Consider the following 57149-nt stretch of genomic DNA (forward strand, 5'->3'; position numbering starts at 1 on the left):
ATCTCAATAATGATTCAGTAATCATAATCCTTTGTTAATACTTAATTTTTCAGTTCCAATTACTTCTATTCAACATTGTACTGGACAATGTCACCAGTACAGTAAGGCAAGAAAAGGAAACAAATGTATTCAGACTAGGCAGGAAAAAGTGAAACTGTCGTTATTTGCAGAGAACCGGATGCATTTGTAGAAAATTCTATGGAATATGTTTTTAAAAAATCCAACTAGAGGCCCATGCTCTACCCTCTCCAAAAAAAACTTTTTTTTGATGGTGCGGCAATTACAGGATAGCCACATGCAAAAAGAATAAAATGTGATCCCCACCATACATCATATTAAAAAAAATCTGAGTAGAATCAATAAATGAACTTGGCAAGGTTACAAGATGCAGGGTCAATGTATAAATATCAGTCATATTTCCATGTTCCACCAATAACAAAGTTAAATAAAATTTAAACTACCATTCATAGTGTCAAAAATATGAAATACTTATGGGTAAATTTTAGTGAGAGTTATGCAAAAAAACCTCTGTACTGAAAACCATTTGAAGCTCCATGTGAATGTCTAATAGATGTTTCAAACCTAACATGTTCAAACTGGCATTTTGAATTTTTCATTGCTACATCTGCTCCACTTCCTCAGCTTGCAACATAGCATCAAATCCACCCAGTTAGTTGATCAAGCTGAAAATCTAAGTCTTCCTTGATTTCCCTTATCCCTTCCTCATCATCAATATCCCACCCCCATATGACCAATTGTGAGTAGATCTTGATTGTGCCTCCAAAAGGCATTCGGAGTTTACCCACTTCTCTCCATCTCCATCACTTCTTCCTTCATCGAGTCCATTTCTATCTTTTGCCTGGACTGCAATAGTTTCCCAACTAGGCCCCATGTTTTCATTCTTGCCCCTTTACAGGCCATTCTTTACAAATAAGCCAAAGTAATCTTTTTTAAAAAAAATTTATTGAGAAATATCCACATATGTACAGTCCAACCATATCAGACAATCAGTGCCTCACAATATCACCACATAGCTGTGCATTCTTCACCATGATCATTTTTAGAACATCTGCATCACTCCAGAAACAGAGCAATCTTTTTAAAAATATAAACCACCTTATTTCTCTCCCCTGCCAAGAATCTTCCAGTGGTTTCTCATTATATTTCAAATAAAATTCAAACATCTGACCAGGGCCTTCAAGATTGTGGCCACTAAGTGTCAATGGCTGAGAGATTCCAAACAGAGTCAAGAGGTTATCCTGGAGGTTTTTCTTATGCATTAAATAGATATCACCTTGTTAGTCAAGATGTAATGGAGAGGCTGGAGGAAACTGCCTGAAAATGTAGAGCTGTGTTCCAGTAGCCGTGTTTCTTGAAGATGATTGTATAATGATACAGCTTTCACAATGTGACTGTGTGATTGTGAAAACCTTGTGTCTCATGCTCCTTTTATCTACCTTATCAACAGACGAGTAAAACATATGGAATAAAGGGGATGAATAATGGGGGAACAAATGTTAAGATAAATTTAATAGATTGAAATGCTGGTAGTCAATGAAAGGGAGGGGTAAGGGGTATGGTATGTATGAATTATTTTCTGTTTTCTTTTTATTTATTTTTCTGAATTGACACAAATGTTCTAAGAAACGATCATGATGATGAATATACAACTATGTGATGACATTGTGAATTACTGATTATATACGTAGAATGGAATGATCATATGTTAAGGAAAAAAAAAAGAGTAAGCACCCATCACTGGGCTGTCACCTGCCGGGCAGGACCCAGGCCTAATGGAGATCCCTCACATCAAAGCCTCAATAGTAACCCTCTCCATTCATTCTGCTCTTTACCAAGCCTTTCAAGTGAAAGCAAGGTTCATTCATCACTGAAGAATATCGAACACTCTGGTTGAAAGGCATTAACATAGGAGAAAACAAAAAGTTCAGACATCTTAAACCATATTTATGAGAATAACAATAACAGTAACAGCCAATACTTACTCAGTGCTTGGTAAGGGCCAACGGTGCTCAATGGTTTAGGATGCTGCATAATTTTTAGAGTGTTTAACATACAACTTATTAAATTCTTTCAGTTAAAAAAAAAAAAAGATTGTGGCCACTGCCTCCCTCTCAAACCTCTTTTACTTCTGCACCCCTCTCGGTCACTACACGTTCCAGTCACTCTGTGTCCTTTCTTTGCCTCAAAGAATCCAAGTTCACCACCCCCTCATTGTCTTTCCTTGGAATATCTTTCCCCTAGATCTTTACAAGTCTGGACCCGTATCATTTAGTTCTCAACATAAGTAAAGGCCCTTGCCCAAGAGAGGCCTTCTTTGTTTTCTTGAGTGTTACAGGTTGGAAGGGAGCACAGACATACAGTTCCTGATCCCTCTGCCCAAGAAGGTCCTGCCAGAGTGGGACAGAAGCCAGTCTTGTTGCATCACTGCTTTTTGCAGCACAGACCCATCACCAGGTGGGAATACTGCACTCATGATGTGTGTGCGTCCAGCTCAGGGCATTTATAAACAAGGCTCTGCTTGTTCCTAGCCTTGAGTCAGCACCAAGCAATAGTACATCCTCTTCCAGGGAAGGGTGTCATGACAGGGTCCAGGTGTCACTCCAATGCATTTTGGCTTCCAGCTCTCCAGCATTCCAAGGGGTATCCTATCTTATTGCTATTCTCTACTAGCTTATTTTTGTTTCTTCATAGGACACACCACCCTCTGAAATTGTTATCTGTCTCCCCCAACAAAATGTCAAATGCCATCTTGCTAAGAGCCTTTTCTTGTACATAGCAGCACCTTCAGAACAGTAGATATTCAATAATTATTTGTTTAAGGAGTGAGTACATTACCTCCTACCTCCTCTTGCCACACTCTGTTTCCTCTCCACCTTGTACCTTGGCTTCCCAACCCCCCCATACAGCTTACAAGGTCCTTCAGGGGCTGTACTTGCTTTTCCTCCAGCCTGATCTCTCACTCTTGTCCGAACTTCTACCCACCCCCCAGCCACTTCTGTTTTCTAGACCTTCTGGCCTTCTTTCAGATCCTCACAACTTGCCAAAATCTCTCTGATTTCTATCTTAAATAATCTCTTCTTACTTTTGGGAACTTTTTTGCCATCTCCCACTCCCCACTCACCTTTCACTTACTCCAAGCACTCTTCTTGGTTCTTAGGTTACTCTAGAAGCCATATTTCCCTTAGCACTGGGTCCTTGATGTCTTAGCATTAACTCACTAGCTTGCAAGTGGCTGGCTTCCACTCCATGCTGGGAGCTCCATGAGACCAGGGTCTACTCCATGAGAGAATGCAGATGTTACACACACACACACACACACACACACAAGGATCTTGAGAGGCATGCACAGATAATAATGGTGGTTATTTCTGTGTGGGCAGGAGAAGCATATCTTTTTATGTTTCAGCTCATCTGTAGTTTCTGACTTGCAATATGATCATCTCTTGTTTTTATAATAATAAAAAATAATAAAAGAGGTCTTAAGAACAGAAAGCCATCTGTTCTCTCAGATGTAATCCTAACTTGAGTTAAAAGACTAGGCTTGGTGATGTCTGTTGTACCCACTTTCTAACTCTAGCGGTTTGTTCAACTCATGCAACTACTCTAGGACTTGGTTTTTTTTTTTTCCTGCTTGAAAATGAAGAGTGGGGCTAGATCAGTGGTTCTTGTACTTTCGAGCTTTACATGGAGAAGCAAATTAAAAAGTGAAAATCAACCAGGTTTATGGAGAAAAGGATCTTAGCATGATGGCACTTGACATTTTGTTGGGGGAGACAGATAACAATTTCAGAGGGTGGTGTGTCCTATGAAGGAACAAAAATAGGCTATTAGAGAATAGCAATAAGATAGGATACCCCTTGGAATGCTGGGGAGCTGGAAGCCAAAATGCATTGGAGTGACACCTGGACCCTGTCATGGTATTATTTTGTTCAGTAAACACATTTTTTAAAACTCTATCATCTACTGTTGCCATCATTACATTAAAAATATTTTAGTACAAAAAAGTTATGACAAGGTGCATAGGCGGTTCAGGGATAGAATGCTTGCATTTCATGTGGGAGACCCAGGTTTGATTCCCGGACCATGGACCTAAAAAAAAAAGTTAAGACAATATTTTTTAAGAAAACCCAGCTATTTAAATTGCATAGACATAGTTGTATGGAAAGCTCAATATTTTCTTTGATTTTTTTATTTGTCCCTTAACTGGTGAAAACTGTTAAGTCCGGCACCAGTTTGTGGGCCAGCTCTTGATATCCACAATACAGAGTGGAAGCCAGCCACTTTCAAGCCAGTGAGTTAATGCTAGACCTTCAAAGACCAAGTACTAAGGGGAATATAGCTTCTAGAGTAACCTGAGAACCATGAAGGTTTTGTTCAACTCTAATATTCTGAGATTTTATGCACAGGGCTTTCTGTGTTACAGAGGTTGCACAGTAGAGCTCATCAATGCTGACCCTAAAAAAAATGGTGACGAATGGTTGTCAGCACTGAAGCCCCTGCTGTATGTGATCAACCTTGTTGCTAATACTTAAAACAACCTATGGGGTAGGTGGTGCAAATGACAAAACTGAAGTTTGAAAAGAATAAGCCACCTCCCCAAAGTCACACCGACCCAGGCCAGGCTTCACTCCAAAGCCCGTATTTTTTTTCTGCGCACAGCTTCTCTTTTTGTCCACCTAGCACTCCTTTGTCTTCCGGAAGCAATACTTTCTTCTAAAAACTGGCTCCTTCCTCCACTCCAACCACGGGGATTACTTAGGGTCAATCTCTGGCCATAGTTAATTTCATCCAGGCCTGGGAACTTGATCCGAAGAGGGGGTGTTAGTCTGATTTCTTCCACAAGTGTTTCAGCTTCCACCTAGAGAGATTAGAAGGCAGTATGTTCCAATGCGGCGAGGCAGAAGATCTAAGACTTGGGAGTTTTCAAAGTTTCAGCAGTCTTATCCATTATCTTGTGGGGAAAGTGGTCTGCAGGGTGAGAGAATGGAGTGACATCAAAGAGAAACAGAGAAGAGTAACCTAGGCTCATTCAGGTCCCTGGGTCCAGTTGTCCCAAGACCCCACTGCATCCCTACCTTTCCCATGGTTAGATAGCTCAACATAAACATGGACGCAGTGTGGTGACAAATTCCTCCTCTCTCTCAAGCCAGTTCAAGTTCTGTCATATACAACATCTGAGATCTCCTTTCCCAGTAGGGAAGCAGCACACAATAGAGAGAAGAATGTACCCTATGGAGTAAGACCTTTGACAAGATGTGTGTGAAACAATGCTTCATAGTGTTATATGTTCAGAAAGTGCCAGAACACTTATATTACTCAACTGCAGAGGGTCAAGAGACTCGGCTGCTGTACACTGAGGCTTTTATTGTGTTGGAGGACAAAGATCTTAGAACTACCTGAGAGGAAACAAAACAAAAAGCAAGGACCAGGCAAAGATGGCGGCTTAGTGAGGTGTGAATGAAGCCGAATGTAAGAATGATAGAGGGAGACCTGGGGAAATCAGAAGGAAATATACGATAATCTTAATTACCATCCATTTTCAAAACCCTGCAGTAATGATACCCCTTGGTCATTCCTCATGCAAAAACATTTTTAAATTGTACATTTAGTCACTATCATTATACACCCTAGGCATTATTAGATTATACATCTCAGTCTTTATCATGTAGACATTCAGCTTCATTCAGTGATTTAACATTATTGTATTACAGAAAGGTAGTAATGTGCTGTCCATTTCTGAACTTTTACAATCAGTCCCGTTGCACAGTCTGTATCCCTTCCGTTCGAATTACCCAATATCTACCCTATTTCTATCTCCTGATAACCTCTGTCCTTGTGTCTGATGCTTCTTTTATCTACCTTATGGACAGATGAGTAAAACACATGGATTAAAAATAAATAAATAATAAGGGGAACAAATGTTAAAATAAATTTAGTAGATTGAAATGGAGGGGTAAGGGGTATGGTGTGTATGAATTTTTTTCTGTTTTCTTTTTCTGAATTGATGCAAATGTTCTAAGAAATAATCATGAAGATGAATATACAACTACATGATGATATTGTGAGTTGCAGATGATACAGGTAGAATAGTAAGAATGTTTGTGTTTGTATGTTGGTATGTTTAATACATAAAATTAAAAAAAAAAAGCCCTGGAAACTCATTTTCACTTTAGTTGTTTTTAAGTACAAACAGAAAGTACAATATATGAATTAAAACTATCTTCTTCACCAGCCATGCTTTGTAACTTTAATATTTAATATATATATTTAAATTTTATTAGAGAAATTGAAGGTTTATATAAAAACCATGCAAACTCTCCCTTTTATCTGCCCCTGACCCAATCTGTCCCCATCTCTCAGGCAACAGGGGGTCAGTTAAGAAATCTTTCTGCATATGTACATATTAGCTTTGGTTGCATGACAAGGCACTCCGAAACTTAGTGGCTTAAAACAACAGGCATGTTTTCTCCTTTATTTCCATCATTTCAAATAGGAACCCTGTGTATTTAAGACTTAACTTCTCCTACCCCCACCCTGGCCCCTGGTGACCTATATTGTAAGAATTAGTTAGAATTAGCTAAGTATGAATTTGCTAATTCTAATTATTTCATATCAATGGCATTATACAGCATATATCCTTTTGTGACTGGCTTATTCATTCAGTAAGATGTGTTCTAGGTTCTTCTGTGTTGTCGCATGTATCTGAACATCTTTCCTTTAAATGGTTGAATAATACAACATTGTATGTATACACCACACTTTGTATAGCCACTGATCGGTTGATGGACACTTGGGTTGCTTCCATATTTTGACAATTGTGAATAATACTGCTATGAACACTGGTGTGCGGATACCTACTCAAGTGCCTGCTTTCAATTCTTTTGGGCTACATATCTAGAAGTGGGATCGCCGTGTCACATGGTAGTTCTCCACTTTCTGAAGAACCATCAAATTGTCTTCTACAGTGGCTACACCATTTTACAGTCTCACAAGCGATGAATGAATGTACCTATTTCTCCACATTCTGTCCAACACTTGTAATGTTCCATTTAAAAAATATTAGCCATTCTAATGGGGTTTCGATTTTTATTTCCCTGATGGCTAACGTGCTTTCTGGATATTTTTATACATATATTTTTGGAGAGATTTCTATTCATCTTTTGCCTATTATAATTTTATTTTTTAAATATTTTATTGTGATATCTTTACACACAGTCCATCCAAAGTATACAATCAGTTGCTCATAATATCACCATATAGATGCGTATTCATGACAGTGATCATTTTTACAACATTTGCATCATTCCAGAAAAAGAAATAAAAAGAAAAAAAAATCATACAACCCATACCCCTTATGCTCCCTCTCACTGACCACTAATAGTATTGCAATCTACACATTTTTTTAACTCTATATCCCACCCTCCCTTATTTTATTTTTTTCCTTTTTTTTTTTTTTTATGCATCTGTCCATACCCTGGATAAAAGGAACATCAGATACAAGGCTTTCACAATCACACAGTCACATTGTAAAAGCTATATATTTATACAATCATCTTCAAGAATCAAGGCTACTTGAACACTTGAAACTTGAATACACTGTTCAAGTTTCAGGTACTTCCTTTCAGCCACTCCAATAACATAAGTTAAAAAGGGATATCTATATAATGTATAAGAATAACCTCCAGGAAAACGTCTCGATTCTGAAATTTTATTGTATCTCATTTTTCTCTCCCCCATTTTGGTCAAGATGCCCTTCTCAATCCCATGATGCCAGGTCTCAGCTCATCCTGGAGTTCTGTTCCACGTTGCCAAGGAGATTTACACACTGGGAGTCATGTCCCATGTAGGGGGAGGGTAATGAGTTCTACCTGTTGAGTTGGCTTAGAGATGTGCTCAGATGTGGCTCAGACCACATCTGAGCAATAAATGAGGTCCTGTGGGGGTGACTCTTAGGCATAATTATAAGTAGGCTTGGCATATCCTGTGAGGAATAAGTTTCACAGGGGTGAGCCCCAGTTGTTTGTCCCCATTGCTTGTGAGAGTATCAGGAATTCCCCAGATGGGGAACTTTAATATTTCCTCCTTTCTCCCCAGTCCCCCAAGGGGCATTACTCTGGGATATATCAGGGCATCACACTAACCTGTACAAACCAACAAGATCTCATGCCCTTTCCAAGATTCCATGTAATTATGGTGTTCAAGTAAACTGATCATACAAGTTAAATTAGATAATGTGCTACCCAAAATATAAATTTTGGACCAAATAGACATCTCTCCCTTTGGCCTCATACAGAAGTTGAAGTTTTTAAAAAATATATGTGTCATACTTTTCCTGGATTCTGATCTGCCCCAGTCATATCCAAATCAGCTTCATTCTAGTAGAAGTCTGATCCTTTTTTCAACTTTTTAAACAGTTCCTGTATGGGATAGTGCTGACTTTCACAGCTTCAGAGTTCTTACTCTGAGTCTCAGATGGCATATAAATATCCAAAGTTTTGGGGAACAAGCAGGTTATACACACAGCCCAGTATCTCAGAATTTAGAAATAACATTTACAACTGCCGAATATATGTGACTACTGTAAGAGCTTACAAGCTAGGACCCTTTACAATAGGCCCCAACCTGATAATCCATGCTTTTGACTTCAGTTCACCAAGTTTAAATAGTATAGTCAGTCCATAAGAGTGAGGCATGATAATATTTGTCTTTTTGTTTCTGACATTTCATTCAACATACTGTCCTTAAGGTATCTTCACCTCACTGCATGCTTTACAACCTCATTCCTTCTTGCAACCCTCAGTAGTCCATTGTATATCTACACCACAGTTCCCCCTTCCATTCTTCAGTCGTTGTACCCTTAGGCCACCCCCTGTGCAAATGTCCATTCATGTCCCTAGGTATAAACAGCTCCTCTAGGTATAAACTGAGCAACAGGTTTCGGGGTTATATGACAACCCCACCCCTAGCCTCCTGTGGAACCACAAAACTGCCCTCCAGGGGACTGTACCTCTCCATTTCTCTACTGAGAGTGAATAGGTACATTCTTTCTCCACATATTCTCTAGCACTTGTTTCTCTCTGTTCATTTTTTTAAAACTTTTTTTACTGTATAATATAGCATATATACAAAGCAAAGAAATAAAAAAGCAATAGTTTTCAAAGCACTCTTCAAGAAGGAATTACACAACAGATCCCAGAGTTTGTCATGGGCTACCACACAATCCTCTCAGATTTTTACATCTAGGTGCTCCAGAATATAGGAGGCTAGAAGGCATAAATATATACATATTTTCATCACCACTTCTTTTTCCTTCTCTTTGTGAAAATTAACACGTATTCAAAAAAGCAATAAATTTCAAAGCACAGCACCACAATTAGTTGTAGAACATAATTCAGAGTTTAACATGGGCTACAATTCTATAATTTTAGGCTTTTACTTATATCTGCTCTAAGATACTGAACACTAAAAGAGATATCAATTTAATGATTCAACATTCATATTCGTTTGTTGAATCCTATCTTCTCTGTATAACTCCACCATCACCTTTGATCTTTCTGTCCCTCTCTTTAAGGGTGTTTGGGATCTGGCCATTCTAACTTTTTCATGTTGGAAGGGACTGCCACTGATATGGGGTAGGGAGATGGAACTATTTGATGCTCTGGAGAGGCTGGGCCCTCTAGGTTTCAGGACTTATCTGGTCCAGGGAACCATCTGGAGGTGTAAGTTTCTGGAAATTTACACTAGTTCATGGAACACTTGTGAAGTCTTATATAATGCCCTAGGTGTTCTTTAGGATTGGCTGGAATGGTCCTGGTTAGGGTTTGGCAGGTTATGACAGGTGGCAATGTCTAACTGAAGCTTTCATAAGAGTGGCCTCCAGAGTAGCCTCTTGACTCTAGATGAACTCTCTCAGCCACTGATACTTTATTAATTGCACTTCTTTTCTCCATTTTGGTCAGGATGGAATTGTTTGCCCCATGATGCCAGGGCCAGGCTCATCTGTGGGAGTCATCTCCCATGCATTCTGGCAGCTTTTACAAACTAAAATGCTCCCCAGAAAGAAAAGCCCAGGACCAGATGGTTTCACATGTGTATTCTACCAAGTATTCAAGAAAGAATTGGTACCAATTCTGTTTAAATGTTTCAAAAAATTGAAAAGGAGGGAACCTAACTTGTTCTATGAAGCCAACACCACTATAATACCAAAGCCAGATGAGCATACAACAAGAAAAAAAAATACAGTACAAGCTCTTAATAATATAGATGCAAATGCCCTACAAAATATTTGCAAATCGAATCCAGCAGCACTTTAAACAATTATAGATAGTATATAGTTGGATCTTATTTTTAAATTAGTCTGATTATCTCTGCTTTTTCATTGGAATTTAGCTCACTTCCTTTTGATATGGATGGGTTTGAGTCTGCCACCTTGCTGTTTGTTTTCTAACCATCCCATTTTCTTTTTTGTCTTCCTATGTTCCTTCTTTACTGCCTTATGTTCAGTTAAATTTATCTAGTTCTTTTTTTTTTTACTTACTCATTTTTCTTAGTAGTTGTTCTAAGACTTTAAAAATCATTTTCCCCTCTGTTCTTCAGATTGGATAAATCCATAGATTTTGTTCAAAACTTAATACCATTGAAAGAAAAATGACATACTCCAGAGTACCTACAAAGTATTATCTACAATGTCTATCATACAATAAAAAATTACTAGACAGGCAAAGAAATATGGTCTACAATCAAGGAGGGAAAAAGCAGTTTTTAGAAACAGGCTCCAAAATGACCCAGTAAACAACAGCTTTAAAGCTGTCATTTAAATATGTTCAAGGACACAAAAGTAAAAAATGATCATAAAGCCTGGATGGAAATCTCATCAGATAAACAGAAATTATTAAAAAAAAGTAAAAGTTAAAAAGAATCAAACAGGAACTCTAGAAGTAAAACATATGACATCTGAAATGATAAAAAAATATAAACCTCATTGCATGGGCTAAAAAGAATGGACATTGATGAACAGAAAGGAAAAACAATTTTAAAGAACTTAACAGAGCCACCACCAAAAAAATCATATGAAGTTGTTTTATTCTTTGTTAGAGTGGGACTATAGCTGTTTCAACTTAGGCCAAGAGAATATGACTCTTATTCTAGGAAAGGGATCAGAAAAAATGGGTTCTGTGGGCTGGTTGCCTGTTTTTGTAGATGAAGTTTTATTGGAACACAGCCATGTCCATTTACTTACATATTGTCTATGGCTACCCCTTCACTACAGCAGCAGAGTAGTTGCAACAGGGGCCATATGGCTCATTAGCCCAAAATATATACTGTCTAGCCCTCTTTAAAAAAAGCTTGCCAACTCCTGCTCTAGAATTTGCCTCTGAATCCTAGTGTGTCACATTTTTAAAGTACTAACTAATGCCTGGAACTCTCAGGGTAGTCTCTCCGCTGTAGTTGGTTTGAACTTCAAGGATTCCCAGAACTATATGACTTTTGATACCACCGTTCAACCCTAGGCCCTTGAGCAGGTACTCTTTTGCTAGGTTTTACAGATTCTCACTCTGCATGTGTACATCACAGTTCTTAGACAAGTACACTTGATCAGTTCTCATGCAAATTTCTGCATCCTTATCCACAGCCTTTTCTCTTGAACTCTGTCCTATGAATGCCAGGTGTATCAGTAACCCAAACCTCTGTGCCTCCTCAGCCTCCATGGTTTCTGCTGAGAAATCCACACATAGTCTTATTGAGTTTCACTTGTATGTGGCTTGCTTTTCTCTTGCTGCTTTCAGAATTCTCTCTTTGTCTTTCATATTTGACAATCTGATAAGTAAGTGTCTTGGAGTAGGTCCATTTGGATCTATTTATTTGGGGTACACTGCACTTCTTGTAACTTTATGTGTCATAAAAGATGGGAAAATTTCAGTGATTATTTCCTCCATTAATCTTTCTGCCCCCTTTCCTTTCTCTTCTCCTTCTGGAACACCCATAACACATATATTAATGCACTTCACATTGTCATTCAATTCCCTGACACCATGTTAATATTTTCCCATTCTTAGCCCTATCTGTTCTTTTTTATGTAGAATTTCAGATGTCCTGTCCTCTAGTTCACTAATTCTTTCTTCTGCCTCTTCAAATCTGCTCTTTTAGGTCTCCATTGTTATTTTATCTCTTCTATTGTGGCTTTCCTTTCCATAAGTTTTTTCAAACTTTTGAGTTCTTCTTTATGTTCACCCAATGTCTTCTTTATATCCTTCATCTCTTTTGCCATATCATCCCTCAACTCACTGATATGATTTTTTATGTGATTTCAATGTCTGTTCGAATGTCCTGAACTATTTATTTCAACTCCTGTATCTCATTTGAAATGTTGTTTTTTCCCTTTGAATGGGTCATATCTTTGATTTTCTTAGTATGACTCAATTATTTTTCACTGGCATTGAGGCATTTGATTTCCTTAATTAGTTTATTCTGGAGGTTGTTTCACACTTTCACCTAAGGTTTTCTTGTTGGTTGATTTGTTCTTTATCTATTATTTGGCATTCAGTTTAACTTATTCTTGACTGCAAGCATAGCTTCTGTTTAACTGATCAGAATTTTTCAGCTCTTGGTTTTCTGGTTCTTGCCCTGTCCATATGGAGACTTCTTTTGAGGACAGTCTCCTCAGATATGATTGACCCCAGTCAGATTTTCCCTGACCAGACAGACCAAAATAACAGGAGGAGTGTGTAGCCAGTATTAAGTTTTCCTGAGGATGAGGTGCAGCAGGTCATCAGATTTTCCTATGAAGCATCTAGTCTTTGCTTTTCCTATCCTGCCCAGCATGTGCTCCTTGTCTGCCTGCAGCTTCTCACCAACATAAAGAGATATGGTACCTTTAATTTCAGCAGCCTTTCCCTGCCAGTGGTGTGATTGAGACAGAGATTGAGGTTGAGGATGGGCTTAAGTTGCTCCTGTTTTCCAGCCCCTGGGGTCTGAATTCTCTGAAGGAGGGCTGCCACTTGAGCAGGGCCCTGCCCCCCTTTTCTTGGGAAGATACACTCTTTAAGGAATTATTCCCATTCACCTTACTATTTACTTTGTCTTTCAGACAGGCCTTAATTCCATCCTTTCCTAGGGCAGTGTTGAAGCCTGAGAGTGCTCATAGTTCTAGCCAATGAGAGTTCTGTGTGGGATCTCAGATTCCACCCATTCCAGCCTGATGTACGGTGTGTTTCTGGTCACTGAAGCCTCCCAACAATTGTTTCATACAGTTCCTGGTTATTTACTAGCTGCTCTGGAGGACAAACTGATTCCACACCTCACTATGTGGCCATCCTGCCCCAACCTCCAGAAATCTATAGTTCTTGGTGATGGAAGTGACAAGTGGGTTTAGAAGGGAAGTTTTCCCTTGCCAAACATCAGGAGGGAGCTCTTTTTTCTGTGCCACCTCATAAAGTTTCCAAAAGGAAATTGTGTATGTGTTTGTATTAAAGGCTGTGATTAGTTTCGAATGAGAGCCACTAGCTGGAAGATCTGCCTACACTCAAAAGTTCAGAGGCTCCAATTTGCAAGTTTCCTTCTGCTAGGTGAAAATGTGGTAAGTTGGGGGCACCAGGTGAAACATCAATCTCTCCAAAGGGCTCTGTAAACTTGTCTTGTAGTTGAACATGCTTCCTCTCTGTCTCAGTAATTTTCCATCTTCACACTTTGGAATTGCCCCAAATATGGGTCATTCATTGCCCTTCGTTCATTTCACTTAGGAGACTGTAGGCATGGCTTCATTTTTTCATTGTCTTTTTTCCTTTGAGTACCAGAATGGCCAATTTTGTCTCATATTCTCCATTTTATGAATTTTAGGTCTTGCCTGTTTTGTGAAGAGTTCTCTGTTCCTTTAAAGGAAACCTTGCAAACATAGGTAATTCTCCCAGCACGGGACCCTGGGACTAAAGCAGTAAATAAACTCAGCCAAATTTGAGGGTGGGGGTGGGACTGGGCTGGTGGTGAACAAGTTTTCCTGATTGCTACTAAAGTGCCCATAGCCATCGTAGCTACAGCACTTGGGAGACTTGATTTTATTGCAAGAACTACTAGAAGCAAGTGTGTACTTATTCAGCATATGAAACTATTAATTTAAACATACTATAGATTTATTTAATGAGCTATAAACTCAGAAATATTTGACATTTTCATTTGAAAAATATTCACACTAAAGATTTATAAGTGAAATGACCATTCATAAGGTTTGCATGTTTCCCTTTAGTCTGTGAAAAAGTAACAGCTTTTTCAACTGACAAAGAATGATTTGCTTTTTAGTTGAGCTAGATGAAGATTAGGTGATGCTAATGGTAACACTGGGAAGCCTGATATGAAGAGTAGCCTCTGAATCCTTCCTAACTAAGCTAGACAATTTTGAGGTGGTGGAAAGAAAACTGGGAACTGAGGATGTTTCTTTTTCATGACCTCAAAACTGTTAGGGGCCTGACACTTTTTAGTGTCTCCTCTACCTTTACTCCTTCTGCAGCCAGTAGTAGAGGGCACATTGGCCAATTTGCTTGCTTACCCACACCCCATCTCAAAGACTGGGAAGAGGGTAAGTTATCCCCTCATCTCAGCTGACCTGGCCAGGGGTGATTTTGTCAGGACCTGTCAGCATGACCTAAGTGATTCTGAGTATTTAAAACATAGGAAATTTAATGTAGGTAATTGGTTGCACAAGTGGTGGAAGAGCTGAGAGGCCTGAGAGGAGCAGTAAGTCAACCTAGAAATTACCAACAGCAAGAAACCATTACTTGCTAGTGATCAATGAAAGGGCGTGATAAGGGGTATAGAAAAAAAATAGGGGAAACAAAGGCTAAAATATATTGGGTAGATGGAAATACTAGCAATCAATGAGAGGGAGGAGTAAGGGTTTTGATATGTATATGAGTTTTTTTATTTTTTCTCTTTATTTCTTTTTCTGAATTGATGCAAATGTTCTAAGAAAGGATCATGGTGATGAATATACAACTACGTGATGATATTGTGAGTTATTGGTTATATACCAAGAATGGAATGATCAGATGGTAAGAGTGTTCATGGTTGTATGTTGTTATGTTTAAACATTTTTTTAAATTAAAAATAAAAGAAAGAAACCATTACTATGTCTAGGCTGGAAGTGGAAAAGGGAGTAGGTGTTCTTATCTGAGCCCAGGAACAAGGATTAGCAGTGAGAAACTGGAACCATATAAGGCCTGACAGAAGGAACCAGAAGCATGGGGAAGATGCAGCTGCTGCCCAAAATGCCACCTGCAGCACAGCAAGGCGGTGCTGGTGGGGGGATGCCATGTTTTTTCCCATCAGCTTTCTTTTTTACTATTATTATTTTTTTATTGTGAAAATAGCACATATATGAAAAAGCAATAAATTTTAAAGCACACCACAATAATTAGCTATAGGACAGAATTCAGAGTTTAGTATGGGTTACAGTTCCACAATTTCAGGTTTTTCCTTCTAGCTGCTCCAAGACACTAGAGACTAAAAGAAATATTAATATAATGATTCAGCAGTCATACTCATTTGCTAAATCCTATCTTCTCTGCTATAACTCCACCTTCTCCTTTATTCTTCTCCCACTCTTTAGGGGTATTTGGACTATGCCCATTCTAACTTTTTCATGTTGGAAGGGCTGTTAATAATATGGGGTAGGGGTATAGAACTAGTTAATGTTCTGGAGACACTGGGCCCTCAGGGTTTCAGGACTTATCCAGCCTAGGAATCCATCTGGGGGTTGTAGGTTTCTGGAAAGTAATCACAGTGCATGGAACCTTTGTTGAATCTCAGATTAAGCCCTAGGTGTTCTTTAGGATTGGCAGAAATGGTTTTGCTTGGGGTTTGGCAAACCATGATAAACAGCAACATCTAGCTGAAGCTTGCATAAAAGTAGTCTCCAGAGTAGCCTCTTGACTCTATTTGAACTCTCTCAGCCACTGATATCTTATTTATTACAATTCTTTCCCCCCTTTTGGTCAGGAAGGCATTGTCAATCCCACTGTACCAGGGACAGGCTCATCCTTGGGAGTCATATTTCTGTTGCCAAGGAGACTTTCACCTCTGGATGTCATGTCCTACATAGGGGGGTGGTAATGATTTTACTTGCAGAGTTGGGCTTAGAGAGAGCCCACGTCTAAGCAACAAAAGAGGTCCTCTGGAAGTAACTCAGAGGTATAACTTTGGTAGGCTTAACTTCTCTGCTACATACATAAGCTTCACAACAGCAAGCCTCAAGATCAAGGACTTGACCTATTGACTACCCTATTACTAGCACCTTGCATTGTTGTGGAACATTTGTTACAGTTGATGAAAGCACATTTTAATAATTGTATTAGTGACTACAGCCCATGGTTCAATTTAGGATTGACTATTTGTGTTGTGCAGTGCCACAGATTTTTTTTTTACTTTAGTAACATATATACAACCCAAAATTTCCCCTTTTAACCACAATGAAATATATAATTAGGTGCTGTTAATTATATTCAAAATATCATGGTACCATCTCCACCATCCATTATAAAAACTTCTCCATCACACCAAATATAAATTCTGTACATTTTAAGTCTTGACCCCCTATTCCCTACCCCTACCCTGTCCCCTGGTCACCTAATTCTAGATTATGACTCTAAGAGTTTGCTTATTCTAATTATTTCATGTCTGTAAGATCATACAATATTAATATTTGTCCCTTTTGCCTGGTTTATTTCAGTTAACATGACTTTTAGATTATATATTGTCCCATGTAACAAGACTTCATTCCTTTCTATGGCTGAATAATATTCTATTGTGTGTACATAACACATTTTATTTATCCATTCATTAGTTGGTGGACACTTGTGTTGTATCTATCTTTTAGCAATTGTGAAAACTGCCTCTATGGACATTGGTGTGCAAATATCTGTTTGGGTCTCTGCTTTCAATTCTTTGGAGTATTACACCTAAAAGTGGGACTTATGGGTCATATAGTAATTCTGTGCTTAACTTGCTGAGGAACTGCCTAACTATCTTCTGTAGCAGCTGCATGACTTCACCTTCCCATCAATAATCAATGAGTGTTCCTATTTCCTCACATACTTTCCAACCCTTGCAATTTTCTATTTGTTTTTTTTAAATAGTAGGCATTCTAATGAGTGTGAAATGCTCTCTCATTGCAGTTTTAATTTGCATTTCACAAATGTCTAATGATTTTGAGTATATTTTGACCATTTGTATTTTTTCTTTGATGCAATGTCTACTAAAGTCTTGGGCCCTCTTTTAAAATGGGTTGTTTGTCTTTTTGTTGTTGAGTTGTAGGAGTTATTTATATACTCTGGCTACTAAACCCTTACTGGATATGTAGTTTCCAAATACTTTCTCCCATTGTGTAGGATGTCATGTTACTTTCATGATAAATTCTTCTGAGGCACAAAAGTTTTTTTTTTAACTTTTATCTAGTTTTTCTTTTGTTGCTTTTGCTGTAGGTGTAAAGGTTAAGAAACCACTGAACTAGGAAGAGTTCTCTCATCTTCATTTGTTTTGGAAGAGTTTGAGCAAGATTGATGTTAATTCCTGGAATGTTTTGTAAAATTCACCTGTAAAATCATTTGGTCCTGTGCTTTTCTTTCTTAGAAAGTTTCTGATTACTGATTCAATCTCTTTAGTAGGCATTGATTTGTCGAGATCTATTTTTTCTTGAGGCAGTGTAGGTGTTCTGTGTGTTTCTAGGAATTATTCCATCTCATCAAGGTTATCTAATTTTTGGTTCGTGATCATTCATAGTAATCCTTTTATAGTCCTTTGATTTTGCTGCAGTTAGTATTACTTTTCATTTCTGTTTTAGTCATTTGTGTCCTTTTTTTTAGTTCATCAGTTTAGCTAAAGGTTTGTCAATTTTATTCTTCAAAAAACGCATGTTTGATTTTGTCGGTTCTGGTTTTTGTGTTTTTTTTGTAATTACTATTATTATTATTCTGTTTCATTTCTCCACTCTAATCTTTGTTATTTCCTTCCTTCTGCTCATTTTGGGTTTAGTTTACTCTTGGTTTTCCAGTTCTTTCAGTTTTGAGGTTAGGGCTCTGATTTGTGACCTTTCTCCTTTTTTAATGTAAGCATTTAGAGCTACATATTTCCCTCCCAGTAGTGCCTTTGCCTAAGTTTCGATATGTTGAATTTTCATTTTTATCTGCCTTAAGATATCTCCTAATTTCCCTTGTGATGTCGTGTTTAACCCACTGATTGTTTAAGAGCATGTTGTTTACTTTCCACATATTTGTAAAATTTTTCAGTTCTCCCTTTGTTATTGATTTCTAGCTTCATTCCATTGTGGTTAGAGAAGATAAATTGTATGATTTCAATGTTTTTTAATTTACTGAGACTTGTTTCATAACTTAAGATATGGCCTATTGCCAAGCCCTCAATCTTGGGGTTTGTTATATGGTATGAAACTTATCTCCACAAAGGATAGGCTAAGCCTACTTAAAATTAGGCCTAAGTGTCACCCCCAAGAGAACCCCTTTTGTTGCTCAGATGTGGCCTCTCTCTCTCCAGCCAACACAACAAGCAAACTCACTGCCTTCCCCCTCTCTATGTGGGACATGACTCCCAGGGGTGTAAACCTCCCTGGCAACGTGGGACAGAAATCCTAGAATGAGCTGGGACTCAGCATCAAGGAATTGAGAATACCTTCTCAACCAAAAGGAGGAAGAGAGAAATGAGACAAAGTAGAGTGTCAGTGGCTGAGAGATTTCAAACCGAGTCGAGAGGTTACCTGGAGGTTATTCTTACACATTATATAGATATCCCCTTTTTAGTTTAATGTGTATTAGAGAGGCTAGAGGCAAGTGTCTGAAACTGTAGAGCTGTGTTCCAGTAGCCATGTTTCTTGAAGATGATTGTATAATTGTATAGCTTTCACAATGTGACTGTGTGAATGTGAAAACCTTGTGTCTGATGCTCCTTTGGTCTATGGTATTGACAGATGAGTTAAAAAAATATGGATTAAAAATAAATTAAAAATAGGGGGAACAAATATTAAAATAATATACTAGATTAAAATGCTAGTGATCAATGAAAGGAAGTGGTAAGGTATTGTTTTAGTTTCTAGCTGCTGGAATGCAACACATCAGAGATGGACTGGTTTTCAACAAAAGGGGATTTATTTAGTTGACATACAGTTCTTCAGAGGAAAGGCAGCCAACTTTCAACCGAGGTTCTTTCTTACGTGGGAAGGCACAGGGTGATCTCTGCTGACCTTCTCTCCAGGCCTCTGGGTTCCAACAACCTTCCCCTGGTTATTTCTTTCTGCATCTCCAAAGGCCTGGGCTGAGCTGCGAGTGCTGAGATGAGGTATGCTGAGCTGCTTGGGCTGTGCCACATTGAGCTCTCATTTAAGCACCAGCCAATTAAATCAAACATCAATCATTGCAGCAGGCATGCCTCCTAGCTGACTGCAGATGTAACCAGGAACAGATGAGGTTCACATGCCATTGGCTTATGTCCACAGCAATGGAACTAAGCACCTTCACCTGGCCAAGTTGACACCTGAATCTAACTACCACAGGGATATAGGAAAAAAAGTAGGGTAATAAAGTTTAAAATATATTGGGTAGATGGAAATACTAGTGGTCAATAAGAGGGAGGAGTAAGGGGTATGATATGCATGAGGTTTTTTTTTCCTTTTATTTCTTTTTCTGGAGTGATGCAAATGTTCTAAGAAATGATCATGGTGATGACTATACAGCTATGTGATGATATTGTGAGCCATTGATTGTACACCAAGTATGGAATGTTCATATGTTAAGAATGTTCGTGTTTGAATGTTGTTTTGTTGTGTCAATAAAAAGATATATTCTATCCTGGAGAATGATCCATGTGCATTTGAGAAGAATGTGTATTCTCCTGCTGACAGTGTTCTATATATATCTGCTAGGCCTAACTGGTTTAGAGTATCATCCAAGTCTTGTATTTCCTTACTGATCTTTTGTCTACATGTTCTCTCCATTATTGAAAGTGGCATAGCGAAATCTCCTATTGTTAATGTATGAGCCATCCATCTCTCCCTTGAAATCCATCAATATTTGCTTCATATATTTTGGGGCTCTGCACTTAAGTGGATATATATTTATAATTCCTATATCCTCTTGTGGAATTAACCCTTTTATCAGTATATAATGACCTTCTTTGTCCCTCATAACAGCTTTTAACTTTAGCTCTTTTTTGGTTACTACATGTATGGAATATTTTTTCCCCATTCTTTCACCTTTCACAACTTATGGCTTTGACTTAAATGTGAGCCTCTTGTAAGGAGCATATAGTTAGGTCATTCTCTCTAATCCATTCTGCCAATCTCTGCCTCTTGATTGGAGAGTTTAACCCATTTTCATGGGTAGTAACTACTGATAATTCAGTGCCTTCTGCCACTTTGCTATTTTGTCCTTGTTTTATGCCTTTTTTGACCCTCAACTCTGCCATTAATGCCTACTTTCATATTTATCTGATTTTTTTGTATTGTACTATTTTGTATCCCTTATCATTTCTTCCTGAACGTATTTCCCATGTATTTTATTTGTGGTACCATGGGGTTAAATTTAAATCTTGAATATAGAACAATCATATGTGAGGTGATAGCAACTTGACTTCATAGTATACACATATACTATTCCTACACTCTTCCATCCCCTACCCTTTCTTGTACTTGTTGCCCATTGCACCTTTGTACACTGTATATTCAAAACCATGGATTTATTATTACATTTTATGCATTTACATTTTAGCACCTGTAGGAATTAAGAAATGGAGTTACATACCCAAAACATACAATAATACTGACATTTATAGTTACCCATATGGTTTCCTTTATTGGCAGACTTATTTCTTTATGTTGCTTTGACCCATTGTCTGCTTTTCAATCTGGAGAACTCCCTTGAGCATTGCTTGTAGGGCAGATCTAGTGGTGATGAAGTCCCTCAGTTTTTGTTTATCTGGGAATGTCTTAATCTCTCGTCATTTTTTGAGGGAAGTCTTACCTGATGTAAACTTCTTGACAATTGGATCTAAGTTACGCTGTTTGTTCCACCTCTACCCAGGAGTGTCTCCCATTTGAGTTGATTTTGCATGTCTTTGACTTTTAAGATTGGGAGAGTCCTTTCTATCTAGCACTAAAGATCTTTCAGTTAGATGGAATCATGCTTTCTTTCATATTCTACTGTCTCTTTGAGATATTAAAATCATGCCTGGTTAACTGAATCATTACATTGATATTTCTTTTGTTCTTCAGTGTCTTGGAGCAGCTAGAGGTAAAAGCCTAGAATTGTGGAATTATAGCCCATGCCAAATTAGTTCTGCAACTAATTGTACTGTGCTTTGAATTTATTGCTTTATTTTTGTATATATGCTTTTTTTAAATGTCGATTGTGATGATAGAAAAATATTTAATCCTTCTAGCCTCCAATGTTCTGGAATAGCTAGAAGAAAAAATCTGAGACAAAAGTATCGTAGCCCATGACAAACTCTGGGATTTGTCCTGTTTAACTACTTGTTGAAGAGTGCTTTGAAAACTATTCCTTTTTTCTTTCTTTGCTTTGTATATATGCTGTATTATACAATTTTAAAAAATCTAAAAATATATTGCAATTGGTTTCTTTCAACACTTCAAGTATTTCAACACATTACCATCTTGCCTTCATAGTTTCTGATGAAAAAGTGGAATTTAATCTAATTGGGACTCCCTTGTACCAAAAACACTGCTTTTCTCTTGCAGTTTTCAAAATTCTTCCCTAGTCCTTTTGACAGTTTGATCAATATGCGTGGGGTATATTTTTCTTCAACTTCATCCTGTTTGGTGTTCTCTGGGCTTCTAGGAAATGCATATTTGTGTCTTCTGCTAAGTTTGTGAAGTTTTCATTCTTATTTATTTGAATATTCCTTCCACCCCTTTCCATCTTTGGGATGTATATTGGTAAGCTTGATGGTATCCCAAAAGTGTCTTAGGCAAAAGTATTTTAGGCCGCTATAATTTTTTTTTAATTTCTGCTCCTCAGTGTGACTCATTTCAATTGTCTTGTCCTTGCATTCACTGATTCTTCTGCCAGCTTCAACCTGCTGTTGAAACCCTCCTGGGAATTTTTCATTTCAGTTATTGTGGTCTTCAGCTCCAACAGTTTTCTTAGGTTCCTTTTTAAAATTCCCATCTCTTTAATGAGAGTCCAATATTGCTCACTGATTGTTTCCTGATATCGCTTAGTACTTTCTCTGTATTTTTTCTTCATCTGCTTAAGAATACTGAAGATAATTTTTTTAAAGGTTTTGCCCAGTATGTCTACAGTTGGGCCTTCTTTGCTGATGCTTCCTGGATTTTTACCTTCTTTCTTTGGATGGCCATCATTTCCTGTTTTTTCCTGTAATCTATTGCACACTGTACATTTTAATATTTTAAAATATTAACTCTGGGGTTTATGCCCTGAAATGTCTGTTTCTTGTGTTTGCAACCAGCTGGCGATAGGACTGATTTTTCTGAGTGTCAGCTCTCCTACAGAAAGATCTGCCCAAAGTAAATGCAAAGTGCAGAGTTCTCCCTATCTGTTCTGGGCTGTGCTTGTTAGTGGCTTTAGGAGTTTTCTTGTTTTCAGTAGTTTGAATGCCACCTCTTCTTCCCAGGGAACTGACCTTCTCCCTGTCCCAGAAACTTAAAGCAGGTGTTTCAGTTTCTTAAGCTGCTCCAAGCAAATATCATGAAATGGATTGTCTTAAACAATGGGAATTTATTAGCTTACATTTTCGAGGCAATGAAAATGCAAAAATCAAGGCATCATCTAGGTGATGCTTTTTCCCCAAAGCCCAGCTGCTGGCAATCCTTGGTTTCTCAGTCAGATGGCAAGGCACATGGCGGTGTCTGCTGGTCTCTACCTTCTCTTTTGGGCTTTGTTGCTTTCAGCTTCTTGCTTCCATGGCTTTCTCTCTTCAGTCATGCTTCCATTTATAAAGGACTCCAATAAGATGTTTAAGAACCATGCTGAATGAAATGGGTTGCACCTTAACGAAGTAGCCTCATCAGAAGGTCCTTCTTTAAAATAAGTTCACAAGCACAGGAATATATTAACATTAAGAACATGTTTTTCTTGGGTACATACAACTCCAAACCACCATTGCCAGGTTCAGGTTCACGTGTCCATTTGGCCTGGTGGTGGTGCCTGGTCATTTGGTCGGGCATGCATTGGCCTGTCTGTTGCTCTGAGGACATTTCATGGATTTAAAGCCTGAGTACCTTGACTGTATCCACAGCTGAGTGCATTTGTAATCAGCTAAGGGGAGTGTCATCTGCAATGAGTGATACTTAATCTAATCACTGGAAGGCTTTTAAGGAGGATTTAGAAGCTACAGTCACTCTTCCTGCTTCAGCCAGTGAGCCTCTCTTGCAGAGTTCATCCCGACCCTTCATCAGAGTTGCCAGTTTCACAGCCTCCCCTACAGATCCGGACTCTTCCATTCCCACAGTTGTCCAGCCAACCTCTCCTGAGAGTTCATCGAGAACCTTCATCAGAGTTATCAGCTTGCAGCCTGCCTACAGACCTTGGACTCTACATTCCCACGGTTACATGAGACACTTTCATAAATTTTCTATCTACGGAGATCTCCCGCTGATTCTGTTTGTCCAGAGGACCCTAGCTAATACAGCTGGTAAGCTTTTGTCCCCAGGTGGCTGCCTCAATCGTTTCTTATGCTGCTTTCATTGTCTCAAGCTGCTTTTGTTTGAAGGGCAAATTCTGGGAGAGGGGCCATGCAGGAAAGGAGTTTCCTAAGTCAGTTGTTCCAGACAAGGCCAGGGACCTACCCACAAAAGGAGTGCTGGCCAGCTCCAAACTATCCTGCAAAGGGGATGAAGAGGGCCAGAAAGTCAAGATGCTTCTTCCACAGCTCCCCAAAGTTGTGTTCTTTTGACCTGCCCAGCTAATGTAACCCTTCAACTGTCCTCTACAGCTTTTGGTAGGTATACCATTTTTCAGTCTCCTCCTCCTCATTTGTCCAAGGCAAATTGGAACAACGGCCATGTTCTGAGCCAAGACCCCATGTAGCCAAAGCAGCTAATCAAAAGCCATAATCAGCAATTGGCCTGTGCTCATCCTAGATCTTGGGGAAGTGGATTTTTTTGGGGGGGGGGCAGGGGAGTGGATTTTTATGTCCCTTTCTGGTACGAGCAAGCTTTCTGGACCCCACTGCTGCCTGCTGCAATAGTGGGGGATGGCTGCCAGGTAACTGCCAGGCAGAATGAGTGATTTACTGGCATTTACTCTAATTTACCAGCTGTTCCTCCAGCTCTTCCTTGGATGCTATAAAGCGTTCTACTGGTCTCTGGGGTTTCTAAATAGTTGACTCAGACATTCCTACCTGTTTCCTAGTTGGGTATAGGGACTGATTCTTGGGGCTTCCTACTCTATCTTCCCACAATTTCTTCCCTTGGTTAATTTTAGTTACTCTAGAATTCCTCATTGTGCTAATATACCACAGCGGGTTTGGCAGTTTCCTTATTGTAGGCACTTGTTTTCAGATAAATCTGCTACATTTTCCTTACAGTCCAAAGAGTAAAATTACATGATCAAAGGGAGCAAACCATTTTATAACTCTTCATATGCATTTCCAAGTTTTTGGGAGAGACTTTAGACATGTGAATATTGGAAGAAAAAAAAAGTGACTATTAGCCATATTAGCTGCGTGAACCATCAATCCAGGCATTTTAACTGGAAGCCAGGACACCTGATCTGTGAGCCAGGTTCCCCCATAGGAACTTGGGAAGTCCCATCCCCACACTGACCTTCAATTTTCTTTTCTATAAAATAAGGGATTTGGATTTAAATGGAATCAAGTCCTTTTCTACCAGAAATCCAGTCATATTTCTCCTAGTGTGCTCTGTATTACCCTTTCCTGACTCCTAGAGGCTCAGACTCTAGCTGAGCTTGGGATAAAGCCAGGCTTCCTTTTCCTTTGGTGTAGTCACATCAAAACCCTCTACCTAGTACTGCCATCAGAGGAGAGGCAGCAGAACCTAGGGGCTAAGAGCACAGGTCAGGTCGCAATCACAGCCCTGCCATTTATTCCCCTATGACAAAAGATTTCGTTTCCCTGACTCAGTTTCTCCCTCTGTGAGGTTAATAACGGTTCCTACCTCTTGGGGGTGCTATGCAAATTAAATGAGTTAATATTTGTAAAAGAGTCAGAACAGTGCCTAGCAGAGGAGAAATGCATTTTAAGTGTTTGTTGAAGAAATAAAATTTAGCACCTAAACTCTGATCTCTTCAACTGAAGAGACTGCAGCAGCTTCTCCATGGGTACCCCCAGCCTTTGGTGCTTCCCCACCCTTTTTCCTAAAATCCTGAGGTAGGAGCCCCAACTCTCTGTTTACAGGTCTCCTACAGCGCTCGGGTGTCTCAGGGATGGGGCAGAAATGTCTCAGCTGGAACACCCAGACTCTTCACAAAGGAGGTCAAGAGACGCTGGTCACTTCTATTTAAGGACCTCAGTTTGTTTTAAAACAGAAAACAACCCAAAATGGTGGGTCGTTTAAAATGTTATATTGAGCAAACTGGAGCATTAACAGCTGCCCCCCCCACCCCACCCCCAGCCCAGTTTACATCCTAATTATGCTGTTTGCAAGGCGATTCCAAAAGAATTCTCAGACTGTTTCTTCGGGCTGCAAACAGGTTGAGCGGCTGGGCGGAGGAGGCGAGAACTGATGGAACCTGTCGCCCTCACTGCCCGGACACTCTGGCGAGGACGTCCGCAGCCCAAAGACTAAGCTCCCGGGACGGCCTCGGCCCCGGACTCCCCCATATTCGCTCCTGAACCTCAGCGGACCCGGCGGAACCCCCGCTAGGACCGTTATTCGGCCGCCGGCGCCCGCGGAGCCCCAGCCCGCCGCCCCCCACGGCCCGGGAGGGGGCGCGCGTCCCCGCCAGCCCCCCACCCCCGGCTGCGCCCTCCCACGCGGGGCGGGCGGGAAGGCGGGGCCTCGCTCGCCGCGCCACGCGACGCGGCCAATGGGAGCGCGCGCTTCGAGGCCCCGCGGGCCACCGCCGTGAGGGCTGAAAACCCGGCGCGCGCCGCCACGGACCCGAGCGCTCGCCACCACGAGGGCTGAGCACGCGCCTGGCCGCCCCTTCCCCGCCCGTGCACGGCGTCGCCCGGCCCGCGATGGCCACGGACCCCCAGGCCGCCGAGACGCCGGCCTGGCGCTACTTCACCTGGGACGAGGTGGCGCGGCGCACCGCGGGCGAGAAGGAGCGGTGGTTGGTGATTGACCGCAAGGTGTACAACATCAGCGAGTTCAACCGCCGGCACCCTGGGGGCTCCCGGGTCATCAGCCACTACGCGGGACAGGATGCCACGGTGAGCGCCGCCAGGAGGGGGACACGGGGGGGCGGGGCCGGGCGCCCGCGGTCCGAGGCTCCGTCGGCTGGAGACAGGAAGTATGGCATCCAATCCTAACTAATTTGGAGAAAAGACCCTCGAGGCGCCGGGACATTCCTGTGGTCCGGGTGGTTGGGATGCAGCGGGTAGGCGGATGCAAGGGCAGGAGACCGGCCCCCAAAACGAGACTGGGGAGTGGAGATGGGCCCCTAGGCACGTGCAGACACAAAGGGCTGTGCTGCCCGTTCGTGCATTCCGCCTGTGGCTCCCAGACTGCGTGGTGGGGAGGCCAGGAGCTGGAGTGGAGGGAGGAGAGGCGGGGATGCAGAGCACCGGGGAAGGCGGTGCTGCTGGGGAAGGAAGGGTCACTGGCCCGGAGAGGAAGTCACGTCCTGCCTCGGTGGCTGGGAGGGGGCGCGCACCCACTCCTGGACCGAGCATGCCGGGCTCCGCTCAGGATGGGGAGCGGGGTGGGAGCAGAAGGGACCCCTCTCGGAGGCAGGGCTGAGACGGGAAGCCACCGAGCTCCCACTGCCGGGGGAACCCCGGCGTGCAGGGTGAAGACAGGTGGGCGGGGTGTGGAGGGGGGCAGCGCCGGCTGGAAAGAACCAGCTCCTGCTTGCACAAAGAGGGGTGTGGGAGCCTGTGAGGACGCCTGCGTTAGCGAGGAACTTCGGAGTCGTTCTCAAATCCTGCCAGGGAGCTCACCGAGCTGCAGGCCAGCGTAGTGTCCAGCTGCTCACGTCAGCAGACTGCCGTTTGCACTCCAGGGCTGCAGGACCGCTGCGGGCCCGCGTCCCTTCTCCCTCGGGCCTTGTTCCGCGTTGTCACTAGCCCCCATCTTGCTGCTGTTTTCTAGCCCACTCGTCCTCGGAGCTAAGGTGTTTGAGGAATCCAGCCCAGGCGTCCTGCTGGGCTGGAGCGCTAGGGATCACCCCTTGGACCCAATGCTTATTTCGCTTCTCCGCATCCCCTTCCCCTTGCATCCCTCTCCCACCCTGCGTCCAGCGGCGGGACTCCTTTTGCTGTCCCCACTCTCCACCTTGTCATTTTGAGCAAGCCTTGGACCACCGGGATTCTTGTTCAGTCCGCAGAGCTTGCAGGACAAGGAACCGCCCCTCCCTCTGATGCAGCCAGCTGGGGCTCCAGGCCGGAGCCTGCGCAGACCGAGCAGGGACCCGTGCCGGGGCTTCTTGCAGTGTGATTTGGGGCCGCGGCGGGGATGGCGATTGGTCGGGATGTGTGGTGCCACCGACTGCCGGCTCCGCCCCAGCTCCCGCCCCTCAGACCCTCAAATTCTTGCTTAGAACCTGGGGCCACCAGACTCAGGGATGTGGAGCTAGTTGGACGTGGATCTAGTTGGACATGAATCTTTTCGCTCAGGAACTCCACCTCGCAGATCCAAAATTAGCTGCCCTAGGGCACGGGGTAGTCAGAGTTCTTGGCAAAGTATGGAAGCCTACCCGGGTCAGCGTCAGGACGGGAGGGGGTAAGGGGGAGGCAGATACAAGTTCCTTAGTTTGGAGTTTGGGAGTCACCACTACTTAGAGAACACAGGTTCAAAGAGAGAAGGGACTTGTTAAATGTCCCACAGTAAGGGATAGAGAAGTCTCAGATCCCTACCCATCCCATCTGGTTGTTTCTCCTATCTAAATTCTTGTGCAAAAGCTGTCCCAGGCCCAGGTGGTCTTTCTGGGTGGTTCTCCCCACCAGGCCTCCTATCCCTTGGTGTGGTGCCTACTAAGCCCTAGATGCTGGGTAATCTTGTGCTATGTATCCCTGGCAAAGGTATGAGCAACCTCAAAGCGTACATGGTCTGATAGAGGTGGTCTCTGCCTCTACAACTTGGGTCCTTGCTGGCAGGAGGGTTGAATGCTAGAGGGTGGAGAAAGTGGCCTTTGGTATGTGCCCTCCAGGAGTCTAGGGGGGCGGGGCCGGTTTCCTCACCTTTCTTCCTTCTCTCTGTCCTTGCAGGATCCCTTTCTGGCATTCCACATCAACAAGGGGATCGTGAGAAAATATATGAACTCTCTCCTGATTGGAGAACTGTCTCCAGAGCAGCCAAGTTTTGAGCCCACCAAGAATGTGAGACCGTGTTTGCTCTTTGAGCAGTTTATGGTTGCTGAGGGGCAGGGGGTAGAAGGAAGGCCTAGATACAGCCACTGGTGACCACAATCAGTAATTCTTAGGAGTCTTGAGGTCCCTGCTTCTCCTGTAGTCATTGGATTACAACCTCAAGGGAGCAGAGCTTTGGAACTGTGGTTCTTCCAAGGCCACTATTGTTATCATCAACATGAGACTTATTTATTGAGCATGTTTTATGTGCCAAGGATATCCTCATATAACTCTCACACTCACAGATAAGAAAACTGAGGTTCAGAGAGGTTAAGCAACTCATCCAAGGATCACACAGTAAATAGCAGAGCAGAGACATGAATTCAGGTCTGCTTGGCACCAAAGAACACATGCCCATAGGCAGGAACCCATATCACCTCCTCCTGTTATCCTTCAATATTTTGGTATCGGGCAACGGTGGCTCAGTGGCAGTGTTCTCGCCTGCCATGCTGGAGACCCGGGTTCGCTTCCCGGTGCCTGCCCATGTAATTAAAATATATATATATATATTGGTATTTTTGCCCAAGATTGTCTTCCTATAGGTACCTCAGTGGGGGGAGGGGGTCCTTGACGCAAAGAGGACCTGTGTTTCCAGCAGTCTTGGATTGCAGCTGGGAAGAATAACAGACCCCTCCTCCCTGCTGTGCCACAGAAGGAGTTGACCAATGAGTTCCGGGAGCTGCGGGCCACTGTGGAGCGGATGGGGCTCATGAAGGCCAACCACGTTTTCTTCCTGCTGTACTTGCTGCACATCCTGCTGCTGGATGTTGCTGCCTGGCTCACTCTCTGGGTCTTTGGGACGTCCCTCGTGCCCTTCCTCATCTGCGCGGTGCTGCTCAGCACGGTTCAGGTGAGAGCCCTCAGCCTGTCGTGTGCACAGCTCTGCTCGGCATCCCAGGGGAAAGCTCTCCATAACATTTGGAAGGCCGAGCAACCATGCCTTCTGGTCACAGCAGAGCTGAAGATAGGCCAGGGAGGAGGTGGCGCAGAAAGAAAACGTACATTCCGTGGCCTGGCTTTTATCTGCTCATAAGTTCACACATACCTCTTCACTTCTCTCGCTGCTCTGCAGCTGCTTTTCCCAGGCTTCCCTTCTTCCTATGGAATTTGTACTCTGAAACTTCGCCCCAATGTGCCAAGAACCAAGATTCTGGTTTCTCACATAAGCTTTGCTTCCTCCCCACCCCTAGCATTGCCCAAAATGCTAATAATAGTGGTCAGGTCCTAATAGTTAGCTGTGAGGACCCATCTGCCAAACCTTCTGCTCACCTCTGAGTTTGTCAGTCTCTGTCCTTTTCTGTGTTCTGAGAGTCAGTCCATCGTAAGTCACGGCATTTCAGAGCTGGGGAAGCTGAAGAACAGAGAAGAGCTAGTGATTTGGCCAACTCTTATGTGAATTAGTGCCAGAACCAGAATTAGAACTCGGGTGCCTTGACTCCTTTCCTTGGGTGCTCGGTTGGGGGATTGTGGCCATCACAGGCCTAGGTGGATGGAGAAGGCAGAGGCTGAAGGAACTGCTGAGGTCAGTGAGAGGACTGGTGGGCTGCTGTACTCAGTGCTTCCCTTTTTCTCCTAGGCCCAGGCTGGCTGGCTGCAGCATGACTTTGGGCACCTGTCTGTCTTCGGCACCTCTGCATGGAACCACCTGCTGCATCATTTTGTGATTGGCCACTTGAAGGTCAATAGGATGGGGAGGGGCTCTCTGAAACTCTAATCAAGAGGGGGACCCTAGGTTTTCATACCCATGTCCCCACTTTTCCGTAGGGGGCCCCTGCCAGCTGGTGGAACCACATGCATTTCCAGCACCATGCCAAGCCTAATTGCTTCCGCAAAGACCCAGATATCAACATGCATCCCTTCTTCTTTGCCTTGGGAAAGGTCCTCTCTGTGGAGGTGAGCGGAGGTATCAGTGGAAAGGTCTTGGGAAAGTGGAGACCAGTCAGCACAGAGGGCTTTGGGGGAAATGCTCACAACTTGGTCAGTGTGGGGAAGACATTGGGGAAGCTGTGCACAGAGCTTGTTCTTTTTAAGTTCTGGGAGGCAACAGGGAGTAAACTGGGGCTGCCCAGGACTGAATCACATTTCCTCCCTAATGAGTTCATGACAGTGGCATGCTACAAAAGGACCCAAATGGTGATCCAGAGAATACTGTACAAACTCCCACTCATTCTTGAAGGTGATGGATGCCACCTCCTCAGGGGTGCTTTTTTTGCTGTCCTTACCCTAAGCAGTGCTTCCTCCAGCACCTTGTATTTATCTTGCTTACATTTTGATATCCTGCAGTATCACAATCCTCCCCATTAGGATTGGACTCTCTTACTCCTCTTTGATGCTTTGTGCTTAGCCCAGAGCCTGGAACTGAGTCATTTCCACTGATTAATTTTCCCACCCACTTGATCCCAGCCTGAGTTTCAGGGTGGTCAGCATTGGGTTTGAGTTGTCATCTGAGACTGTGAGCGAAAATGGTACTGCAGCTGCTGAAGGAAGTATGCCTGGGGCGGAGAGCGGGTGAACTTTTACAAGCATAAGACAATAGAAGTCTTTAAGTGGTCAGCAGAATTCTTTGAAAAATTAATTGAAAACCCTTTGTCCCCGGATTACAAGCTGCAGCCAGAGTTCTGCCAGCTTCCTCTCCCCCCCCCCCACCACTTTGTGAAATTTCAACATGCCAGGAGTTAAACTGTTGTTAAACATATTCCAGTGCCAGGCCTGAGCTCCAGGTGGCCTGGCTTTCCTCTCCCCTCTGGCCACGAGAACTCTTTGGCTGGGCTTTGGCAGAACTGCCCATCGAGCTTGCAGCTTATACCCTGTTCATCCACACGGTGCTAATTTCCCAACCTCTTAAGCATGGATTTGCCTCGTTCTGGTCAACAGTATGCAGATGAGAAACAAGACCTGACCCCTCACCTGGCTCTGGCGGCTGCTTCAGGGATAATGCACGTCATGTAGTGGGCAGCAGATTAGGGCTCTTGGTAGTCAGCACTTCTTTTGTCATTACAGAGGGTTAAGAAAAATGTGAGGAGTCTCAGTGGAAGACAACCGTACACCACTGCTTCTTGTTTTTAGGGTTTTCGGGAAACACTTACCTGCAGACATGAAAAATAGAGAATGAAGAGATCTGAAACCCAAAATAGCCTTTTCTTTTCCATTTCTTTTTTTCTTTTTTTTTTTTCCATGGCTATGAAAGTATTACAAGCTAAGGACAAAGTTTTGCTATAAAATGTCTGGGCTGCAGGCTGCTTGGGGCTTAGTTCAGACCCTCTGGGAACAGCTTAGCAACTGGGTATTAATGCCCCTGCTACCCAGTGGCATCCACCCAGTGCCTCCCAGCTCTCCTAGAGGACAAGGAGATGCAAGGGACACTTCATCCCAAATAGAAGCCTTTGGGCCTCCAAGGACATAAATGGGACAGTTATTAGGAAGTGGCATTTGATTTCCATTCAGCAAGGCTGCAGTGGACAGGATTCCTTTCTGTAACAGTTCTAAAATAAATGCCAGTGTTGTGCCCCACTCACCCCACCAAACACAAAGGTTGCTCCTCTTCCAGTTTTCAGAATGGGATGAAACTTGCCCCCACATCCAGTTCACCAGCAAGCCTTGTTTACACTGCCTCTAAAACATACCCCAAATCCACTGTCTTCTCCATTTCCAGTGCATCGCCTTGCATCTGAGCTACCTCTGGTCTAGATTATTGCTCCTAACTCTTCACCTCCCTCCCTGCAGTTGTGTCTACTCTACAGTTCATTCTCCTCACCTCTAACCAGAGGGGGGCCTATTAAAGCACCAAGCAGACCAGGCCACGCTCCTGTGGGAAACTCTCCAGTAGCTTCCCCTCACCACTGTGGACTTACCAGGGCTTCCTAAGGCTCTTGTCAGTCATTCTCTCTTGTTGTTTACTGTTCCCCAGCCACGCTGGCCTCTGCCCCTTAAACCTCCCAAGATCCTTTGCACTGACTTTGAATCTTTGCATTGTTGGCTTCTCCTCGCCGCTCAGTTCTCGGTTCACATTCAGCTCCTCCTGGAGGCCACAGCCGAAACTTTGCCTCCCTCGTTTTGTCATACTTTCCTGTTTTTAGTCTGTAGTTACCTTGAGTTCAGTTTACAAATTTATCACCAGCTTCCTAGCCTCAGATTTTTTTTTTTATTATTAATTAAAAAAAATTAACACAACATTAGAAATCAATCCATTCTACATATGCAATCAGTAATTCTTAATATCATCACATAGGTGTATGGTCATCATTTCTCAGTACATATGCATCGATTTAGAGAAAGAAATAGCACGACAACAGAAAAAGAAATAAAGTGATAACACAGAGAAAACACAAATAAAAATAAAAAGTACAAAAATATATAAGAGAAAGAAAAAAAACAAAAAAAAACTATAGATCAGATGCAGCTTCATTCAGCGTTCCAACATAATTACATTACAATTAGGCAGTATTGTGCTGACCATTTTTTTTAGACATCATACCATTCTACATATGCAATCAGTAATTCTTAACATCATCACATAGATGCATGATCATCGTTTCTTAGTACATTTGCATTGGTTTAGAAGAACTAGCAGTATAACAGAAAAAAATATAGAATGTTAATATAGAGAAAAAAAATAAAAGTAATAATAATAAGAACAAAACAAACAAAACAAAACAAAACAAGAACCTATAGCTCGGATGCAGCTTCGTTCAGTATTTTAACATGATTACTTTACAATTAGGTATTATTGTGCTGTCCATTTTTGAGTTTTTGTATCTAGTCCTATTGCACAGTCTGTATTCCATCATCTCCAATTACCCATTATCTTACCCTGTTTCTAACTCCTGCTGAACTCTGTTACCAATGACATATTCCAAGTTTATTCTCGAGTGTCGATTCACATCATTGGGACCATACAGTATTTGTCTTTTAGTTTTTGGCTAGACTCACTCAGCATAATGTTCTCTAGGTCCATCCATGTTATTACATGCTTCATAAGTTTATCCTGCCTTAAAGCTGCATAATATTCCATCGTATGTATATACCACAGTTTGTTTAGCCACTCGTCTGTTGATGGACATTTTGGCTGTTTCCATCTCTTTGCAATTGTAAATAACGCTGCTATAAACATTGGTGTGCAAATGTCTGTTTGAGTTTTTGCCCTTAATTCCTTTGAGTAGATTCCCAGCAATGGTATTGCTGGATCGTATGGCAATTCTATATTCAGCTTTTTGAGGAACCGCCAAACTGCTTTCCACAGTGGTTGCACCATTTGACATTCCCACCAACAGTGGATAAGTGTGCCTCTTTCACCGCATCCTCTCCAGCACTTGTCATTTTCTGTTTTTTTTTTTTTTATTAATTAAAAAAATTAACTAACACAACAATAGAAATCAATCCATTCTACATATGCAATCAGTAATTCTTAATATGATCACATAGGTGTATGGTCATCATTTCTCAGTACATATGCATCGATTTAGAGAAAGAAATAGCACTACAACAGAAAAAGAAATAAAGTGATAACACAGAGAGAAAACACAAATAAAAATAAAAAGTACAAAAATATATAAGAGAAAAAAAAACAAAACAAACAAAAAAAAAAACTATAGATCAGATGCAGCTTCATTCAGCGTTCCAAGATAATTACATTACAATTAGGCAGTATTGTGCTGACCATTTTTTTTTTTTTAGACGTCATACCATTCTACATATGCAATCAGTAATTCTTAACATCATCACATAGATGCATGATCATCGTTTCTTAGTACATTTGCATCGGTTTAGAAGAACTAGCATTATAACAGAAAAAGATATAGAATGTTAATATAGAGAAAAAAATAAAAGTAATAATAATAAGAACAAATCAAACAAAACAAAACAAAACAAAAACCTATAGCTCGGATGCAGCTTCGTTCAGTATTTTAACATGATTACTTTACAATTAGGTATTATTGTACTGTCCATTTTTGAGTTTTTGTATCTAGTCCTATTGCACCGTCTGTATTCCATCAGCTCCGATTACCCATTATCTTACCCTGTTTCTAACTCCTGCTGAACTCTGTTACCAGTGACATATTCCAAGTTTTTTCTCGAGTGTCGATTCACATCATTGGGACCATACAGTATTTGTCTTTTAGCTTTTGGCTAGACTCACTCAGCATAATGTTTTCTAGGTCCATCCATGTTATTACATGCTTCATAAGTTTATCCTGTCTTAACGCTGCATAATATTCCATCGTACGTATATACCACAGTTTGTTTAGCCACTCGTCTGTTGATGGACATTTTGGCTGTTTCCATCTCTTTGCAATTGTAAATAACGCTGCTATAAACATTGGTGTGCAAATGTCTGTTTGAGTTTTTGCCCTTAATTCCTTTGAGTAGATTCCCAGCAATGGTATTGCTGGATCGTATGGCAATTCTATATTCAGCTTTTTGAGGAACCGCCAAACTGCTTTCCACAGTGGTTGCACCATTTGACATTCCCACCAACAGTGGATAAGTGTGCCTCTTTCTCTGCATCCTCTCAGGCACTTGTCATTTTCTGTTTTGTTGATAATGGCCATTCTGGTGGGTGTGAGATGATATCTCATTGTGGTTTTGATTTGCATTTCTCTAATGGCCAGGGACATTGAGCATCTCTTCATGTGTCTTTTGGCCATTTGTATTTCCTCCTCTGAGAGGTGTCTATTCAAGTATTTTTCCCATTTTGTAATTGGGTTGGCTATCTTTTTGTTGTTGAGTTGAACAATCTCATTATAAATTCTGGATACTAGACCTTTATCTGATATGTCGTTTCCAAATATTGTCTCCCATTGTGTAGGCTGTCTTTCTACTTTCTTGATGAAGTTCTTTGATGCACAAAAGTGTTTAATTTTGAGGAGTTCCCATTTATTTATTTCCTTCTTCAGTGCTCTTGCTTTAGGTGTAAGGTCCATAAAACCGCCTCCAATTGTAAGATTCATAAGATATCTCCCTACATTTTCCTCTAACTGTTCTATGGTCTTAGACCTAATGTTTAGATCTTTGATCCATTTTGAGTTAACTTTTGTGTAGGGTGTGAGATATGGGTCTTCTTTCATTCTTTTGCATATGGATATCCAGTTCTCTAGGCACCATTTATTGAAGAGACTGCTCTGTCCCAGGTGAGTTGGCTTGACTGCCTTATCAAAGATCAAATGTCCATAGATGAGAGGGTCTATATCTGAGCACTCTATTCGATTCCATTGGTCGATATATCTATCTTTATGCCAATACCATGCTGTTTTGACCACTGTGGCTTCATAATATGCCTTAAAGTCAGGCAGCGCAAGACCTCCAGCTTCGTTTTTTTTCCTCAAGATGTTTTTAGCAATTTGGGGCACCCTGCCCTTCCAGATAAATTTGCTTATTGGTTTTTCTATTTCTGAAAAATAAGTTGTTGGGATTTTGATTGGTATTGCATTGAATCTGTAAATCAATTTAGGTAGGATTGACATCTTAACTATATTTAGTCTTCCAATCCATGAACACGGTATGCCCTTCCATCTGTTTAGGTCTTCTGTGATTTCTTTTAGCAGTTTTTTGTAGTTTTCTTTATATAGGTTTTTTGTCTCTTTAGTTAAATTTATTCCTAGGTATTTTATTCTTTTAGTTGCAATTGTAAATGGGATTCGTTTCTTGATTTCCCCCTCCACTTGTTCATTGCTAGTGTATAGAAATGCTACAGATTTTTGAATGTTGATCTTGTAACCTGCTACTTTGCTGTACTCATTTATTAGCTCTAGTAGTTTTGTTGTGGATTTTTCCGGGTTTTCGACGTATATTATCATATCGTCTGCAAACAGTGATAGTTTTACTTCTTCCTTTCCAATTTTGATGCCTTGTATTTCTTTTTCTTGTCTAATTGCTCTGGCTAGAACCTCCAACACAATGTTGAATAATAGTGGTGATAGTGGACATCCTTGTCTTGTTCCTGATCTTAGGGGGAACGTTTTCAATTTTTCCCCATTAAGGATGATATTAGCTGTGGGTTTTTCATATATTCCCTCTATCATTTTAAGGAAGTTCCCTTGTATTCCTATCCTTTGAAGTGTTTTCAACAGGAAAGGCTGTTGAATCTTGTCAAATGCCTTCTCTGCATCAATTGAGATGATCATGTGATTTTTCTGCTTTGATTTGTTGATATGGTGTATTACATTAATTGATTTTCTTATGTTGAACCATCCTTGCATACCTGGGATGAATCCTACTTGGTCATGATGAATAATTCTTTTAATGTGTTGTTGGATACGATTTGCTAGAATTTTATTGAGGATTTTTGCATCTATATTCATTAGAGAGATCGGCCTGTAGTTTTCTTTTCTTGTAATATCTTTGCCTGGTTTTGGTATGAGGGTAATGTTGGCGTCATAGAATGAATTAGGTAGTTTTCCCTCCACTTCGATTTTTTTGAAGAGTTTGAGGAGAGTTGGTACTAATTCTTTCTGGAATGTTTGATAGAATTCACATGTGAAGCCGTCTGGTCCTGGATTTTTCTTTTTAGGAAGCTTTTGAATGACTGCTTCAGTTTCTTTACTTGTGATTGGTTTGTTGAGGTCATCTATCTCTTCTTGAGTCAAAGTTGGTTGTTCATGTCTTTCCAGGAACCCGTCCATTTCATCTAAATTGTTGTATTTATTAGCGTAAAGTTGTTCATAGTATCCTGTTATTACCTCCTTTATTTCTGTGAGGTCAGTAGTTATGTCTCCTCTTCCATTTCTGATCTTATTTATTTGCATCCTCTCTCTTCTTCTTTTTGTCAATCTTGCTAAGGGCCCATCAATCTTATTGATTTTCTCATAGAGCCAACTTCTGGCCTTATTGATTTTCTCTATTGTTTTCATGTTCTCAATTTCATTTATTTCTGCTCTAATCTTTGTTATTTCTTTCCTTTTGCTTGCTTTGGGGTTAGCTTGCTGTTCTTTCTCCAGTTCTTCCAAATGGATAGTTAATTCCTGAATTTTTGCCTTTTCTTCTTTTCTGATATAGGCATTTAGAGCAATAAATTTCCCTCTTAGCACTGCCTTTGCTGCGTCCCATAAGTTTTGATATGTTGTGTTTTCATTTTCATTCACCTCGAGGTATTTGCTAATTTCTCTAGCAATTTCTTCTTTGACCCACTCGTTGTTTAGGAGTGTGTTGTTGAGCCTCCACGTATTTGTGAATTTTCTGGCACTCTGCCTATTATTGATTTCCAACATCATTCCTTTATGGTCCGAGAAAGTGTTGTGTAAGATTTCAATATTTTTAAATTTGTTAAGACTTGCTTTGTGACCCAGCATATGGTCTATCTTTGAGAATGATCCATGAGCACTTGAGAAAAAGGTGTATCCTGCTGTTGTGGGATGTAATGTCCTATAAATGTCTATTAAGTCTAGTTCATTTATAGTAATATTCAGATTCTCTATTTCTTTGTTGATCCTCTGTCTAGATGTTCTGTCCATTGATGAGAGTGGTGAGTTGAAGTCTCCAACTATTATGGTATATGAGTCTATTTCCCTTTTCAGTGTTTGCAGTGTATTCCTCACGTATTTTGGGGCATTCTGGTTCGGTGCGTAAATATTTATGATTGTTATGTCTTCTTGTTTAATTGTTCCTTTTATTAGTATATAGTGTCCTTCTTTGTCTCTTTTAACTGTTTTACATTTGAAGTCTAATTTGTTGGATATTAGTATAGCCACTCCTGCTCTTTTCTGGTTGTTATTTGCATGAAATATCTTTTCCCAACCTTTCACTTTCAACCTATGTTTATCTTTGGGTCTAAGATGTGTTTCCTGTAGACAGCATATAGAAGGATCCTGTTTTTTAATCCATTCTGCCAATCTATGTCTTTTGATTGGGGAATTCAGTCCATTGACATTTAGTGTTATTACTGTTTGGATAATATTTTCCTCTAACATTTTGCCTTTTGTATTATATATATCATATCTGATTTTCCTTCTTTCTACACTCTTTTCCATATCTCTCTCTTCTGTCTTTTTGTGTCTGACTCTAGTGCTCCCTGTAGTATTTCTTGCAGAGCTGGTCTCTTGGTCACAAATTCTTTCAGTGACTTTTTGTCTGAGAATGTTTTAATTTCTCCCTCATTTTTGAAGGATAATTTTGCTGGATATAGGAGTCTTGGTTGGCAGTTTTTCTCTTTTAGTATTTTAAATATATCATCCCACTGTCTTCTAGCTTCCATGGTTTCTGCTGAGAAATCTACACATAGTCTTATTGGGTTTCCCTTGTATGTAATGGATTGTTTTTCTCTTGCTGCTTTCAAGATCCTCTCTTTCTCTTTGACCTCTGACATTCTAACTAGTAAGTGTCTTGGAGAACGCCTATTTGGGTCTAATCTCTTTGGGGTGCGCTGCACTTCTTGGATCTGTAATTTTAGGTCTTTCATAAGAGTTGGGAAATTTTCAGTGATAATTTCTTCCATTAGTTTTTCTCCTCCTTTTCCCTTCTCTTCTCCTTCTGGGACACCCACAACACGTATATTTGTGCGGTTCATATTGTCCTTGAGTTCCCTGATATCCTGTTCAAATTTTTCCATTCTTTTCCCTATAGTTTCTGTTTGTTTTTGGAATTCAGACGTTCCATCCTCCAAATCACTACTTCTATCTTGTCTCTTTAAATCTATCATTGTAGCTATCCATTATTTTTTCTATGTTTGCTACTTTATCCTTCACTTCCATAAGTTCTGCGATTTGTTTTTTCAGTTTTTCTATTTCTTCTTTATGTTCAGCCCATGTCCTCTTCATGTCCTCCCTCAATTTATCGATTTCATTTTTGAAGAGGTTTTCCATTTCTGTTCGTATATTCAGCATTAGTTGTCTCAGCTCTTGTGTCTCATTTGAGCTATTGGTTTGTTCCTTTGACTGAGCCATGTTCTCAATCTTTTGAGCGTGGACAGTTATCTTCTGCTCCTGGCGTCTGGGCATTTATTCAGATTTCTCTGGGTGTTGGACCCAGCAAGGTTTTAAGATTTTTCTGTGAAATCTCTGGGATCTGTTTTTCTTATCTTGCCCAGTACATGGCGCACGTGGCACACGTTTGTCTCAAGTGTTTGGAATGGGTCTCCCCCAGTCACCGATCTCCGTGGCCTGGGGATTTCAGATCCAATTCTCTCCGTTGGTTCAGGGGCCGCGCGTGGTGGCGGCGTCAGCTGCCGTGGCTTGAGGGGACCCTGTAGCTGGTTGCGGGCTGCAGCGGGCCTGGGGGATTCCCCACCGGACCAGGAAGCCTCCCGTGGGGGGGGGGCTACCGCGGCTTGGATAGCCCTCCTATCCGAGACTCGTATCCGCGGACTCGAAGCAGAGACTCGAAGCCGCCCGCAAAAGAGGGGTGCCGCCTGCCTCGGCTTGGGAAACTTGCTTCTCCAATACTCTCAGCAGGCCCGGAAAGGAGGGAGGGAGTAGCTCGGACCACCGCAGCTGCCGCTGATCGGGTAATCGCGCGCCGCTCGGGGGTCTCACCGCAGCCGAGTCTCGCAGTCAGTCTAGCCAGCCCAGACTTTGGATAGCCCTCTGATCTGAGATTCGTAGCCGCGGACTCGAAGCCGAGACTCGAAGCCGCCCGCAAAAGAAGGGCGCCGCCTGCCTCGGCTTGGGAAACTTGCTTCTCCGATACTCTCAGCTGGCCCGGGAAGGAGGGAGGGATTAGCTCGGACCGCCACAGCTGCGGCTGCTCGGCATATCGCGCGCTGCTCAGGGGTCTCGCCGCAGCCAAGAGTCGCAGTCAGGCTTGCCAGCCCAGACTTTGGATAGCCCTCTGATCCGAGACTCGTAGCTGCGGACTCGAAGCCGAGACTCGAAGCCGCCCGCAAAATTGTGGCGCCGGCCGCCTTGGCTGGGAAGCTTGTCTCTCCGAGTCTCTCAGCCAGCTCAGGAAGGAGGGAGAGATTAGCTCGGACCGCCGCAGCTGCAGCCGCTCGGGGGTCTCGCCGCAGCCAAGTCTCGCAGTCAGACTTGCCAGCCCAGACTTTGGATAGCCCTCTGATCCGAGACTAGTAGTCGCGGACTCGAAGCCGAGACTCGAAGCCGCCCGCAAAAGTGTGGCGCCGGCCGCCTTGGCTGGGAAGCTTGTCTCTCCGCATCTCTCAGCCAGCCCGGGAAGGAGGGAGGGATTAGCTCGGACCACCGCAGCTGCGGCTGCTCGGGAAATCGCCCGCCGCTCAGGGATCTCACTCACCGCAGCCGAGTTTCGCAGTCAGACTAACCAGCCCAGACTGGGTTACGCTGTGTGTCCATTCCCTACTGTAGCCCCGGGAGCTGTTCTGTACTGTTTCTGTTCACCTATTAGTTGATTTGGAGTCGGAGGAACTAAGACGCATGTACCTTACTAAGACGCCATCTTGGATCCGGCCTAGCCTCAGATTTTGAGCCTTGTGAGAGTAGGAGCTTTGTTGTGTTCACCTCGGTCTCTCCAATGCCTAGAACAAACGGTGCCTGAGACTTAGTAGGTGCTCAGTAAATGCCTGTTGAATGTAAAATGAATGTTTCATTTAGCAGTAGTGCCTTGCACAAAATAAGCTCTCAATAGTTATCTGTCAAAACAGTGGGTGGATACATGACTGAAGGACGAACCTTTCTACCCTGGGGGATGGTCCTCCCATCCCCTGTGGTTATCTGCTTACCAGAAGTAATTAAGGAGAGAATAATGCAGCCATCGAATGAGGCAGCAGAGCCTTATAGCCCTATCTGTGTGGGTTCACGGTAGGGTTCTTCCCCTAGTTAACTAGCCCAGTGGCCCTAGCCTGTCTCAGCATGGAGGTGTACAAAATAAGCACCACCGGCCAGAAAAACTGCCAGAACTTTTAGTGTGTCTGGTTTTTCTGTTTCCTTTCCACAGATGTTCATCAAACTTTGCTTAGCCTCCAAGGGGCTTTATGAAGCTCATGTTGAAATTAAGAGACCAAAAGATTTTTTATTTTTAACATTTTTTATTGTGAAATATAACATACATAGAAAAAAAACGCAACTAATTTCAAAGGAGACCAAGAGATTTTGATGAGAATTTGGGGTTGGACGTTGAGGGAACAGTTACCTGTGTAGGGGTAAAAACAGCTGTCTATAAAGCAAAAAAATGTTTATTTGGTACAAAGCTTATATTTTGACTAGTGCATTTCCTAATATGACTTATGTAGACAGCTTAACTGAACACCATAAGTACATGGAACCTTGAGTAGGGCATGAGATTTTGTTGGTTTGTCCAGAGTGATGCCTCGATAAATCCCAGAGTGATTTGAACAGTGAATAAAAAGTCCCTTTCAGGGAATGGTGAGAAAAGGGGAAGATTCAGCTTCCCCAAGTTGAATTCTTAATATTCTCACAAGTAGTGGGGACAACCAAAGTAATAAGCTGAGCCCCCAATCTTGGGGTTTGTTCATATGAAACTTAACCCCACAAAGGATAGGTCGAGCCTACTTAAAATTAGGCCTGACTTCTGGGTCAAGATGGCAGCTTAACAACGTGCACGTTTTAGTTCGTCCTCCAGAACAACTACTAAACCAGAAACAGTACAGAACAGCTCCTGGGGCCACGCCAGTGACCAGACACACAGCATACCCCAGTCTGGACCAGCTGGACCAGCTGCGAGCACCCCCCAGGACCGTGAGTTCCCAAAGCTGCGGCGGCCAGTGCCCCTCCCCCACAGGCTGCTTCCCAGAGGGGAAAGGAAAGGACTTTACCGGCAGCAGGGACTGGGCACAATCAAATGCCAATTGTGGAACTAATTAACAAATTCTGACTACTAAAAATAGGCCCCCAGCTTAGGTGAACCTGATCAAAGCGGAGATTGCTCATTTTTGCCCCGGCGCCAAGGGGGCAGGACTGACAGAAAAAGGGGGGGAAAAAAAGAAGGAAACAGAGGTTTTTGTAGCTGTGTATCTACAAAGGCTTGAGTGCCTCTGGATACAGCTGCAGGACTTTTCAGACTGCAGCTGCCCCAGGCATAGGCAGAAGTGAGCTCTTTTGGGGGCTTATCTGGAGCTTGTGCCTTCCCCAGGGGAGGGGTGAAGCCCCACCCAGGTGGAATCCCTCCATCAAGGAATTCAAACACCAGGGCTTGGTAATTTGAAGCCATTAAAACCAACCTACACCCTCTCCTCTGTCTCCACCACGCCCCCAGCAGGGAGAGTCTGCCAAAGTTAAAGGTACCGCATCATCTTATGCTGGTAGGACCTGCAGTCAGACAAGCGCCACACACAGGGCAGGATAAGAAAAACAGAGTCCAGAGACTTCACAGGAAAGTCTTTCAACCTGCTGGGTCTCACCCTCAGGGAAAACCGATGCAGGTTACTCTTTCCTCCTGATAGGAGGCCAGTTTGGTCTGGGAAAATCTGGCTGGGGTCTATAATATCTAAGTAGACCCTCCTAAGTGTGGGCGGGGGGAAGGCACCACACAAGCAGGGCAAGAAACAAGAAAACAAGAACTGAAAAATTCTCCTCTGTTAAACAAAATTTAAGCTAAAGGTCCAGATAAAGCTGAACGGAATGTCAAAGAACAGATAGACAACAAATTCATCCAGCAAGAAAACCTTAGATAAAAGAAGTGAAAGCAATCTCCAAAATAAACTAATTAAGGTAATTAAATGCCTAGACGCCAGCATAAAATAATAAATCACACTAGGAAAATTGAAGATATGGCCCAGTCAAAGGAACAAACCAGCAATTCAAATGACATACAGGAGCTGAAACAATTAATTCAGAATGTACGAACAGACATGGAAAACCTCATCAAAAACCAAATCAATGAATTGAGGGAAGATATAAAGAAGGCAAGGAAAGAACAAAAAGAAGAAACTGAAAGTCTGAAAAAACAAATCACAGAACTTGTGGAAATGAAAGACACAGTAGAAGAGATGAAAAAAACAATGGAAACCTACAATGGTAGATTTCGAGAGACAGAACATAGGATTTCAAAACTGGAGGACGGAACACCTGAAATTCGACAAGAAACAGAAACTACAGGGAAAAAAAATGGAAAAATATGAGCAGGGACTCAGGGAATTGAAAGACAATATGAAGTGCATGAATATACGTGTTGTGGGTGTCCCAGAAGGAGAAGAGAAGGGAAAAGGAGGAGAAAAACTAATGGAAGAAATTATCACTGAAAATTTCCCAACTCTTAGGAAAGACTTAAAATTACAGATCCAAGAAGTGTAGCATACCCCAAAGAGAATAGACCCAAATAGACATACTCCAAGACATTTAATAATCAGAATGTCAGAGGTCAAAGAGAAAGAGAGGATCTTGAAAGCAGCAAGAGAAAAGCAATCCATCACATACAAGGGAAGCCCAGTAAGACTATGTGCAGATCTCTCAGCAGAAACCATGGAGGTGAGAAGACAGTGGGATAATATATTTAAATTATTAAAAGAGAAAAACTGCCAACCAAGAATTCTATATCCAGCAAAACTGTCCTTCAAACATGAGGGAGAGACTTCCGGAGAAGATGGCGGCTTAGTAAGACGCGCGGATCTTAGTTCCTCCTCCAGAACAGCTACTAGGGGAGTAGAAACGATACAGAACAGCTCCCAGAGCCACAACAGAGATAAAAAAGACAGCGTACCCCATCCTGGAACGGCTGACTGGCTGAGAGAACCCGTTCCGGTGAGATCGCCAAGGGGCGCGGGCTTCACCGGGCGGGGCGGCAAGCGGCCGGAGTCACTCCCTTCCCCCTTCCCGGGCCTGCTGGGAGAATTGGACAGGCGGTCCCCTCAAGCCGCGGCGGCTGGCACCCACACCACGCGCAGCCCCCTGGACCAACTGAGAGAATTGGATCGGAAATCCCCAGGCCGCAGAGAACGGTGACGGGGCGGGGGGCCCTTCCAAACACGTGACTCCCCGGGAACGGTGCACTCTCCTGGGCGGGCTGCGGTGGCTGGCACCCTCCCGCCACGCTTGGCGCCCCGGGCCGACTAAGAAATTTGGATGGGCGCTCTCCCGGGCTGAGGCGGCCGGCGACTCTCCCCGCGTTCGGACCCTGGGCCGGCTGGCACTCTTCCAAGCCGCTTCGGCTGGCGAACCTCCCCCACGGTGAGAGTTTTCCAAAGTTAAAGGACCCACAGCACCTTTTACTGGTGGGACCCGCAGACAAACGTGTGCCACGAGTGCCACCTACTGGGCAGGATAAGAAAAACAGATCCCAGAGATATCACAGAAAAATCTTCCAAATTGTTGGGTCCAGCACCCAGGGAAATCTGACTAAATGCCCAGACGCCAGCAGAAGATAACGGATCACGCTCAAAAAATTGAAAATATGGCCCAGTCAAAGGAACAAACCAATAGTTCAAATGAGATACAGGAGCTGAGACAACTAATGCTGAATATACGAACAGAAATGTAAAACCTCTTCAAAAATGAAATCGATAAATTGAGGGAGGACATGAAGAAGACATGGGCTGAACAAAAAGAAGAAATAGAAAAACTGAAAAAACAAATCACAAAACTTATGGAAGTGAAGGACAAAGTAGAAAAGATGGAAAAAACAATGGATACCTACAATGATAGATTTAAAGAGACAGAAGATAGAATTAGTGATTTGGAGGATGGAACATCTGAATTCCAAAAAGAAACAGAAACTATCGGGAAAAGAATGGAAAAATTTGAACAGGGTATCAGGGAACTCAAGGACAATATGAACCGCACAAATATACGTGTTGTGGGTGTCCCAGAAGGAGAAGAGAAGGGAAAAGGAGGAGAAAAACTAATGGAAGAAATTATCACTGAAAACTTCCCAACTCTGATGAAAGACCTAAAATTACAGATCCAAGAAGTGCAGCGCACTTAGAGATTAAACCCAAATAGGCGTTCTCCAAGACACTTACTAGTTAGAATGTCAGAGGTCAAAGAGAAAGAGAGGATCTTGAAAGCAGCAAGAGAAAAACAATCCATCACATACAAGGGAAACCCAATAAGACTATGTGTAGATTTCTCAGCAGAAACCATGGAGGCTAGAAGAGAGTGGGATAATATATTTAATTTACTAAAAGAGAAAAACTGCCAACCAAGACTCCTATATCCAGCAAAATTGTCCTTCAAAAATGAGGGAGAAATTAAAACATTCTCAGACAAAAAGTCACTGAGAGAATTTGTGACCAAGAGACCAGCTCTGCAAGAAATACTAAAGGGAGCACTAGAGTCAGATACAAAAATACAGAAGAGAGAGGTATGGAGAAGAGTGTAGAAAGAAGGAAAATCAGATATGATATATATAATACAAAAGGCAAAATGGTAGAGGAAAATATTATCCAAACAGTAATAACACTAAATGTTAATGGACTGAATTCCCCAATCAAAAGACATAGATTGGCAGAATGGATTAAAAAACAGGATCCTTCTATATGCTGTCTACAAAAATGAGGGAGAAATTAAAACATTTTCAGACAAAAAAATCACTGAGAAAATTTGTGACCAAGAGACCAGCTCTGCAAGAAATACTACAGGGAACACTAGAGACAGATACGAAGACAGAAGAGAGAGGTGTGGAGAAGAGTGTAGAAAGGAAGACTATGAGTAAAGTTAAAAAGAAGGAAAATTAGATATGACACATAAAATCCAGAAGGCAAAATAGTAGAAGAAAGTACTACCCATGTAGTAATAACACTGAATGTTAATGGATTAAACTCTCCAATCAAAAGACATAGTCTGGCAGAATGGATTAAAAAACAGGACCCAAGACTTCCGGAGAAGATGGCGGCTTAGTAAGACACGCGGGTCTTAGTTCCTCCTCCAGAAAAGCAACTAAAGAAACAGAAACAATACGAAACAGCTCCCGGAGCCACGACAGAGACCAAAAAGACAGCGTACCCCATTCTGGAACGGCTGAACGGGCAGGGAGAATCCGCTGCGGTGAGATACCTGAGGGGCGTGCGTTTTCCCGGCCGGGGCGGCTGGCGACTGGGGTCCCCTCCACGCACGTGGCTCCCCGGTCTGACTGGGAACGTTGGATAGCGGGGCCCTCCCACCACGCTTGGCGTCTCGGGCCAGCTGGGCAATTTGGACCAGCACTCCCCCAAGCCGCGGTGGCCGGCGACACCCCCCTCCACGCGCGGTTTCCCGGGCCGACTGCGAGATTCGGATTGGCAAGTTAAAGGAGCCACAGCATCTTTTACTAGTGGGCCCCGCAGACAGACGAGCGCCACGAGCGCCACCTACTGGGCAGGAAAAGAAAAACAGAGCCCAGAGATTTCACAGAAAAAACTTTCAACCAGCCGGGTCCCACACCCAGGGAAATCTGATCAAATGCCCAGACACCAGCAGAAAATAATGGATGATGCTCGGAAAATTGAAGATATGGCCCAGTCAAAGGAACAAACCAATAGTTCAAATGAGATACAGGAGCTGAGACAACTAATGCTGAATATACGAACAGAAATGGAAAAACTCTTCAAAAACCAAATCAGTAAATTGAGGGAGGACATGAAGAAGACATGGGCTGAACAAAAAGAAGAAATAGAAAATCTGAAAAAACAAATCACAGAACTTATGGGAGTGAAGGACAAAGAAGAAAAAATGGAAAAAACAATGGATACCTACAATGGTAGTTCTAAAGAGACAGAAGCTACAATTAGTGAACTGGAGGATGGAACATCTGAATCCCAAAAAGAAACGAAACTATAGGGAAAAGAATGGAAAAACTTGAGCAGGGGATCAGGGAACTGAATGACAATATGAAGTGCACAAATATACGTGTTGTGGGTGTCCCAGAAGGAGAAGAAAAGGGAAAAAAGGAGGAGAAAAACTAATGGAAGAAATTATCACTGAAAATTTCCCAACTCTTATGAAAGACCTAAAATTACAGATCCAAGAAGTGCAGCGCACCCCAAAGAGAATAGACCCAAATAGGTGTTCTCCAAGACACTTACTAGTTAGAATGTCAGAGGTCAAAGAGAAAGAGAGGATCTTGAAAGCAGCAAGAGAAAAACAATCTGTCACATACAAGGGAAACCCAATAAGACTATGTGTAGATTTCTCAGCAGAAACCATGGAAGCTAGAAGACAGTGGGATGATATATTTAAATTACTAAAAGAGAAAAACTGCCAACCAAGACTCCTATATCCCGCAAAATTGTCCTTCAAAAATGAAGGAGAAATTAAAACATTTATAGACAAAAAGTCACTGAGAGAATTTGTGACCAAGAGACCAGCTCTGCAAGAAATACTAAAGGGAGCACTAGAGTCAGATATGAAAAGACAGAAGAGAGAGGTATGGAGTAAAGTATAGAAAGAAGGAAAATCAGATATGATATATATAATACAAAAGCCAAAATGGTAGAGGAAAATATTATCCAAACAGTAATAACACTAAAAGTTAATGGACTGAATTTCCCAATCAAAAGACATAGAATGGCAGAATGGATTACGACCCAGCAATACCACTGCTAGGTATCTACTCAAAGGACTTAAGGGCAAAGACACAGATGGACATTTGCACACCAGTGTTTATAGCAGCATTATCTACAATTGCAAAGAGATGGAAACAGCCAAAATGTCCATCAACAGACGAGTGGCTAAACAAACTGTGGCGTATACCTACGATGGAATATTATGCAGCTTTAAGACAGACTAAACTTATGAAGCATGTAATAACATGGATGGACCTAGAGAACATTATGCTGAGTGAGTCTAGCCAAAAACTAAAGGACAAATACTGTATGGTCCCACTGATGTGTACCGACATTCGAGAATCAGCTTGGAATATATCATTGGTAACAGAGACCAGCAGGAGTTAGAAACACGGTAAGATAATGGGTAATTGGAGCTGAAGGGATACAGACTGTGCAACAGGACTAGATACAAAAACTCAAAAATGGACAGCACAGTAATACCTAAGTGTAATGTAACTATGTTGGAACACTGAATGAAGCTGCACCTGAAATATGGTTTTTTGTTTGTTTGTTTGTTTGTATCTTTTGTTTTTGTTTTTTTTCTTTTTCCTTTTTATATATATATATTTTTTTATTAGTATTATTATTTTAATTCTCTTCTCTATATTAACATTCTATATCTTTTTCTGCTGTTTTGCTAGTTCTTTTCCTAAATCGATGCAAATGTACTAAGAAATGATGATCATACATCTATGTGATGATACTAAGAATTACTGAGTGCATGTGTAGAATGGAATGATTTCTAAATGTTGTGTTAATTTCTTTTCTTTTTTTTGATTAATAAAAAAAATTAAAAAAAAGAAAAACAGGACCCATCTATATGCTGTCTCTACTCAAAGGACACGAGGCCAAGGACACAAATGGACATTTACACACCAATGTTTATAGCAGCATTATTAACAATTACCAAGAGATGGAAACAGCTTAATTGTCCATCAACACGAATGGCTAAACAAACTGTGGCATTTACATAAGACGGAATATTATGCAGCTGTAAGGCAGAATAAAGTTATGAAGTATGTAACAACATGAATGGACCTTAAGGACATTATGCTGAGTGTGATTAGCCAGAAACAAAAGGACAAATACTGTATGGTCTCACTGATATGAACTGACATTAGTGATATAAACTTGGAATATTTCCTTGGTAACAGAGACCATCAGGAGATAGAAATAGGGTGAGATATTGGGTAATTGGAGCTGAAGGGATACAGATTGTGCAACAGGACTGAATATAAAAAATCAGAAATGGACAGCACAATACTACCTAACTGTAATGTAATTATGTTAAAACATTGAATGAAGCTGCATGTGAGAATGATAGAGGGAGGAGGGCTGGGGACATACATGAAATCAGAAAGAAAGATAGATGGTAAAGATTGAGATGGTATAATCTAGGAATGCCTAGAGTGTATTATAATAGTGAAATGTACAATGTACAAATTTTAAAAATGTTTTTGCATGAGGAAGAACAAAGGATTGCCATTATTGCAGGGTGCTGAAAATAGATGATAATTAATAGTTTAAAATGTTACCTTATGTGTGAGACTAAAGCAAAAAATGTTTATTTATTACAAAATTTATATTTTGACTAGTGCATTTCCTAATATAACTCATGTAGATAGTTTGATTGAATGTCATAAGTACTTGGAATCTCAGGTAGGACATGAGATTTTGTTGGTTTGTCCAGAGCGATCCCCTGATGAATCCCAGAGTGATTTGATCAGTGACTGGAAAAGTATTTGCAAGCCCCCTTTGGGGAATGGTGAGAGTGGGGAGAAATTCAACTTCCCCAAGTTGAATTCTTGATATTCTCACAAGCAGTGTGGACAACCAAAGCTATAGGCTGAGCCCCCAGTCTTGGGGTTTGTTCATATGAAACTTAACCCCACAAAGGATAGGTCAGGTCTATTTAAAATTTAGGCCTAAGAGTCACCCCCAAGAGAGCCTCTTTTGTTGCTCAGATGTGGCCTCTCTCTCCAGCCAACATGACGAGCAGTATCACCACCCTCCCCCTCTCTGCGTGGGACATGACTCCAAGGGGTGTGGACCTTCCTGGCAACATGGGACAGAGATCCTGGAATGAGCTGAGACTCAGCATCAAGGGACTGAGAAAAACCCTAGAATGAGCTGAGAATTAACATCAAGGGATTGAGAGAACCTTCTCGACCAAAGGGGGAAGAGTGAAATGAGACCAAGTGTTGATGGCTGAGAGATTCCAAACAGAGTTGAGAGGTTATCCTGGAGGTTATTCTTACGCATTAAGTAGATATCACTTTGTTAGTCAAGATGTAATGGAGAGGCTTGAGGGAACTGCCTGAAAATGTAGAGCTGTGTTCCAGTAGCCATGTTTCTTGAAGATGATTGAATAATGATATAGCTTTCACAATGTGACTGTGTGATTGTGAAAACCTTGTCTGTTGCTCCTTTTATCTACCTTATCAACAGACAAGAAAGACATGGAATAAAAATGAATAATAGGGAGAACAAATGTTTAAATAAATTTAGATTGAAATGCTAGTAATCAGTGAAAGGGAGGGTAAGGGGTATGGTATGTATGAATTTTTTTCTGTTGTCTTTTTATTTCTTTTTCTGAATTAATGCAAATGTTCTAAGAAATGATCATGATGATGAATATGCAACTAAAAAAAAAAAAAAAAAACAGTTATCTATGGAGACTCTGATGTCAAAAAAGTACCAGATAGGAGAAAGGAGGGGGAGAAGGAGGTGGGGCCTGGACACCTCACAGCAAAGGTACGCCAGAGTTTGGAGGATTGCCTTGTGTGGGTGCAGACCAGCCTGCAGTGTGCCAAGGTGGGGTGCACTCAGCCCGATCACAGTCCCGCTTTTATGCCCAATGCCTGGAGGGAAGGCTGAGCCTGCTGGAACGTGCCAGCCACACCAACTAGCTGACAGGCCCTGGGCCCAAACTCCTGAGCAAGGAAAAGCCATGGTCACAGGGGGAGAGGAATAAGTGACAAAGATGCTGATTCATGTTTGCTTCTCTTCACAGCTTGGTAAAAAGAAGAAAAAGTACATGCCATACAACCACCAGCACAAGTACTTCTTTCTGAGTGAGTGTCCTCATCTAGCACAGTGATAACCACCTTGGGAGGGGGTGCTGAGTGCTGGGAGGAGGAAATGACCCTCTAAGGGATTTCAGGAAAAGGAGCTGAAAGTACCACACCTCTGACCCCAGTTACTCCCTGCATGAGCAACTGGCTAATGGTTGGTTAAAAGTCATTTGTATTGGGGTCATCTGTTTCCTCCAATCCCACCTCAACTTCCACAAGTAAACCCCGTGATCAGGTGACGTCCTCTTGAATAAACCTTAAACCTTGGCAGAGACCTGGGCCCCGATGATCAGTGAGGCACATCTCACCCCCAGGGGACCAAAGGAATAGTTGTGGCAGGGCTGGACCCAAAGAGGGAATGGAAGAGCTGTTGGAACAGAAAAGAAAACAAGTCTGTGGCTGTCTTAAATCCTTTCTGAAGACTGCTCTGTATTCCCTGCAGTTCTATACTGCCTAAAACTTGAATTTTAAAACTCCTTTAAAAATTAAAAACCTTTCAAAGGAAGGATCCCTTTGACCCCATTTCAGCATGAATGAATTTATCCTAACTACCTGTTACCGACCAGCTCTGCTGGAGAAAATGTGGATGGGATGGAATGGTGAAGCAGAGACACCCGGAAGAAAGAACTTTAGACTCTATGGCACATCAGGACAGAGGATCCATGGGGGGGAATTGTCATAGAGGGGGTCACAGGTAGCACCAAGGACACTGGAGAACAGGGATACAGAAAAGAAAATGGGGTGGCATGTAGGACAGGACCCAACTTCCATTATTTTCCGAAAGCAGCCCTTCCACTCCTTATGCCTTTCTACAGCCTTCCTTCAGGGCTTCAGGTGGGGGTGGCCCAGCCCGTCTCCGTAATTCTGGAAAGTGAGTTGCTCAGCCCATGGCGGGTCAGCAGGTAACACCCCCCACCCCCACCCCACCCCTCTCTGGCTCCTGCCCCAGTTGAGGTGGCCACCTGGTAAAGCAGCTAGGGAAGCAGGGCAGATGACTGCAGAGACAGGGAGGCTAGGGTGGGATTGGAGGAACTAGTTGGACCCAAATACAAATGACCTGCTGGTGAGGGCCGGTAGAAGGCCCTCTTTTACTGGCAGGCTCATGACTGTGGCCAGGGCCTGGGAAGTACTGGCAATGCCCATTTAAAGTGTAGGATCAGAGCAAGTTCTATGCATCGTGCTTGAGTGTCCCCAGCTGTCCTCTTCCACTGGGGAAGAATGCCACTGCCACCCCTCACCCTCCCCAGTATCCTCTTGGGGGACTTCTGCCTTCTCCGGACTTGCATTCCTGCTCGCTTCAGTGCCTTCTGCTTCCAGTGAATCAGGGAACAGTAAGGCAGCTGGAGCAGGTTCTGAAGGAGATGGCCAGAGGCAGCTCCCTGCTGGAGGGCGTATCTCCAGCACTTTAGTAGAGACCTTTCTGCTATTCACATCTCCTCCCTGTCTCCGTTTCCTCCCCAGTTGGGCCCCCAGCCTTGCTGCCTCTCTACTTCCAGTGGTATGTTTTCTATTTTGTTATCCAGCGCAAGAAGTGGGTGGTGAGTATCCATGGCCCAAGAGTCCCACACATCCTTTGTACCCTGAGGGCGGGCAGAGGGCTTCTCCAGGGCATTGAGACTTTCTCCAGCCCTAATGTAGAACAAATTAATACAACCAGGTATAGGCCCTCCTTGTCTTTGCCTAATTCCGCTCAGCCAGTATCTCCTCAGGTTCTTACACTGGACATGATACCAGGTGCTGGCAGAGGGAAAGATGGCTAAGAAACGGCACCTACTCTGAGAGAACTTTAATGAGGAAGTATGTGGTTGATGCTAGACAAGAGGTATAGGCAGAACGACCTGGGGCTCCAGAAAGGCTTTTCGAAGTCACTTCTCTAGCTGGCTTTGGGGGGTGGGCTAACACTGGCAGGAAAAACTGGAGCATGGGGAAGATGCACCCTGAGCAGTGAGGCTGGCGAGTGAAGGGCAGATTTGGCCACCAGGTGTGTTGTGTAGCACTTAAGTGTGGGGGCAAGAGTACGGGGCTTGGTTGGGGAGACTTTATCAGGGGACTGACATGGACTGAGCCATGGGCTGGATTCACTGGCAGCATGAGGAAGGGATGAAGGATTTAGAGGGGTTGGCAAGGAGCTGGAGATAGGGAGACCCTGTTGGCCCCGGCACCTATGCAGATAACGGGCAAGGAGGGCTGGAATGGTTTCATTTGGAATAGCAAAAAGGAGACAGTGGCACTAGACAGTATAGGATCAACAACTGAGAGCAGAAGCTGAAGACGGTTGAGTGTTCCAGCCTGGGGGATGGGGAGAATGGCTGCCACGTGCAAAGGAATAGGTGAAGCCAACAAAGAGCCACTTCGTGCCAGTAAAGATGCCCCCTGCTTCTTTCACTGCAGGACTTGGCCTGGATGATCACTTTCTACGCCCGCGTTTTCCTCACTTATACGCCACTGTTAGGACTGAAAGGCTTCCTGGGTCTTTTCTTCATAGTCAGGTAGTGTTTGATGGGGATGCAGGGATTGGCAGGGGAAAGCACAGATGTTTGGGAACAGCATCTAGTCCGGGGGCTGTGCTGGAGCTTTGAGTCACAGGGATGTTTTATGTGTTGGCTGGAGCTGTTATCTGAGGGTGGAGGCAGACATTAGCTCTGCCTGTACTGTTTTTTGTCTGTGTGTCATCCACCAGGTTTCTAGAAAGCAACTGGTTTGTCTGGGTGACACAGATGAACCACATCCCCATGCACATTGATTATGATCAGAACATGGACTGGTTCTCCACCCAGGTAAGGGAGGCTTACCTAGAAGACCCAGGCATAAACCAAATTAAGAAAAGGGTGAGTGGGAACACAGGCACAGGGCAGTGGGGACAAGGGGACAGTAACAACCAAAGTCCTTGCCTGTCATTACCTCATTACCTTGAGGCATCTCTCCTGCCACCATGGGGGGAAAGGACTGACCTGGAGCAGTACCACACCCCTTCCTGGCAGCCAGGTCTACCTGGAGAAGGCTAGGCTGACCTTTCTATCTGATATCCAGAGATCTGCCCTCATCTGGCCTTTCCCTTCAGCTTCAGGCCACATGTAACGTCCACAAGTCTGCCTTTAACGACTGGTTCAGTGGACACCTCAACTTCCAGATTGAGCACCAGTAAGTAGGGAGACCCTGGGGTCTGAGTGTGGGTGGCAGGTGGGAGCAGAAGAGGAGCCACTGACTCGGCTCTGTTCTCCTTTAAAGTCTCTTCCCCACCATGCCTCGGCACAATTACTACAAAGTGGCTCCCCTGGTGAAGTCCTTGTGTGCCAAGCATGGCATAGAGTACCAGTCCAAGCCCCTGCTCTCAGCCTTCGCTGACATCATCCAGTGAGTACCTGAGCCTGAGAAAATGGCTGCTAGGGAGGGAAGAGAGGGCAAAGGCAGTGGGGTTGGTGGTAAAATGGGCTTCACAGTCACCTGGAACGGAGGTCATAGCAGAGGCCGGGCACCCTACCAGTCCTGTGGCCAAATCAGGCCTTGCTCTTGCTGGACCCCATCTCAGTGCCACCACCCAAGCTAACTTTCTCATGAGCAAAGGGAGAAAAGCATTCACATGGAAGGGCCCTTATGGTGGGTAGTTTGGGTTTTAGGCTTAGTTCCACCCTCTCACCCTCACTGTCTGTTCCCATTTCGTCCTGGCAGCTCACTGAAGGAGTCGGGGCAGCTCTGGCTAGATGCCTACCTTCACCAATAACAGCTGTCCCCCACATGGAGGAGGAAGAGGGGGAGCCTCTGGAGTGAAAGCAGAGGGGAGCCTGAGGGGCAATGCCACTACAATTCTAATATTCAGAGCGGTGGGGGGTGGGTTTGGGGAGATAAAGGCTGTGACTCCCACCTCTCCCCCTTGATCTTTTAGGCACAGTTCTGAAACCCAAAGAGAGGTGGGGGGACATGCAAGCCTCTGGAAGGAGGGAAGGAGCCCTTGAGGCGGGGATGAGGGATTTGTTGTTTCTTTTTTCTAGTTTGGCAGATGCAGGTGGTTGGTGAGCAAAGAGGGAGCCAGGAGGGTATTAGAAGAATAGGGAAGAACTACTGAGCCCAGAAACGTCAGAAAAAGATTTAGCTCTAAAATTTCACCTAGGCAAAGGGTAAGCTTTTCACCCTAGGCCAATTCTCAGTGCCTTTTCCACCCTCACTTGCAAACCTCAGAGGTTCAGAAGCTAAAGGGAGACAACAGTTGAACTTTTTGGGCAAGATTTAGGAAGGAAGCATTAGTCCCTAGACTTCTAAGGCCTGACAACCCAGCGTCTGCAAGCTCCAGTCATTGCCCAGGGCCAAGTGTGACCTAAGTCTACAGAGTATATGCCTCAAGCTCTGGGGAGAAGCCAGTTCAACTTGCGTGGCATCAGGGCAAAGGCTAAGACTGTGGTCCTGGAGACATCTGGCCCTACGGGACCGTGGCACCAATGATTCTGGTCTTGGGTTCTGTCTCGGTGCAGAGGGAGCACTGGGTCTGGGACTTTTGCCAAAACAACCTGTACAGAGAGTTGCTGACCAATAAAAATCTCATCTTTTGATTCATCTCTTCTCACCAACACTCAAAAGAACAAAACACTACCGGGCCTGGGAGTCCAGTTCTTGCAAGTCAGCAGATGGAGGAACTTAAAGTCTTTTCTCCTCTAGAAACAAAGGAGGCTACCAGTGGGTTCCCTACGTGTAATCCAAGTGTAAGGAAATAGCAGTGAGTACAGGTGACCACGGTGGGACATACTGACCTAACCAGTTATAAGGAAAAAACAGTTGCATAAAATAAAGACTAGAAGGGATATAAACAGAAACTTTCTATAACCTAAATTATGTTAGAGCATTATGTTTGAGAAGGAAGGGGAGGTTAAACACAATGGTTTCATAGTTCTGAACCAGAAACAGGAAGATTAAAACACAGAAGGTGCACAGTCACCACGACTGTACTCTGGCTTCTCGTTCCAGCCACTGTTCAAGCATCTTACTCTGTTGGGGATCAACCTGGAATTTAGTATTATCACTTATAAAAAGCATTATCAGTCTACTGCTGAAATAATAGTCCTTTAATCTCTTGATTTTAAGACAGAGAAACATACCACCTCTCTCCAGAGTGACTATAGGAATGAATATGCCCGAATCTCCCTGGGCTCCAGGGCTCACCGTGAGCCTTCACTCTTCCCCTCCCCAAACCTACAGCCTTTTCCTCACCTGAGCAGCACCCACTCTGTAAAGACATGAAGCATTTTAGGCACTAAGAGAAGAGAACCTCAAGCTAGAAGGAAAAGGCTGAGCCCTAGAAGAGTTCAGTTTTGAGAGGGAGTAGCAGATAGTTAAGGAACCAAGGTGGGAAGGGTTGTCAGAGGACATCTAATGGAGAGGCCGTCAGGCTTGGAGGTTTGTCAAAACAGAAAGTAGCAGTTAGGAGAGAACAGGTAGCAAAAGGATTGGGATCCTTTTCCATTTGGGCAGATTTGAATCAGAACTGCACCGCCTTCAGTGGTTTCCTCACTCCAGAATAGGTGCTGATCCTTCCCTGTCCCTTTGTTCCCAGTCCCCTCAGACGTGGGTGTGGGTGCCATCAGCTTGTCTGAGCCACCTGGCTTTGGATCCCAGGCTGCCTTATCCAAGGACACCAGGGAGGGTGTACTGAGTCAAGACCAAGTCCTCAAGGCACCACAACCCCTGTGGCCTTCTCTCCTCAGCCTATACCAGTGTGGCCTTCCCCCAGGTCACAAAGGGTTGTGTCCTAACAAAAGGCTCAGAATGTTACAATGGTAACTTGAGTGATTTCAAATCTAAACCTTGACAGATGAGAAAACAGGCTTACAGTGAAGTGACCTCCAGTTGCACAGACTGGCAGAACTAACATTTGAACTCACTTAAAAACATTTCCAACTTACGTGTTTATCTCTGGTACATCTATCTTCGACCACCTGCCCAGAGGCATCTTCTTGAATTAGGCCTGATATCAGTATCCTTTTTACATATGCCAACTTGGTTATCCCATCCCAATGAAATAAGCTGAAAAATAAAGTTAATTTTGACCAAATAAAGGCTCTCGCTTGTCATCCATAACGCACCTCTCTCTGTACATGTGCTCACAGGACTCCCCGGAGCCTCTGCTGTGAATTACTATTCACATCTTTGTGTACTTCCGACTTTCGAACAGGAGTCACAGCAAAGAA

General features: G+C 42.8%; 1 protein-coding gene across 1 annotated transcript; it reads left to right on the forward strand.

Annotated features, from left to right (window-relative positions):
- The first annotated feature begins 26036 nt into the window (after positions 1–26036).
- FADS1 (fatty acid desaturase 1) lies at positions 26037–55521 on the forward strand. The gene is given in 14 exon segments (XM_077116010.1): positions 26037–26072; positions 26075–26120; positions 26123–26385; positions 28381–28491; positions 29174–29371; positions 30098–30199; positions 30286–30414; positions 50913–50973; positions 52435–52511; positions 53365–53462; positions 53654–53750; positions 54035–54114; positions 54202–54327; positions 54643–55521. Coding segments are annotated over 14 exon segments (1476 nt in total). The 3' UTR covers positions 54695–55521.
- The last annotated feature ends 1628 nt before the right edge of the window (positions 55522–57149 follow it).

Source organism: Tamandua tetradactyla, chromosome 9, assembly GCF_023851605.1.
Source record: "Tamandua tetradactyla isolate mTamTet1 chromosome 9, mTamTet1.pri, whole genome shotgun sequence".
NCBI classification, from domain to species: Eukaryota; Metazoa; Chordata; class Mammalia; order Pilosa; family Myrmecophagidae; genus Tamandua; species Tamandua tetradactyla.